Genomic DNA, 72,089 nt, shown 5'->3' on the forward strand with positions numbered 1-72,089 from the left:
CCCTATTACCCCACCTAACCTGCACATCTTTGTATACTAAGGGGTAATTTAGCATGGCAAATTCACCTAACCTAGGACTGTGGGAGGAAATCGGAACACCCGGAGGAAACCCACGCAGACATGGGGAGAAAGTGCAAACTCTACAGTCTCTCAAAACCGCAATTGAACCCAGGACCCTGGTGCTGTGAGGCAGCATTGCTAACTATTGTGCCACCGTGCAGCCTCAAATATGTTGTTCGATGTTTTTGCAATTTGATGTGAGTCACTGTAGAGGTTACAGGAATAATTGTACCCCGAAAATAGGTGGATTTGGGTCGGGTGGGAAGTTAAAAAAAATTTAAAATCTCAAACACAACCCCAACCCTCTTCAAATCCAGTTGAAGTTTCAACAGAGATGAGATGGGTGACTAGGCATTCCCAAGCGGTGGGTCACTCATTTAGGTATTTTAACGTGTCAGTGGGCCTAGGTTTTATCTGCAGTTCAAGTTTAATATTGGCTGGGTTTCCAAAGTCTCAGAGAACCTGGAAGGTAAAGGGAGTCAGAGACTGCTACATAAAACAACTAAGTATATTTCGAGCACTGCTTTTGGGCGAGAAGGAGTAGAATTGCTTCCCTCCAGCCTAGCAAGCATACCTAATAGCCTCCCCAATAATAAGACTCACCACCCTTGAACATTGATTTCCATCTCTCCTTCGGGTCCGCCACCAACCTCTCTCTTTCCATGAGACCCTGTCTCCCTCCAATCTCTCCCGAACCTTTCCCCATCTCTGCCTTGTATCTCGCATTGAACCCCAGCATTCACTCCAGTGGCTCATGATCTCTTCCCTGAGAAGCAGGAAACCTAAGTGTTCCAGGGCGTTAGCCACTTCTGTAACTTTCTCAGTTCCACAAGGAGCCAAGCCTGTCAATCAGGCCGACATCAGAGCAGGGCCCATTAAAACAATTGCACATCATAAAGTTAAAACTTTATGATGTTAACTCCTCCCAGCCCAGCTTGCAATCTTGTCCCCAGTAAATGTTGGAGTCTACTATTCAGCTGCAGTAACTTTGATTCAAAAATTGCTGAACCATGGGACAAAGAAGCTAGAAACAGAGACCGAGACCTATAAATTGGATAGGGTCTCAATCAGGTTGCTATCCAGGTACAGCCCATGCAGAACATACTTCATGAGGCGGACCTCAGAACCACGACTAATTATAATAATAATCTTTATTGTCACAAATAGGCTTACATTAACACTGCAATGAAGTTTTTGTGAAAATCTCCTAGTCGCCACATTCCGGCACGTGTTCGGGTACACTGAGGGAGAATGGCTGCTACAGGGAATTAGGTCCATAAAAGAGAAAGGGTCGGTGGGAATCTCAGCCATTGACACATGGTTGCCTTTGTGGGTGCGCTGATTTTGAGGAGAGGATTCCCCACATGCTCTTATAGTGCATGGGATCATTACCTTCCTGGCATTATAGGGGCGTAAGAGGAAGGGGCACAGTTTCCAGACATATTTGCGCACCTACGCACAAGGAAAACAGCAACTGACAATGGGAGCACGACTCTCAGTTTTTGGATCCAGTGGCAATGAGAGCAAGATCCTCCACAGGAAGTGCAGATGGCCAAGCATGAGGAGTGCAGAAGAGGGAGGGACGAGGGGCAGCAAGGCAATTGTGGCAATCCACAGCATAGAATCTCATGGGGAAGATGAAGCTACCCGGACATGTCAGGGAGCCAGTGCTGCAGGAAACTCCAGGTAGATGGCCACAAAGAGTTGTGTCGTCTTTATGGAAGACCTTACACCTGGCAGCACTGTCCTATCAGTAACTGTCAGAGCCACTGTAGTCTACTGGACTTCTTTGCTTCTGGCTTCTTCTGAGGATCAGCTGCACAAAAGACTGTACACCACTGCATGTTAAAGGTCACTAGTGACCTATTTGCGAGAGCTGTACCTGCAGTTATCCCAAACACAGCCTTTCAGTGCACAGGGCTTTGGGCTTAGCCTCTAATGCTGGACTTCCCCCACCTGTAGGACATCGCTCACCGCATCCATGTGGTCATGAAGCCATCCAGTGACCAACCAGTGAGATCCATCCAGAAGAACAAACAAAGAACAAAGAAATGTACAGCACAGGAACAGGCCCTTCGGCCCTCCAAGCCCGTGCCGACCATACTGCCCGACTAAACTACAATCTTCTACACTTCCTGGGTCCGTATCCTTCTATTCCCATCCTATTCATATATTTGTCAAGATGCCCCTTAAATGTCCCTATCGTCCCTGCCTCCACTACCTCCTCCGGTAGTGAGTTCCAGGCACCCACTACCCTCTGCGTAAAAAACTTGCCTCGTACATCTACTCTAAACTTTGCCCCTCTCACCTTAAACCTATGCCCCCTAGTAATTGACCCCTCTACCCTGGGGAAAAGCCTCTGACTATCCACTCTGTCTATGCCCCTCATAATTTTGTATACCTCTATCAGGTCGCCCCTCAACCTCCTTCGTTCCAGTGAGAACAAACCGAGTTTATTCAATCGCTCCTCATAGCTTATGCCCTCCATACCAGGCAACATTCTGGTAAAAAGAAGGGTATCACTTCCCTCAATGTCTGCAACCGCAATAAGAGTCTCTTGCATAAATGCACTCACCTTCTTGGCAGCTCTTCACTCCACCCCCAAAAACGAAAGATATATCCGAGGAGACAAGAGATATCCCTTGAAAATCTCATCATGGCTGCTCACCTCTTTGTGAAAACCCATGACAGACTCACAGAGGCACCATAACAACAACAAAAACAAATATCTAAACCACCTTTATCATAATGAAACCTCACAAGGACACTTCATGGGAACATTATAAAACAAAGTAATGACACCAAGTCATTTAAGGTGACATTAGATCAGATCAGCAAAGGTTTGGACAAAGAGGTAGGTTTTAACAAGCGTTTTAAAGGAGGAAAGTGAGATACAGAGGTGAACAGGTGTAAGGAGTGTATTCCAGAGCTTGCGGCCGAGCAATCTGCTCATTACGACCACAATCGAGTAGGCCATCAGACTTCTGAAGATGCAGTCCCAGTTCCTAGACCAGTCGAGTGATACCCTGCAATAGGCTTGTGCAAGGATTTGCAAGGACCATTGTGGTGGTCGACTGTGCTCTTCATAACATAACCCTCTAGGATATGTGGATCTTGGAGACAGTGATGTGCTAGATCATTAGAGGAAGAGGAGGAGCCGGAGGAGGAAGTGGAAGTTGCAGAAAACACAGCTCCCTGGCTGCGCAGGAAGGTGTCTGACTCCAGCACAGGGCTTGAGAACCTCAACAGGTTGCCATCAATGATCAACGATGTGGAATTATCATAACTATCGGCATTGCAAGGGTTAGTGTAGTGTCGAGAGTAGCCACTAGAGTGAGCTACATTTACAACTATATAAGGCAGGGATGCTGGACCTTAGGGGAGGGGTGTATGCAGGAGTTAGCTAGTGAAGGTCAGAAGAGCAGGTAGTGCAAGTAACGTTAGATCATAGGTTAAACCAGTAGTGAGATTAGCAGTAGATGAGTGTAGTTAGATGTTATTGATCAAGTGTGGAAGCAAGAACCAAGATGGCGATGGAAGGTGGCAGTTTAACATGGGGCCCTGAACAACAAGAGTTTTTGAAATGTTGCGTGGAAGAACTTAAAAAGGAAATGAAGAAGGAGCTGTTGGCCCCGATATTACAGGCGATCGAAGGGCTAAAGGATGAGCAAAAGACCAAGGAGCGGGAGCTTCGGGTCGTGAAGGCAAAGGCTGCCGAGAACGAGGACGATATACAGGGCCTGGTGGTGAAGACGGAAATGCATGAGGCACACCATAAACGATGTGTGGAGAGACTGGAGGTGCTGGAGAATAACGCGAGGAGGAATAATTTAAGGATTCTTGGTTTTCCTGAAGGTGCAGAAGGAGCGGACGTTGGGGCATATGTGAGCACGATGCTGCACTCGTTAATGGGAGCGGAGGCCCCGGCGGGTCCGCTGGAGGTGGAGGGAGCATACCGAGTGATGGCGCGAGGACCGAGAGCAGGAGAAATTCCTAGAGCCATAGTGGTGAGATACCTCCGTTTTAAGGACAGAGAGATGGTCCTTAGATGGGCAAAGAAAACTCGGAGCAGTAGGTGGGAGAACGCGGTGATCCGCGTATATCAAGACTGGAGTGCGGAGGTGGCGAGAAGGAGGGCGAGCTTTAATCGGGCCAAGGCGGTGCTTCACAAAAAGAAGATAAAATTTGGAATGCTGCAACCGGCAAGACTGTGGGTCACATATCAAGGGAGGCACCACTACTTTGAGACGGCGGATGAGGCGTGGACTTTTATTGTGGAAGAAAAACTGGAATAAGCGGGTTATTAAAAAAGAACGTTTGAAACAAAGTGGTGGGGCGAGTATGGGGGGCGAAGAGGGGGGAAAAAGGGGGGGAAAGATGAGTTTGATGTTATTAATCCTGCGATGCAGTAACTTTTCTCTCTTCCACAGGTGGTGGTGGAGGGAGGAAGGGAGGTGGAGGAGATGGGGCGTTGGCCATGGGGGGCGGGGCCAAAAGGGAAGCGCGGGCTTTGTTCCCGCGCTATGATAATCATGGCGGGAATAGGGAAGCAGGAAGGAGGGGGCGTCGCACGGTGCGAGCCGAGGTCACGGGGGGAAGCCGAGGTCGGCCAGAGTTTGCTGACTTCTGGGAGCAACATGGGGGTGTAACTACGCTAGTGGGGGATCTAGCGGGGGGGGGGGGGGGGGTGGGAGGGGGGAGTTACTGGGTTGCTGCTGCTGGGGAGAGGGGGGAGCCGGAATGGGGTGGGGTGGGCGGGGGGGGCACCGCCTGGGGGGGACACAGCTGCGTGGGAACCGGGTGAGGAGCTGGAAAAAGGGGATGGCTAATCGACAAGGGGGGGGGGTAAAAAGCCCCCCAACCCGGTTGATCACGTGGAATGTGAGAGGGCTGAACGGGCCGATAAAGAGGGCACGAGTACTCGCACACCTTAAGAAACTTAAGGCAAACGTGGTTATGTTACAAGAGACGCACTTGAAACTTATAGACCAGGTTAGACTACGCAAAGGATGGGTGGGGCAGGTGTTTCATTTGGGGCTAGATGCGAAAAACAGGGGGGTGGCTATACTAGTGGGGAAGCAGGTTATGTTTGAGGCAAAGACCATAGTGGCGGATAGCGGGGGCAGATACGTGATGTTGAGTGGCAAATTACAGGGGGAGGCGGTGGTCTTGGTAAACGTATATGCCCCGAACTGGGATGATGCCAATTTTATGAGGCGCATGCTAGGACGCATCCCGGACCTAGAGGTGGGAAAGTTGGTAATGGGGGGAGATTTTAATACGGTGCTGGAGCCAGGGCTGGACAGGTCGAGGTCCAGGACTGGAAGGAGGCCGGCTGCAGCCAAGGTGCTTAAAGATTTTATGGAGCAGATGGGAGGAGTAGACCCGTGGAGATTTAGTAGACCTAGGAGTAAGGAGTTTTCGTTTTTCTCCTATGTCCACAAAGTTTATTCGCGAATAGACTTTTTTGTTTTGGGAAGGGCGTTGATCCCGAAGGTGAGGGGAACGGAGTATACGGCTATAGCCATTTTGGATCACGCTCCACATTGGGTAGACTTGGAGATAGGGGAGGAAACAGAAGGGCGTCCACCCTGGAGAATGGTCATGGGACTAATGGCAGATGAAGGGGTGTGTCTAAGGGTGAGGGGGTGCATTGAAAAATACTTGGAACTCAATGATAACGGGGAGGTCCAGGTGGGAGTGGTCTGGGAGGCGCTGAAGGCAGTGGTTAGAGGGGAGCTGATATCAATAAGGGCACATAAAGGAAAGCAGGAGAGTAGGGAACGGGAGCGGTTGCTGCAAGAACTTCTGAGGATGGACAGGCAATATGCGGAGGCACCGGAGGAGGGACTGTACAGGGAAAGGCAAAGGTTACACGTAGAATTTGATTTGCTGACAACGGGTACTGCAGAAGCACAGTGGAGGAAGGCACAGGGTGTACAGTATGAGTATGGGGAGAAGGCGAGCAGGTTGCTGGCCCATCAATTGAGGAAAAGGGGAGCAGCGAGGGAAATAGGGGGAGTGAGGGATGAGGAAGGAGAGATAGAGCGGGGAGCGGAGAGAGTGACTGGAGTATTCAAGGCATTCTATAAAAGATTATACGAAGCTCAGCCCCTGGATGGGAAGGAGAGAATGATGTGCTTCCTGGACCGGCTGGAATTTCCTAAGGTGGAGGAGCAGGAGAGGGTGGGACTGGGAGCACAGATCGAGATAGAGGAAGTAGTGAAAGGAATTAGGAGTATGCAGGCGTGGAAGGCTCCGGGACCGGATGGATTTCCAGTCGAATTTTATAGGAAATATGTGGACTTGCTTGCCCCGCTACTGATGAGAACCTTTAATGAGGCGAAGGAAAGGGGACAGCTGCCCCCGACTATGTCAGAGGCAACGATATCGCTTCTCCTAAAGAAGGAAAAAGACCCGCTGCAATGCGGGTCCTATAGACCTATTTCCCTCCTAAATGTAGACGCTAAGATTCTGGCCAAGGTAATGGCAATGAGGATAGAGGATTGTGTCCCGGGGGTAGTCCATGAGGACTAAACTGGGTTTGTGAAGGGGAGACAGCTGAATACGAATATACGGAGGCTGCTAGGGGTAATGATGATGCCCCCACCAGAGGGGGAAGCGGAGATAGTGGTGGCGATGGATGCCGAGAAAGCATTTGATAGAGTGGAGTGGGATTATTTGTGGGAGGTGTTGAGGAGATTTGGCTTTGGAGATGAGTAAATTAGATGGGTACAGCTGCTGTATAGGGCCCCGATGGCGAGCGTGGTCACGAATGGACGGGGGTCTGCGTATTTTCGGCTCCATAGAGGGACGAGGCAGGGATGTCCTCTGTCCCCATTATTGTTTGCACTGGCGATTGAGCCCCTGGCAATAGCATTGAGGGGTTCCAGGAAGTGGAGGGGAGTACTCAGGGGAGGAGAGGAACACCGGGTATCTCTTTATGCGGACGATTTATTGGTGTATGTGGCGGACCCGGCGGAGGGGATGCCAGAGATAATGCGGATACTTGGGGAGTTTGGAGAATTTTCAGGATATAAGCTGAACATGGGGAAAAGTGAGCTGTTTGTGGTGCATCCAGGGGAGCAGAGCAGAGAAATAGAGGACTTACCGCTGAGGAAGGTAACAAGGGACTTTCGCTACTTGGGGATCCAGATAGCCAAGAATTGGGGTACATTGCATAGGTTAAACTTAACGCGGTTGGTGGAACAGATGGAGGAGGACTTCAAGAGATGGGATATGGTATCCCTGTCACTGGCAGGGAGGGTACAACCGGTTAAAATGGTGCTCCTCCCGAGATTCCTCTTTGTGTTTCAGTGCCTCCCGGTGGTGATCACGAAGGCTTTTTTCAAAAGGATTGAGAAGAGTATCATGAGTTTTGTGTGGGCCGGAAAGACCCCGAGAGTGAGGAAGGGATTTTTGCAGCGTAGTAGGGATAGGGGGGGGCTGGCGCTACCGAGCCTGAGTGAGTACTACTGGGCCGCCAACATCTCAATGGTATGTAAGTGGATGGGAGAAGAGGAGGGAGCGGCGTGGAAGAGATTGGAGAAGGCGTCCTGTAGGGGGACTTGCCTACAAGCCATGGTGACGGCGCCGTTGCCGTTCTCACCGAAGAAATACACCACAAGCCCGGGTGGTGGTGGCTACTCTGAAAATTTGGGGGCAATGGAGACGGCATAGGGGAAAGACGGGAGCCTCGGTGTGGTCCCCGATAAGAAATAATCATAGGTTTGCTCCGGGGAGAATGGATGGGGGATTTGGAACATGGCAAAGAGCAGGAGTAACACAATTGAGAGATCTGTTTGTAGATGGGACGTTTGCAAGTCTGGGAGCGCTGACCGAAAAATATGGGTTGCCCCAAGGGAATGCATTCCGGTATATGCAACTGAGGGCTTTTGCGAGGCAACAGGTGAGGGAATTCCCGCAGCTCCCGACGCAGGAGGTGCAGGACAGAGTGATCTCAAAGACATGGGTGGGGGACGGTAAGGTATCAGACATATATAGGGAAATGAGGGACGAGGGGGAACTTATGGTAGATGAGCTGAAAGGGAAATGGGAAGAAGAGCTGGGGGAGGAGATAGAGGAGGGGCTGTGGGCTGATGCCCTAAGTAGGGTAAACTCATCGTCCTCGTGTGCCAGGCTAAGCCTGATACAATTTAAGGTGTTACACAGGGCGCATATGACTGGAACACGGCTTAGCAAATTTTTTGGGGTAGAGGATAGGTGTGCGAGATGCTCGAAAAGCCCAGCGAATCACACCCACATGTTCTGGTCATGTCCGGCACTACAGGGGTTTTGGGTGGGGGTGACAAAGGTGCTTTCGAAGGTAGTGGGGGTCCAGGTCGAACCAAGCTGGGGGTTGGCTATATTTGGGGTTGCAGAAGAGCCAGGAGTGCAGGAGGCGAGAGAGGCTGATGTTTTGGCCTTTGCGTCCCTAGTAGCCCGGCGCAGGATACTGGTGATGTGGAAGGAAGCCAAGCCCCCGGGTGTGGAGACCTGGATAAATGACATGGCAGGGTTTATAAAGCTGGAACGGATTAAGTTCGTCCTAAGGGAATCGGCTCAAGGGTTCACCAGGCGGTGGCAACCGTTCGTCGAATACCTCACAGAAAGATAGAGGGAATGGAAAAGAAGAAGACAGCAGCAGCAGCCTGGCGGGGGGGGGGGGGGGGGGGGGGGGGGGGGGGAGGAACCAGAGGGATTCTCAGGGATGTTAATATATAAGTATAATATGTATAGGTTGTTGTTATAGATAATTGTATATTGGACTGCTAAAACATATTTTTGGAGAATATTTATCTGGGACAAGGCAGTTGCCATTTAGTTTTGTTTTTGTTTATATATTATTTATTTCTTGTTTATAAAACTGGCCATTGTTATTTATACTGTTATATTATTGTGTAAAGGATACACAATGTACTGTGATGGTTGGCCAAAAATTTTCAATAAAATATTTTTTAAAAATAAAAATTGATCAAGTGTGTATTCTTAAGGACTACGTGTCGAATCCAGTTTAGTAGTGTAAATAAAATCAAAGCTTTGTTTAAGTTAAAGCTGTTTTGTGGTCTTTGTGAACACTACGCCAACTATCCTGAAATAAGCAGCACAAAGAACACCACAAATGAGAGGGTTAATCTGATTCAGGCACATTTCAGTCCGTCAAACCTAGGAGGATGGCTCAAAACTGTTCACAATATATTTAAATTATTTGGGTGTGGATATTTCCAAATTTGCTGATGACACAAAAGTAGGTGGGAATATGAGTTGTGAGCAAGATGCAAAAGGCTTCAAGGGGATTTGGGCAGGCTAAGTGAGTGGGAAAGAGCATGGCAGATGGAATATAAAGTTAAGTATTACACTTTGGTAGAAAAAAACCCAGAAAGGCAGAGTACTTCTTAAATGGTGAGAGATTGGAAAGTGTTTATGTCCAAAGGAACCTTGGCGTTCTTGTTCATGAATCAGTAAAAGCTAGCATGCAGGTGCAGTGAGCAAATAGGATGGCACATGGTATGTTGACCTTTATCACAAGGCGATATGAGCATGGGGATGTCTCGCTACAATTGCATAGAGCATTGGTGTGATGGCACCAGGAATATTGTGTACAGTTTTGGTCTCCTTATATAAGAAAGGATATACTTGTCATAGAGTGGGTGCACATAGGATGTCAGGATTATCATACGAGGAGAGATTGAAGACACTGACCTATCTTCTCTAGAGTTTTGAAGAATGAAAGCTGACCTCAGTGAAACTTACAACATTCTTACAGAGTCTGACAAAAACAATGTGAATAGGATATTTCTCTTGGCTGGTGAGTCAAGAACCGGGGACAGAGTCTTGGAATAAGGGGCAGGTCATTTCAGGTGAGGAGGAATTTCTTCACTCAGAGAGTGATGAATATTTGGAATTTTGTACCCCAAAGAGTTGTGGAAGCTCAATTACTGAGCGTGTTCAAGACATAAATCATTATATTTCTAGATATTAATCACATCAAGACATAAAGGGAGAGTGAGTAAACATGGCTTAAAGGCTTTTTGAATGGCAGAGCAGGCTTTAATGGCCTACTTCTGCTCCTATGTTTCAATATTCCACTGCATGTTCCAAACAGCACTATGCCTCTGAGAGGTCAGTGAATGCCTTGGGAAGCAGTCCTCCCATATTCTGGAGCAGCACACACTCACAGACTCCTCAGCTGGATTGTTAGCTGGAGGTGGAATACCTCCTATTGGAGGCCTGTTGGCATTGCAATCATCTTGCCAGAGTGAATGAGATCATTGAATGTCTTCCTGCACTGCAGCCAGTTCCTCCTGACTACGCTCTGTATGCTCACAGCCTGCTTTATCTGGGAGGGTGGCCTTTTCCTGCCAACCTCCAGAAAGAGAACTTTACTCCTCTCCCTCACTGCCTTCAGGATGACCTCTACGTCTGCATCAGCAAAGCAAGGTTTCTCCAGGTTGCAGCTCTTTGCCTTTCCTGCTCCCTATGAAACAAAGCGATTGTTAAGTGAAACAGCAGTATTGGCTGCCTCCTTCTCTGTCCTACCTCCATTCTTGCCCCATGGATACTAACTGGCCACCCAATCCACCCTTCAGACAAATTAGCAGCCTGTCCCCGTGAAAATTCAAGCTGTGACTACATCTCCCCGAGCCCGGGATCAGGACCTGGAAACAGTGTCGACCTCCGTTTCCCGACCCCAGAATGAAAAGAGTCCCAAACAGTTGCACAAATAAATAAACTGGTTTCTACCAGCAGTATGGAGAAACTGATGGCATGTATGAGGTCATCATCCCCTCGCCCTAGCAACAGGTCCACATGATCTACATGAATAGACCAGGCTTTAATTTCCAACACACCATCTGTGTTTTGCAAAAAAAAAGAAATGAATTAACCATCAAGAAGGTTCATGCAAATTTCATAAATTGAAGATCAATTTTGAAGAATATCCATATTGAATGTTTTACACACTGAAGTAATTACAAACAATACAGAGCATATTTGATTGAGTTTATTAAATCAGAAACTGTTTTAGATGGCACATTAATCACAGGTCTTACCACTGTAACATATTTCTTGTACTGCAGGATGTAAAAAGGGAAGCAGGAAATGCTGACTCAGTATCATTTTCTGGTTAGTTTTAGTTACTGTGAAATTATCTGAAGGTTCATCTCAGCAAACAGGACACAGTCACAGATACATAAACACAGCCAGTGGCATATTAACTACTTCCTTCTTGTTTTTTTTAAGTTTAAAAAAAAGTTTCAGTAGTCTTTTCCAAATAGTCGTATGGTCGCATTAATAATCTCAAGTCAATTAATGCAGCAAATCCAAACAAGTTCTGCCGCATGAGAAAGTAAATTTTGCAGCCCATTCGTAAGTGGTCTGTACATAATTGGCATTAAGAAAAAACTGTAACTGCAGCAGTTTTCAGATTTAAAAAAAAGGCAGATGTTTAAAGAGCAGCATTTGAATTGTGGAGGCAGTCAGCAGCAGATCACGAGCTGAGATAAAGACAGCAGCAGTAAACAGTAGTAGAATCGGAAACAAGCCTGGAGCAGCTTGTCTGTAGCTCATAGGTCAGTCTGCAGTCAGCCAAACTGAAGCCACATCCCCACAGCCAAGTCATTAACAGCCATATTTTAATTTTTAAAATATATATTTAAAACTATATAATCTTACATTGGGAGAGGCACTTTTGGCGCGATTCTCTGGCCTTGTTTTGCTTGGGCAAGAGCGCGTCAAGTCCGGTGAATCTTTGGAGAGGCCAAAAACAAGAAACGCGCCGAGCGGCAAACCATTTGCGATGCAACCGGCCAACTCCTGTAGCCGAAATTTGATTCCCCCCGTAGCGTGTCGAGAAGCTAATAATCACCAATAAGCCTTATTCCCATACAATTAACTGGAGCCACCCCACATCCAACGGCTTCCCGTGATCCAGCGGCCTCCCCAGCAAGTGGTCATGCTGGTGCCAATTAGTTGTCCTTTTTAAATATATGAAACTAGCGGAAGGGCTTCTGCGGGGAGTGGAGGAGGTGAGTAGCCACCTTCGCTCAAAGAAAAATAGCCTGGCTGCATTGAGCTAGCCGCCTCAGTGCTCGGAGAGGTTTGGGAGCTACCGGGAGGGAGTGACACCCTCGGCTGGGGTGGGTCTCCATGGGAAAGGGGCCCAAGTTGGGGGGGAGATGGTGGTCCGCTGCAGGGGGCAACCACGTGGGGCTCCGCCATGACAAACCCTGGATCGTGTGTACCCAGTCCAGGGGGAACCGTTGTCTCTGCATGTCTGTCCGACCAACCACCCATAACTTCCACCAACTGCTGAGGCTGCTGGCCATGTGTCTGAACACTATTGCTGAATTGGCTATCAGGATTAAGCGAGCACTTCACACATCCCAGGTGGATTTCCGTGGTTGGGCGGGCCCTGAAGCATGTGGAAGTCATTTCCGAGCATCAATCCATGATGCCTGGACACCGTGCCTGTTTCCAGGGAGCAGTCTCGGAGGGTGGAGCAGTGAGTATAAAGTAACTTAGCCCGGGGATTCGCAGCCTTGTTTCGAGGGAGCAATCTTGGAGGGCGGAGCAGTGAGTATGAGATAACTTACCTCGGGGATTCGCGGCCTTGTTTCCAGTGAGCAGTCTCAGAGGGCAGAGCGGTGAGTATAATGTAACTTACCTCGGGCATTCGTGGCCTTATTTCCAGGGAGCAGTCTCAGAGGGCAGGGCAGTGAGTATAATGTAATTAATCTCGGGGATTCGCAGCCTTGTTTCCAGGGAGCAGTCTCGGAGGGTGGAGCAATGAGTATAAAGTAACTTACCTGGGGGATTTGTGGCCTTGATTCCAGGGAGCAGTCTCAGAGGGCGGAGCAGTGAGTATAATGTAACTTACCTCGGGGATTCGCGGCCTTGTTTCAGGGAGCAGTCTTGGAGGGCGGAGCAGTGAGTATAAAGTAACATGTCATGTGAGAGTACCTTTAAGAAATGGGTGTTTATCAAATAGCTGTAGTGGATGTACCTTTAAGAAATGGGTGTTTATCACATAGCTGTAGTGGATGTACCTTTAAGAAATGGGTGTTTATCAAATAGCTGCAGTGATGTCAGAGTGTGGGTGGAGCTGGGCTGTCTGTCTGCTTTCACTTTCGGTTTTGAGCTGACAGCTACAGTGTGTGTTTAGTTTTGTTTTCAGAGTTGGAGCAGCATCCAGCCAAACAAGGTGTAATTTTGATCTCTCTGCATGAAAAGAATATCTTCAGATCATTTGCTAATTTAAAAGTGATAACTGCTCTCAGTAGAGAATTTAAATCTGCTGCCTTTGTTGAAGAGGGTATTTGTCTTATGCATGTTGCAAGGAAAGATTAAGGGTTACTTATAGAGTACTGTATTCTTTGGGGGAGTATTTGAGTTGATAGTTGCTAAACTGTTTACTGTGTGTTTCTAAAATGTTAACTGAATTCATAGAATAAACATTGTTTGTTTTAAAAGTACTTTAGATCTCTGTTGCATCACACCTATAGAGTGGGGTCGTGTGCTCCCCATAACCAAAATCTGTTAAAAGTTGTGGATCAGGTGATCTCCATGATACACTTTGGGGTTCTCTAAACCCTGGCCCATAATGCTTACCTCGGAGATTCGCAGCCTTGTTTCCAGGGAGCAGTCTCGGAGGGCGGAGCAATGAGTATAAATTAACTTACCTCGGGGATGACTTCCGGTTGCGGCTATGCCTAGGTACGTCACACGTTCGGCAGCTCCCGCCGATAATGGACTTTTGGGCTCTCTAGAGGAGCCCCAACGGCAATTGTTCGACGGCTTCCAGTGTGGGAAGGTGACAGCAAGGTCCCCCCCGGCAGTATATGGATTGGACCAGGAGTGGAGCGGTGAAAAAAGTGACCTTGGAGCAGCGAAAAGTGAGAGGGAAGAAAAACAAGATGGCGGCGGGTGGAGACCAAGCAGCATGGGCACAGTGGTCACAGGAGCAGCAGGGGTTTCTTAGACGCTGCTTTGAGGAGCTGAAGATCGAAATGCTGGCGCCAATGAAGGCGGCGATTGAGAAGCTAGTGGAGACCCAGAAGGCCCAAGGGGGAGTGGATTCGAGAGGTGCGGTAAAAAGCCTCGGAGAACGAGGACGATATCTTGGGCCTGGCAGTGAAGGTGGACGCGCACGAGGCACTGCACAAGAGGTGGGCAGAAAGATTTGAGAACCTGGAGAATAGGTCGAGGAGGAAGAATCTTCGGATTCTGGGTCTCCCTGAGGGAGTGGAGAGGCCCGATGTCAGGGCATATGTGAGCACGATGCTCAATTCGCTGATGGGCGCGGGAGCCTTCCCGAGGCCTCTGGAGCTAAATGGGGATCACCGGGTCCTAGCAAGGAGACCCAAGGCCAACGAGCCGCCAAGGGCTGTTGTGGTGAGGTTTCACCGCTTTATGGACAGAGAGTGTGTCCTGAGATGGGCAAAGAAAGAGCGGAGCAGTAGGTGGGAGAATACGGAGATCCGAATCTACCAGGACTAGAGTGCAGAGGTGGCTAAGAAAAGAGCTGGTTTTAATCGGGCCAAGGCGGTTCTCCATCGAAAGGGGGTGAGGTTCAGTATGCTGCAGCCAGCGCGACTGTGGGTCACGTTCCAGGATCGACACCACTACTTCGAAGTGCCTGATGAGGCATAGAGCTTCATACGGACTGAAAAGTTGGACTCAGATTGAGGGTTTGTTGTGGGGGGATGTTTGCTGTGTTTGCTACGTGTAGGGAATGTTCTTTTTGGTAGGGTGCTGGGTGGGGATGGGTGAAGGGATTCGATGGGGAGACTGTGGGAGAGTGGGTGCGTCGGTGCTGGAGGAGCAGACCCCCACGAGGGAAGAGGGGGAGTGGAGGCTGATGCACAATCAATTACTCGTGAGACAAGGAGAGTCATACTAATCGGCTTTAATCAGCTAGAACTGTACCCAGCAGCTTTGATACAGAAAGTGAAGGCTGCTGGAATGGCATTGGTTCTTATACCCCGCCTCTCAGGGCGGAGCTACGTATGTTGGCCAATGGTAGACTCCTAGGTCTAGCCAATGGGCATCCACCTCTCAGGTACTGCAATACCTGGTATTACCACATTCACCCCCTGTTAAAAAGAACCCAGCGGGGTGATGGCCAGCGTTACTGTCGCCTTTTGCATGGTAGGACCAGGTATTGAGGTACCGTGATGTCGAGGGTAACAGAGATAGGTTTTAGTGTTTTAAGGTGCAGCAATCAGACGATCGGGTGGCCTGGTCGTCCTTCTGGAGCATCTGGGCTTCGGCCATGATCCTGGTAGGGGCCCCGGCGGTTGTGGCTCCGGGAACGTGGTGTCTTCCTCCCTGGCAGCTTCGTCACCCCTAGGCAGCGCTGTTGGGGCGAAAAGTGGGCAGGGGAGAGGGGCGCCTGTAGGGGGCGTCGGTGCTCATTCGGCGCCGGGTAGCGGCGGCGGCAGTACTGACCCTCCGGTCAGGTGCTGCGGGGAGGGTGGGGATGGGAGCAATGGTGCGGGTGCGCGTGGGGCTCCGGCGGGCGCCAGGTCCCGAAGGGAGACCGTGTCTTGGCGGCCGTCGGGGAACGCCACGTAGGCGTACTGGGGGTTGGCATGCAGCAGGTGGACCCTCTCGACCAAGGGGTCCGACTTGTGCGCCCTCACATGTTTTTGCATCAGGACGGGTCCGGGTGTTGCTAGCCAGGTTGGGAGCGAGGTCCCGGAGGAGGACTTCCTGGGGAAAACAAGGAGACGTTCGAGAGGTGTCTGGTTTGTGGTAGTACATAGCAGCGACCGAATGGAGTGAAGGGCCACTGGGAGAACTTCTTGCCAGCGGGAGACTGGGAGATTCCTGGACCGAAGGGCCAGCAGGACGGTCTTCCAGGCCGTTCCGTTCTCCCTCTCTACCTGTCCGTTTCCCTGGGGGTTGTAACTGGTCGTCCTGCTGGAGGCGATGCCTTTGCTGAGCAGGAATTGACGCAGTTCGTCGCTCATAAAGGAGGACCCCCTATCACTGTGAATGTATGCGGGGTAATCGAACAGTGTAAAAATACCCTGGAGGGCCTTGATGACGGTGGTCGTGGTCATGTCCGAGCAGGGGATGGCGAATGGGAACCGGGAGTACTCGTCAATCGTGTTCAGGAAATACGTGTTGCGGTCGGTGGAGGGGAGGGGGCCCTTGAAATCCATGCTGAGGCGTTCAAAGGGACGGGAAGCCTTTATCAGGTGCGCCCTCTCTGGCCGGTAGAAGTGCGGTTTGCACTCCGCGCAGATTTGGCAGTCCCTGGTGACTGTCCTGACCTCCTCGATGGAGTAGGGCAGGTTGCGGGTCTTAACGAAATGAAAGAAACGAGTGACCCCCGGGTGGCAGAGGTCCTCGTGGAGGGCTCGGAGGCGGTCTACTTGTGCGGTGGCACAAGTGCCGCGGGACAGGGCATCAGGAGGCTCATTCAGCTTCCCGGGACGCTACAGGATCTCGTAATTGTAGGTGGAGAGTTCTATCCTCCACCACAAGAGCTTGTCGTTCTTAATCTTGCCCCGCTGTGCATTATCGAACATGAAGGCAACCGACCGTTGGTCCGTGAGGACAGAGAATCTCCTGCCGGCCACGTAATGTCTCCAGTGTCTCACAGCTTCTACTATGGCCTGGGCCTCCTTTTCGACCGAGGAATGGCGAATTTCGGAAACAAGGAGAGTGCGGGAGAAGAAAGCCACGGGCCTGCCCGCTTGGTTGAGGGTGGCCGCCAGAGCTACGTCGGACGCGTCGCTCTCGACCTGGAAGGGGAGGGGCTCGTCGATGGCGTGCATCGTGGCTTTTGCGATGTCCGCTTTGATGCGGCAGAAGGCCTGGCGGGTCTCCGTCGACAGGGGGATGGTTGTGGACTGGATCAGGGGTCGAGCCTTGTCGGCGTAATTTGGGACCCATTGTGCATAGTAGCTAAAGAAGCCGAGGCAGTGCTTTAGGGCCTTGGGGCAGTGAGGGAGGGGGAATTCCATGAGGGGGTGCATGCGTTCAGGGTCGGGGCCTATGACTCCATTTCGCACTACGTAGCCTAGAATGGCTAGACAGTCGGTGCTAAACACGCATTTATCCTTATTGTAGGTCAGATTAAGGAGATTCGCGGTCTGGAGAAATTTTCGGAGGTTGGTGTCGTGGTCCTGCTGGTCATGACCGCAGATGTTGGCGTTATCAAGATACGGGAACGTTGCGCGTAAGCCGTACCGGTCAACCATTCGGCCCATCTCACGCTGGAAGACCGGGACCCCGTTCGTGACACCGAAGGAAACCCTTAAAAAGTGATAGAGCCGCCCATCTGCTTCAAAGGCAGTGTACTGGCGGTCCCCATGACGGAGGGGCAGCTGGTGGTAGGCAGACTTGAGATCCACCGTGGAGAAAACCTTGTATTGCGCGATCCTGTTCACCAGGTCGGCTATACGGGGGAGAGGGTACGTGTCCAGCTGCGTAAACCGGTTGATGGTCTGGCTATAGTCGATGACCATCCTATGTTTCTCCCCGGTCTTTACCACCACTACTTAAGCCCTCCAGGGGCTGTTGCTCGCTTCGATGACCCCTTCCTTCAGCAGCCTTTGGACCTCTGACCTGATGATGGTCCGGTCCTGGGCGCTGTACCGTCTGCTCCTGGTGGCAACGGGTCTGCAATCCGGGGTGAGGCTCGCAAACAGGGAAGGCGGGTCGACCTTAAGGGTCGCAAGGCCGCAGACAGTAAGGGGAGGTATAGGACCGCCAAATTTAAAGGTCAGGCTTTGTAAGTGGCACTGGAAATGCAGCCCAAGAAGGGTGGCTGCGCAGAGGTGCGGCAGAACGTACAGGCGGAAATTGCGGAATTCCCTGCCTTGGACAGTGAGGTTCGCTAGGCAGAACCCCTTTATCTCCACTGCGTGTGACCCGGAGGCCAGGGAGATCCGTTGGTTTACGGGATGGGTGACAAGAGAACAGCGCCTTACCGTGTCGGGTGGACGAAGCTTTTCGTGCTCCCGGAATCGATCAGGCACGAAGTCACGTGGCCGTTGATGGCGATCGTTGTGGTGGCTTTCGCTAGCGTCCGGGGCCGACTCTGGTCCAGGGTCACGGAGGCCAGCTGCAGCAAGGGGAAGGTCTGGTCAGGCAGCGTGGAGTCGGCGGTGCTGGGGGATTGAGGCCGATCCAGGGTAACGGAGGCCAGCTGCAGCAAGGGGGAGTTCTGGTCAGGCAGCGTGGAGTCGGCAGTGCTGGAGGCTTGAGGCCCCATCCAAGATGACGTCAGCCGTGGGTTGCACATGGATTCCGGGGATGCAGAAGATGGCGTCGACGAGGGACAAAATGGCGGCGCCCACCCATCCGGCGTGGTGGCCGGGGGGCAAAATGGCCGCAGCCGTGGGTCACATGTTTCCTGGGGATAGGAGGGCGGCGGTGGGCCTTGGACGGCCGGGACGTTGAACAAAGGCTGATGATAGTCGCTGGCGACTGCTGCCACGGCGCGGGCCTGGCAGACCGCGACATAGTGGCCTTTCTTGCCGCACCCTTTGCAGGTGGCGGTGCGGGCCGGGCCGGGCCGGGGATGATTCACTTGGCCACAGAAGAAGCAGCGTTGGCCGGCGGTGAAAACGGGCCATCTAGCGGCGCAGGCCTGTGGGGTTAGCGGGAAAGTCTGGGGGGCTGCCGCGACGGGGTGCCACGCAGCCCAGGGGGGCGCCGTGTGCCCGGGAGCAAAAGCCAGTGCGTTTTTGTACGCAACCTCCATAGACACTGCCAGGGCCGATGCCTCAGTGAGGCCCAGCGTGTCCATTTCAAGGAGCCTCCTGCGGATGTCGGGGGAAGACATACCTGCCACGAAAGCGTCCCGAATTAAAAGTTCCGTGTGCTCGTTCCCCGTGACTGGTGGGCAGCCGCAGTTCTGACCCAGCACTAGTAGAGCCCGATAGAAGTCTTCCAGTGTTTCTTCAGGGCTCTGCCCTTCTAGTTGCCAACAGGTGACGGGCGTAGACCTGGTTCAGAGGACGGATGTAATGTCCGTCTAGCAGCTCGATAGCTGCAGCATAATTCTCCGCCTCCTCGATCAGAGGGTAGATCGCAGGGCTGACTCGGCAGCGTAGAAGGTGCATTTGCTGCCTTTCCGTGGGGGTGTCGGCGGCCGTGTCGACGAAGCTCTTAAAACACGCCAGCCAGTGCTTGAAGATAGCAGCAGAGTTGTCTGCGTGGGGACTGAGCTGAAGGCACTCCGAGCTTGATGCGGAGGTCCATCCTTTCAGAAGTAATAGCTGATTAAATTGATGCACAATCAATTACTCGTGAGACAAGGAGAGTCATACTAATCGGCTTTAATCAGCTAGAACTGTACCCAGCAGTTTCGACACAGAAAGTGAAGGCTGCTGGGATGGCATTGGTTCTTATACCCCGCCTCTCAGGGCGGAGCTACGTACGTTGGCCAATGGTAGACTCCTAGGTCTAGCCAATGGGCATCCACCTCTCAGGTACTGCAATACCTGGTATTACCACAGAGGCCCGGGGAGGGGAATTGGGATAAGGCCGCAAAAGGAGCTGCGCCAGAGGGGGCGGGGCCTGCTCAGGAAAGCGCGGGCTTTTTCCCGCGCTAGAGAAGGCCGGGGGTGGGGGGCCGGGGGGGGGGGGGTGGATGGGTGGTGCTGGAGGGGGGCGCACACTGACTGCCAGGGAGGGGGAGGGGAGATTCTCACACTGGAGGGGGTCGATGGAATGGTGGGAGAGGCTGGGGTCAGCAGGAGTCAACTGGCTTACGGGAGTGTTATGGGGGGCAGCAAAAGGGCTAGATGTGGATCAAGCGGGGGGGGGGGGTATAGGGGGGGGATAGGGTTGCTGCTGCATTGGCCAAAGGGGAGCTGGAAGTAGGAGAGATGGTCGGGGCGGGAGTCCGCCGTCTGGGGGACTGGAGGGTGCGGGAGGCGCGGGCACGTGGCTGGCCTAGAAAAGGAGATGGCTAGTCGGCGGGGGGGCGGAGGGGGGGGGGGGGCGAGCAGCCCCCCAATCTGGCTGATAACTTGGAATGTGAGGGGCCTGAACGGGCCGGTCAAGAGGGCCCAGGTGTTCGCGCGGTTAAAGGGACTGAAGGCAGACGTGGTTATGCTCCAGGAGACACATTTGAAGGTGGCAGATCAGGTTAGGCTGAGAAGGGGATGGGTAGGACAGGTATTCCATTCGGGACTGGATGCGAAGAACAGAGGGGTTGCAATACTGGTGGGGAAGCGGGTGTCGTTTGAGGCAATGAATATTGTAGTGGATAGTGGAGGTCGATATGTGATGGTGAGCGGTAGGCTGCAGGGGGTGCGGGTGGTACTGGTAAATGTATATGCCCCGAATTGGGTTGATGCCGGATTTATGAAGCGCATGCTGGGTCGGATTCCGGACCTGGAGGTAGGAAGCTTGATAATGGGGGGGGGGGATTTCAACACAGTGCTGGACCCAGCATTGGGTCACTCTAGGTCCAGGATGGGTAAGAGGCCGGCTGCAGCCAAGGTACTTAGGGGATTTATGGACCAGATGGGAGGAGTGGACCCATGGAGGTTTGTCAGGCCCCAGGCCAGGGAATTTTCATTCTTTCCCCACGTCCATAGAGCCTACTCCCGGATAGATTTTTTTGTTCTGAGCAGGGCCCTAATACCAAAAGAGGAGGGAACGGATTACTCGGCCATAGCCATCTCAGACCACGCCCCGCACTGGGTGGAGCTGGAGTTGGGGGAGGAGAGGGACCAGCGCCCGTTGTGGCGCCTGGATGTGGGACTGTTGGCGGATGAGGAGGTGTGTGGGCGGGTGCGGGGGTGCATTGAAAGATACTTGGAGGCCAACGACAATGGGGAAGTGCAGGTGGGGGTAGTCTGGGAGGCATTGAAGGCGGTGGTTAGGGGAGAGCTAATCTCCATTAGGGCCCATAGGGAGAAGAGAGAGGGGAGAGAGAGGGAGAGGTTGGTGGGGGAGATTTTAAGGGTGGATAGGAGATATGCAGAGGCCCCCGAGGACGGGCTACTCAGGGAGCGACGGAATCTCCAGACGGAGTTCGACCTGTTGACCACAGGGAAAGCAGAGGCACAGTGGAGGAAAGCGCAGGGGGCGATGTATGAGTATGGGGAGAAGGCGAGTCGGATGCTGGCACACCAGCTTCGTAAGAGGGAGGCAGCAAGGGAGATAGGTGGAATTAAGGATAGAGGGGGGAATACGGTGCAGAGTGCGGTGAGAATAAATGAGGTATTTAGGGACTTTTATGGGGATCTGTACAGGTCTGAGCCCCCAGCAGGGGAAGAGGGGATGCGACGATTCTTGGATCAGCTGAGGTTCCCGAGGGTGGAGGGGCAGGAGGTGGCTGGTTTTGGGGCGCCAATAGGGCTGGAGGAGCTGGTTAAAGGATTGGGGAGCATGCAGGCGGGGAAGGCCCCGGGGCCGGACGGGTTCCCGGTTGAGTTTTATAGGAAGTATGCAGATCTGCTAGGCCCGTTGCTAGTGAGGACTTTCAATGAGGCAAGGGAGGGGGAGACCTTGCCCCCGACAATGTCCGGGGCGCTGATCTCTCTGATCCTGAAGCGGGACAAGGACCCACTGCAGTGTGGGTCGTATAGACCGATCTCGCTGCTTAATGCGGATGCTAAGTTGCTGGCAAATGTGCTGGCTACGAGAATTGAGGATTGTGTCCCGGGGTTAATTCATGAGGACCAGGCGGGGTTCGTAAAGGGCAGGCAGCTAAATACTAACGTGCGGAGGCTCCTCAACGTGATTATGATGCCCTCGGTGGAGGGAGAAGCGGAGGTAGTGGCAGCTATGGACGCGGAGAAGGCTTTCGACCAGGTGGAGTGGAAGTATCTTTGGGAAGTGTTGCGGAGGTTTGGGTTCGGGGAGGGGTTTATTGGCTGGGTCAGATTGTTATATAGAGCCCCGGTGGCAAGCGTGGCTACGAATCGGCGGAGGTCGGAGTACTTTCGGCTGTACCGAGGGACGAGGCAGGGGTGCCCCATGTCCCCCTTGCTGTTTGCACTGGCAATTGAGCCCTTGGCCATGGCACTAAGGGAGTCCAGGAAATGGAGGGGACTGGTCCGTGGGGGAGAGGAACATCGGGTGTCGCTATATGCGGACAACCTGTTGCTGTATGTGGCAGACCCAGTGGAGAGGATGGCGGAGGTCATGCGGATCCTAAGGGAGTTTGGGGACTTCTCAGGGTATAAGTTGAATGTGGGGAAAAGTGAGCTCTTTGTGGTGCATCCAGGGGACCAGAGAAGGGGGATAGACGACCTGCCGCTGAAAAGGGCGGAAAGGAGCTTTTGGTACTTAGGGATCCAGGTGGCTGGGAGTTGGGGGGCCCTGCACAAACTCAATTTGACGCGGTTGGTGGAGCAGATGGAGGTAGATTTTAAAAGATGGGATGTGCTGCCACTCTCGCTGGCGGGCAGGGTGCAGTCAGTTAAAATGGTGGCCCTCCCGAGGTTTCTATTCGTGTTCCAGTGCCTTCCCATTATGATTCCCAAGGCCTTTTTCAAACGGGTAAGCAGGAGCATCATGGGTTTTGTGTGGGAAAATAAGATCCCGAGAATAAATTGGGTGTTTCTGGAGCGGGGTAGGGACAGGGGGGAGCTGGCTCTGCCGAATCTATGCGGATACTATTGGGCAACCAATGTGGCGATGATCCGTAAGTGGGTAATGGAGGAAGAGGGGGCGGCGTGGCAGAGGTTGGAGATGGCGTCCTGTGTGGGCACGAGCCTGAGGGCGCTGGTGACAGCACCGCTGCCGCTCTCGCCGACAAGGTACACCACGAGCCCGGTGGTGGCGGCAACGCTGAAGATCTGGGGGCAGTGGAGGCGACACAGAGGTGAGGTGGGAGCCTGGGTTGGGTCCCCGATTCGGGAGAATCATCGGTTCGTCCCGGGAAGGATGGATGGGGGATTTCGGAGCTGGCATCGGGCAGGGATTAGGAAAATAGGGGACCTGTTCATAGATGGGACGTTTGCGAGCCTAGGGGCGCTGGAGGAGAAGTTTGGCTTACCCCCGGGGAATGCTTTTAGGTATATGCAAGTGAGGGCGTTTGTGAGACGGCAGGTGAGGGAATTCCCACTGCTCCCGGCACAGGAGACCCAGGACAGGGTGACTTTGGGTGTATGGGTTGGAGAGGGCAGGGTCTCGGCGATCTACAGGAGCTGAAAGAAGAGGAGGAGGCCGCGGTAGAGGAGCTAAAGGGCAAGTGGGAGGAGGAGCTTGGGGAGGAGATAGATGAGGGTCTGTGGGCTGATGCCCTGAGTAGGGTTAATTCTTCCTCCTCTTGCGCCAGGCTCGGCTTAATACAATTCAAGGTTGTTCACAGAGCGCATATGACAGGGGCGAGGATGAGTAGGTTCTTTGGGGTGGAGGACAGGTGTGGGAGGTGCTCGGGGAGCCCGGAAAATCACGTCCACATGTTCTGGTCGTGCCCGGCACTGGAAGGGTTTTGGAGGGGTCTTGCGAGGACTATGTCCAAGGTGGTGAATGTCCAGGTCAAGCCGAGTTGGGGGTTGGCATTATTTGGGGTAACGGACGAGCCGGGAGTGCAGGAGGCGAAAGAGGCCGGTATCCTGGACTTTGCGTCCCTGGTAGCCCGGCGGAGGATCTTGTTATTATGGAAGGACGCGAAGCCCCCCAGTGTGGAAGCCTGGATAAATGATATGGCAGAGTTCCTTAAGCTGGAGAGGATAAAGTTTGCCTTACGAGGACATGTGCAGGGGTTCTTCAGGCGGTGGCAACCGTTCCTAGACTATCTCGCGGAGCGCTAGAAGGAGGTCAGCAGCAGCAGCAACCCTAGGGTGGGGGGGGGGGGGGAGGGGGGTTTCTGTTGGGGGGGGAATGGGGGTGGGCGGGGGGGGGGGGCTATTGTACATGGGGAAACCCAATGTAAATGTTTTGTACAATGTACAATGTTTAAATGTTGTGTTTGCGTTTCTTTTATCTTCTGTTATTGGGGGGGGGGGGTTTTGTCAAAACTTTTGTTGGAAAACTTGAATAAACATTTTTTTTTTTAACTTACCTCAGGGATTTGTGGTCTTGTTTCCAGGGAGCAGTCTCGGAGGGCGGAGCAGTGAGTGTAAAGTACCGTGGGCAGCACGGTAGCATAGTGGTTAGCACAATTGCTTCACAGCTCCAGGGTCCCAGGTTCTATTCCGGCTTGGGTCACTGTCTGTGCGGAGTCTGCACATCCTCCCCGTGTGTGCGTGGGTTTCCTCCGGGTGCTCCGGTTTCCTCCCACAGTCCAAAGATGTGCAGGTTAGCTGGATTGGCCATGATAAATTGCCCTTAGTGTCCAAAATTGCCCTTAGTGTTGGGTGGGGTTACTGGGTTATGGGGATAGGATGGAGGCGTGGACCTTGGGTAGGGTGCTCTTTCCAAGAGCCGGTGCAGACTCGGTGGGCCGAATGGCCTCCTTCTGCACTGTAAATTCTATGAACTTACCTCAGGGATTTGCGGCCTTGTTTGCAGTGTGAGTGAGAGCTGTGATGTGAGAGCTGGCAGATCCCATTGCAAACTGCAGTGACCACATCTGCAGCAAGTGTTTGTTGCTTGAGAAACTTCGGCTCTGAGTTGATGAGCTGGAGTCTGAGCTTCAGACACTGCGGCACACCCGGGACGGGGAGAGTTACCTCGACGCTTTGTTTCAGGAGGTGGTCGCACCCTGTAGATTAAGTACCTCAAATTCGGTTAGTGGTCAGGGACAGCAGGGTGTGAGTGCAAGTGAGACAGGTAGAGGGATCCTGAATTCAGGAATGGAGGAACCTTAGCTCTTGGCCTTGTCCAACAGGTATGAGGTACTTGTCCCCTGTGTGGATGAGTAAAAGGGCTGTATGTAGGGCAGATGAGTTAGCTGACCACTGCACTGTGGTACAGAGGCCATTCAAGTGGTGGGATCAAAAAGACAAGTGGTAGATGTAGGAGATTATATAATTAGGGGGATTGATAGCAACCTTTGTACGCAGGATTGAGAGTCCCACTTGATATGTTGCCTGCCCGGTGCCAGGGTGAGGGACATCTCTGACCGGCTTGAAAGGATATTGGAGCGGGAGCAGGAGGGGGCGGGTCCAGTTGTTGTGGTCCACATTGGGACAAACATCATGGGCAAGACTAGGAGAGAGGACCTGTTGGGCGATTATCAGGCACTAAGAACTAAATTTTAAAAACAGGTCCTCAAGGGTTATAAATTTGTAATGGAATGCACGAGGGAGCAAGCTATCCTAGATCTGGTCCTGTGTGAAGAGACAGAAATAATGATCTTATAGTTAGGGATCCTCTCGGAAGGAGCGATCATAGTATGGTTGAATTTAAAAAACAGGTGGAGTGTGAGAAGGTAAAATCCAATACCAGTGACTTGTGCTTAAACAGAGGAGACTACAATGGGATGAGGGAGGAGATGGTCAAGGTCCACTAGGAGCAAAGACTTTGTGGTGGGACAATTGAGGAATAGTGGAGGACTTTCAAAGTGATTTTTCTCAATGCTCTGTAAAAGTATATACCAGTGAAAAGGAAGGACTGCAGGAAAAGGGATAATCAGCCATGGGTATCTAAGGAAATAAAGGAGGGTATTAAATTGAAAGAAAAGGCATACAAAGTGGCAAAGATAGTGGGAAACTAGAGGATTGGGAAATCTTTAAATGAAATGAAAATGAAAATCGCTTATTGTCACAAGTAGGCTTCAAATGAAGTTAATGTGAAAAGCCCCTAGTCGCCATATTCTGGCACCTGTTTGGGGAGGCTGGTACGCGAATTGAAAAGTGCTGCTGGCCTGCCTTGATCTGCTTTCAATTAGCGATTTAGCCCTGTGTTAAACCAGCCCCAAGGTCAGCAGAAAGCCATGAAAAAAGCCACAAAGAAAAGTGAGATAGATTATTATGGTGAACTACCCTCAGCCTCTCCCACGACCTCAGGGCCCATTCCTCGTAGGGGGTGAGGCCTCTGGTATCCGCACCCTGCCACCAGTCTGGGCCTTCTGCCATCTTTTGTAGGCCAACATCTCCTGTGGGGACGCCGAGGGGGCATCGTGAGCTGCACGAGTCATTCTTTGCGGGGGGTTGGGGGTTCAATGCCGGGTGGGAGAGAGATGGGGCATGGGGGGGGGGGGGGATGAGAGTATGGGGTGGTGGCCTATGTGGGCGGCAGTGCTGGACATAGGTGGGCCGGGGCACGGAACGGTGCTGAGCGGGGGCAATGCTAGATGCATGCTCGATGGGGGTGGTCAGGGTTGGCGGGCAGGGCCGATGACAACCCACCCATGCAGTCTGGTGGTGGTCATTGACCTTCTTATGGCACTAGGTTGAAGTCCTCCTGTTGACGTTCCCCTAGCTGCTGGACAGTGCAACTTCCTCCCAGCGACACTGGCTGCCCTGTGGCTGACCCTGCGAGACCCATGGAGGAACAGGGCATCCCGTCTGATTTTAATCGATTTTAACAGTCTGGCCAGGTCGACATCCTGGAATCGTAGGCCGCTCTCCTCAGTGTCATGGCTGCGAGCGATGTGGGGTTTCCTGTGTAGGAGCGGTTTAATTGTTGCTCTCCCTTGTTAGCAGGTGGCTGACGAACATGTTCCTGGTGAATCAGCCAGCAGGTAATTTGCGACACGAAGACTGTGGGGTCAATTAACGGGGCAGCACGGCGGTGCAGGGGTTAGCACTGCTGCCTCATGGTGCCGTGGACCCAGGTTTGATCCCGGCCCCGGGTCACTGTCCGTGTGGAGTTTGCACATTCTCCCCATGTCTGCATGGGTATCACCCCCACAACCCAAAGGTGTGCAGAGTAGGTGGATTGGCCACACTAAATTGTCCCTTAATTGAAAAACAAGTGGACATTTTATAGCAATGACCACCTCGTCAGGCGAGTGTCGGGAAGCTCGTGGCAGTTCCCGCTTGCTATCACTTTTCCATTAAATTACACCCGGTGTGACAGTGAGCGTAAAGTCAGTGAAAACCCAATGAGCTGAAGAGAAAAGGGAAAACCTGAATTTCTGAGGAGGTTGTCCATGTTGTAAGGTCATTTAGTGCCTCATCCAGATATCCTGAGAAATGTATGGTTAAACTTAAACTAGATATTGATAACTCCATAGCTATATACATCTCTAAGGTACAGCCCTGCACGAGAACTATTTCTATACTGATTCCTCCAGGCACTTCTACCACAATCATCATGTGACTCTCTGCATCATACCATAGGGATAATCATATTTTCCAATCCCACATTAATCCTTGCTCTGCTTGAACACCCCCCAAGATCTTGCTCAAATGTATTTACAATACAATCTCCTTCACTTGTTGCTCCTTCTCCCCTGCAAAGTGGTTTTACTTCCTCTTTTTCACAGCAGAAAGCACTTAGCTTCTTTTGATGTGGTGAGAAGCTGTCAATCATAAAAAAGAATGTTTATAAGGGCAGCACTGTGGCACAGTGATTAGCACTGGGACTGTGGCGCTGAGGCCCGGGTTTGAATCCCGGCCCTTGGTCACTGCCCGTATGGAGTTTGCACATTCTCCCCGTGCCTGTATGGGTTTCACCCCCACAACCCAAAAGATGTGCAGGTTAGGTGGATTGGTCACCCTAAATTGCCCCTTAATTGGAGAAAAAAATAATTAGGTACTCTAAATTTATTTTTAAAAAGAGAGTTTACAAACATTGTGGTTAGCTTGATAGCAGGATATTTGAGATACGTTCAAGTGTGAAGGTAAAGATAAATAAACAATCAACCAAGCACCTGTCTCTGGAGCAATAAAACTGTCAATCACTGGCGAAAATGCAGCAATTTTTCACTCTACTGCCTTGTCTGCTGTTCAGCATTCTGGCAGGGATGACTGATGGGAGCCTTTGATTGGGGTCTCTGATGAGTGTTCTGATGAGGGGTCTGATGGGAGTTCTGATGAGGGAAGTCTGATGGGATGATGGGAAGTCTGATGGCCCCATAGCGGTGTGTCATCACTTGGGGGGGATGTGTGGAGTAATGCCCTGCATGTAGGGGTGACAATGCCCATGGGTGGGGTCGTGGAAGACCCACAAGCTCACTTAGAGATCAGGGCACCCTTTCAAAATGGCGACCTGATCTCTGAGTTCAGATCCCCAGTGCTAAAAAAATTACTAAGGGCGCGATTCTCCCAAAAAGTTCTAAGTTAATTTATGACGGGTTTTTCTGGGAGATTCCCACCGGTTCGGCCCACCTCTATTCAATAACACTTAGTCACTTTTTTCGGCCCTGGGGATTTTCTCGCCAGTTTAGCCTATACATAGGGTGCAATCCACAGCCGTGTTGCGCTCAGCACTGGTCCACACAAAGGTGGACCAGGTGGAACGGAACCTGGGGGTGTCTCCTAGGCCATCGGAGACCCCAGGGTGGTCAGCGTCAGTGCAGGATTGCCCCCTGGTCCTCTCCCTGGAACACAAGCACCTTGGCACCACCTAGCTGGCACCTTGGTACTGCCACCAGCCAGTACTGTACTGCCAAGCTGGCAGGAGCACAGCCTGGGTGCCAGGGTGGCGGTGCAATGGTGCCCAGGTACCAGGGTAACACTGCCAAGGGTAAAGGGCCGAAAGGGGCCAGGTTCATAAAAGGAGGGTGGAGGGGGTGCTTTGAAGAATGGGGGTGTGCAGGGCAGGTAAGTAGGGGCCTCTGGGGGGTTGGGGGTTCTCAAAGGGAGGGGGTGCTGTGAGGGTACATGGGGGGGGGGGCAGAAGAAAATGGTGTATCCTCACTAGGGGTGTGTGGGGTGGTGCCCATGTGTGTGGAAGGTGACATTGCCTATGGGTGGGAGATGAGAGGGTCCCACAAGCTGACTTAGAAATCGGGTCACCCTTTCAAAATAGTGGCCCGATCTTTGAGTTCAGCCGCCCAGTGCTAAAATAGATTCTAACACCGCGATTCTCTGGCCTCATTACCCTCACGCTCAAGCGAACCAAGGTCGGTGAATACTGGGAGAGGCCAAAAATGGGAACCGCGACAGATGCCAAACAGTTGGCGATGCAACCGGCCCTCTCCTGGCGTGGTGAGAAACTAATTATCACCACTTAAACTGTATTTCCATACAATTAACAGGAGCTACCCCATATCCAACAGCTTCCCGTCATTCAGCGGCCACCTCAGCAAGTGGTCACGATGGCGCCGAATAGTACTCCTTTTTAAAAACGTGAAACTAGCGGAAAGGCTTCTGTGGAGAGCCAAAGAGGAGTAGTCATCTTTGCTCACAGGCAAAGAGCCCGGGAGCTCTGGGCTTGCCACCCTAGTGCTTGGCGCGGTGGAGGTGGGGGGGCCCTCGGCTGGGGGTGGGGGGGAGGGGTGGGCGTGGGTGGGGGAAGACAGCGCCAGCTGGGATGGGTCACCTTGGGTGGGGGAGGGGCATCACCATGCCAACCCCTGGATCGTGTTTATCCTTTCCGCAAGAAACCCTTGTCCCTGCCTGCTTGGCCCACTGACCACCCATGACCTTCACTAACTGCCGAGGCCTCTGCTGATAGGAAATTGACAATTGTGGTCAAGTGAGCACTTCACACAGCCCAAGATTATTCCTGTGAGTGGGCGGGCCCTGTAGCTTGTGGCAGTCATTGCCTAGCATCCCAATCGCCCCTTGATGCCTGGACACTGTGTGGGAGGTGTCGTGTTATTCACCCTGGGGTAACACGGACTGCAACTGGATGCAGATGTACTGTAAAATAGACACCAAACTTAGACGTTAGTTCAATACGTTTTATTGAACTTCTGGAGCAGTGCACACAGCTTGCTGTGGGTTGACACTCTACTAGTCTAAGTGTGCTAACTATAACTAACTAGACCAGACTAGCTCTGAGCCACATGTAGAAGGTGCTAACTGATATATACACCCTGACAGTCACTACAGTTGTCACCAGTGGAAAAAGGCAGAGTGCTGATGCCTCGTGTGTTATAGTGGGAAAACCCCTCCAGTGTTCTGCTGGTGATTGGTTGTGTTCTGTCCTGTGTGATGATTGGCTGTACTGGGTGTCTGTTACTACCTGTCTGTATCTTATTATGTGCATGAGTGCATATCATGACATCCCCCCTTTTTTTTACAAAGAATTTGTCGGTTGCTTAGAGCATTTGCGACTGTATGTACATTATAACTATTTACATTAAATGGCGAGTGAATGAATATGTACATGAAAGGTGTCTAGCGTGCAGATACAGAACAATATTTACAAGATAAATGTCTATATGTCCAATATTTGGGGCTGGCGTCGGTCGGATCCTTGTCACCGCCTGAGAGGTGGAGGTGGGGACGACAGCGCCTTGACAGGCGGGAGTGCTGCCAGATTGGTGGCCTTGTGGTGCGAGGTGTCCGGAAGAGGCATAACAACATCTGGAAAGGTGAGATTTGGTGGTGGACAGGCAAGTTTGCGCAGTGCCCTTCTGTTGCGCCTGACAATGGAGCCATCAGCCATACGAACCACAAACGATCTGGGAGCAGCCTGTCGAACCACAACAGCTGGGGCTAACGAGCCTCCATCAGGTAGCTTGATGCGAACAGCATCTTCCGGAGATAGCACAGGCAAATCGGTAGCATGAGCATCGTACGTCAGCTTTTGCCGGTTCCTGAGTTGCTGCACCTTTTGCAGCACTGGGAGGTGATCCAGGTCTGGTAAGTGTATGGCCGGAACAGTCGTCCGCAGGTCTCTATTCATGAGGAGTTGTGCCGGAGACATACCGGTGGACAGAGGGGTTGCCCTGTACGCCAACAGCGCAAGGTTGAAGTCAGAAGCAGAGTCCGCAGCCTTGCAGAGCAGTTGCTTCACTATATGGACCCCTTTCTCAACCTTCCCATTGGACTGCGGGTAGTGTGGGCTTGAGGTAATGTGCTTGAATTGGTACGACTTGGCGAAATTGGACCACTCTTGGCTGTGGAAGCAGGGACCATTGTCACTCATGACAGCGAGTGTAATACCATGCCTGGCAAATGTCTCCTTGCAGGTCTTGATGACTATCCTTGATGTGAGGTCTGACAGCTTCGCAACTTCCGGGTAACTTGAGAAGTAATCTATGAGGAGCACATAGTCATGCGCATTGGCATGAAAAAGGTCGATTCCCACCTTGGACCACGGCGAGGTCACGATCTCGTGTTGTTGGAGTGTTTCTTTCGCCTGAGCAGGCTGGAAGCACTGGCAGGTCGCACAATTTAGGACCATGTTGGATATATCCTGGTTGATTCCAGGCCAATGGACAGCCTGCCGGGCCCTGCCTGCGCCTAGACTTTTCGACACCGCGGTGTCCCACATGGATTTGTTCGAGCACTAAGCTCTGCAGGCTGCGAGGAATAACGATACGATCTAGCTTGAGGAGGATCCCCTCGACGACTGTCAGGTCATCCTTAATATTAAAGAACTGAGGGCATTGCCCTTTTTGCCAACCATTTGCGAGGTGGTGCATTACACGCTGCAGAAGAGGGTCATTGGCAGTCTCTTCTCGAATGTTGATCACTCTTTCATCTGAGGCCGGGAGGTTGCTGGCACACAGTTACACCTGCGGCTCAATTTGGCGGATTAAGTCAACCTGTTCACAGGGTGAGGTGTTGGAGCGTGACAGGGCATCCGCAATTATCAGCTCCTTGCCTGGTGTGTATACTAACTCAAAATCGTACCTGCGGAGTCGAAGTAGAATGCGCTGAAGCCTGGGCGTCATGTCATTCAAGTCCTTATAAATGATATGGACCAAGGGTCTGAGGTCAGTCTCCACTGTGAAGGTTGGTAGACTGTAGACGTAGTCATGGAACTTTACAATGCCAGTTAGGAGGCCCAGGCACGCTTTTTCTATATGGGCATACCTCTGTTCAGTAGGAATCATGGACCTTGACCGTAACAGCCTCCCCGAACAGGCGCCGGAATGTGGCGACTAGGGGCTGTTCACGGTAACTTCATTTGAAGCCTACTTGTGACAATAAGCGATTTTAATTTCATTTTTCATAAGCCACTGGAGCCCAGGACGAGGAGTCATCCTTCTGGAGGAGCACCGCACCAATGTCGTCCTGGCTTGCGTCCGTGGAGATTTTTGTCTCCCTGTCCGGGTCAAAAAACGCTAGTACCGGAGCAGTGGTGAGCTTTGCCTTTAGCTCGAGCCACTCTGCTTGATGTGTGGGTAGCCACTGGAATGCAGCGGACTTCTTCACCAGATGCCTGAGAGCCGTGGTGTGTGATGCCAGGTTGGGAATGAACCTTCCCAAGACGTTTACCATACCGAGGAAGCATAGTGTCGCCTTTTTGTCTTCCGGGATCTTCATGGCATTAATGGCCTTGACTTTGTCCAAATCTGGTTGCACACCCTGCTGGGGTATCTGGTCGCCCAAGAACTTGATGGTTGACATGCCAAAGGAGCACTTGGCCTCGTTCAACTTGAGCCGTTTGCATGGACACGTCGAAAGACTTGTTTGAGACGAGATATGTGTTCCTCGGGGTTCGTGGACCATATGATTACATCATCTACGTAGACACGCACACCCTTACTGCCCTCCATCATCTGCTCCATGATCCTGTGGAAGATTTCAGAGGCTAAAACAATGCCGAACGGCATCCGGTTATAACAGTACCTTCCGAAAGGTGTCTTGAACGTGCAGAGCTTCCTGCTGGACTCATCCAGTTGTATCTGCCAGAAACCACGCGATGCATCCAGCTTCGTGAAGAATTTGGCGTGTGCCATCTCACTGGTCAGTTACTCCCGCTTCGGGATCGGGCAGTGTTCCCGCATTATGTTCCGGTTAAGATCTTTGGGATCTATGCATATCCGCAACTCTCCTGAGGGCTTCTTCACACAGACCATCGAGCTGACCCAGTCAGTCGGTTCCATCACTTTAGAGATTATGCCCTGGTCTTGGAGCTGTGCCTTTAAACATTCCTTCAGAGGAGCCGGCACCCGGCGTGGTGCATGGATTACAGACGTGGCATCAGGCCTGAGTAGGATCTTGTAGCAGTATGGCAGAGTGCCCATTCCATCAAACACATCCGGATATTGAGCAAGGATGTCATCAATGTCAGCCTGAAGATCCACATTGGAAGAGGACATGGCATAGACTCGCTGTACGAGGTTGAGTAGCTTGCATGCATGGGCACCAAACAGGGATGCCTTATCAGGCTTGACGATTTTGAATCGCAGTGTGGCATTGATGGTCTTGTTGGAGACAAATAGATGACAAGATCCTAATGTAGTTATGGCATTGCCATTATAATCAAGGAGCTGGCAGGCTGGCGGAAGAATTTTGGGTTGCTTTCTAATGCGGTCAAAATCAGCTTGAGAGATGAGATTGGCTGAAGCATCTGGATACTGCATTGGTTAACGTGTATGACAGCATGCCATTCGTCCGCAGAATCCACATTGAGGGGACTTCCGGGTGCGGCTATGCAGAGCTAGGTCGCATATTCGGTAGCTCCTGCTTGGAACGGACTTTTGGGCTCTTTTGCAGGGCCCCCACGGCATTTGTTTGACATTTCCCGGTGTGGGAAGAAGGCTGCAATATTCCCCCGACAGTGTCCCCCAGGAAGGGTATGTCTCTTGGGTGCCAGACACGCAGAAACAGTAAAAGATTTGGCTGCAACTGCAGGATAAACAGGGCCTCTTCCAGCATGCAGGCGGGGGAAGGGCAAGCTTAAAGCTGCAAGCTGACCTGAGGGCCTGTATCAAAAGTGAATTCTAGCAGCAGAGGGAACAACTGTGAAAAGAACTCATCAAGGTCACTGAGGGGACTTCTGGTTGCAGTGATGCCTAGCTAGCCGCACGTTTCGGCGGCTCCAGCTCCGACGGACCTTCGGGCTCTTTTAAGAGCCCCAACGGGGAATTTTTCGACGACGCAACCCGGTGTGGGGTGTGTGAGAAGGGAGTCCCCGCCAAACGAAGGAGGAAAAAACCGGCGGCGGCGGCTGCAGCGCGAGGAATCGTCGACCAAAGGGTCAGAAAGAGAGAAGTACAAGATGGCGGCGAGAAAGCGCAGGCGACATGGGGGCCTGAGCAGGACGAGGTGGTGAGACGGTGCGTGGAGCTGCTGAAGAGGGAGGTGCTGACCCCGTTGCTACAGGCAATTGAGGGGCTCAAGGAGACACTAAAGACCCAGGAGTCAGAGCTCCGTGTGGTGGAGCAGAAGGTGACAGATATTGAGGACGAGATCCTGGGCCTGGCAGTTAAGACACAGACGCACGAGGCACTTCATAAAAAGTGTACTGAAAGGATCGAGGCCCTAGAAAATGGAGCGCGAAGGAAGAACCTTCGGATACTGGGTCTCCCTGAGGGTGTGGAAGGAGTGGACTGTGGAGCGTACGCAAGTACGATGCTGAGCTCACTGATGGGTGCTGAGGCCCCTACGGGCCCCTTGGAGGTGGAGTGGGCAAATCGGATTCCGGCGAGAAGACCAAAAGCGGGAGAACCACCCAGGGCGATAATCGTGCGATTTTACCGCCTTAACGATAGAGAAGAGGTCCTGAGATGGGCTAAAAAGGTGCGGAGTAGCAGATGGGAGAATGCAGTGGTACGGGTATACCAGGATTGGAGTGCGGAGGTGGCGAGAAGGAGGGCGAGCTTCAACCGAGCCAAAGAGGTGTTGCATAAAAGGAAGGTGAAGTTCGGGATGCTGCAGCCGGCAAGACTATGGGTCACGTATCAGGAGAGACACCATTATTTCGAGACGGCGGAGGAAGCATGGACCTTCATCAAAGAAGAGAAATTGGATCGGAACTGAGGGACTGATGCTGCAGGAAATGTTATTGTTAATGTTATGGTTGAAGTTAATTGAGAAGTAAATTGGGAAGGGGGGAGACATTGGGGAAATGTGGGCGCCGGTGAGGGGGGAAAGACGGGACATAGTTGGAGAATGGGGAAGGGGAGGGGGAGGGGAAAGGGAGCTGCGCCATAAGAGGCGGGTCAGGTAAAGGGATGTTCCCGCGCCAGAAAGAATAAGGCGGGAAGACAGGCGCAAGGCGGATGGGAGTTCCCCACACGGGGGGGTCGAGGAGTGAGCAGGAGTAGCCGGGGTCAGTTGAAGTCAGCTGACTTACGGAAGTAATATGGGGGGAGCAATCATGCTAGAAAGAGATCTAGCGGGGGGGACAACTGGGTTGCTGCTGCGGAAATCCAAAAGGAAATGGCTAAAGAGTGGGTGGGCGGGGATGGTGTGCGACGCTGGGGGAGAGAGCGGGAGCGCGGAGGCGGGATATGGGACTGGCCTAGAGAAGGTAATGGCTAGTCGACACGGGAGGGGGGCAGGTAGCCCCCTAGTGAGGCTGATCACGTGGAACGTGAGAGGCCTGAACGGACCGATAAAAAGGGCCCGAGTGCTCGCGCATTTGAAAGGACTAAGGGCAGACGTGGTTATGCTCCAAGAGACTAACCTAAAGGTGGCGGACCAAGTTAGGTTAAGGAAAGGATGGGTGGGACAGGTGTTCCACTCAGGACTGGACGCAAAGAATAGAGGGGTGGCCATTTTGGTGGGGAAACGGGTAGCATTTGAAGCAAAGAACATCGTAGCAGATAGCGGAGGTAGATATGTAATGGTGAGTGGCAGGCTGGAGGGAATGGAGGTCGTGTTGGTTAATGTGTATGCCCCAAACTGGGACGATGCGGGATTTATGAGACGGATGCTGGGGCGTATACCGGACCTGGAGGTAGGAAACTTGATTTTAGGAGGGGACTTTAATACGGTGCTGGACCCGGGGCTAGATAGATCCAGCTCAAGGACCGGAAGAAGGCCAGCAGCGGCCAAGGTACTTAAGGGGTTTATGGACCAAATGGGGGGAGTGGATCCATGGCGATTTCTTAGACCTAGGGCTAGGGAGTTTTCCTTCTTCTCCCATGTCCATAAAGTGTACTCCCGGATAGATTTTTTTGTTTTGGGAAGGTCGTTGATCTCTAGGGTGGAAGAAGCTGAATACTCAGCCATAGCGGTTTCGGATCATGCCCCACATTGGGTGGACCTGGAATTAGGAGAGGAAAGGGAGCAGAGAACACTCTGGCGATTAGATGTGGGATTGATGGCGGATGAGGGAGTGTGTGCAAGAGTGCGGGGGTGTATTGAGAGATACCTGGAGGTCAATGACGACGGCGAGGTCCCTGTGGGAGTGGTATGGGAAGCACTAAAAGCGGTGGTCAGAGGAGAGCTGATCTCCATTGGGGCCCACAAAAGGAAAACAGAGGCCAAGGAAAGGGAAAGATTACTGGGGGAGATTTTAAGGGTGGATAGGGAATTTGCAGAGACCCCGGAGGAGGAATTGTACAGGGAGAGGAGACGACTCCAGACGGAATTTGACCTTCTGACCACCAGAAAGGCGGAGGTACTGTGGAGGAAGGCACAGGGGAGGAGGTATGAATATGGGGAAAAGGCTAGTCGCCTGTTGACTCATCAATTGCGAAAGAGGGCAGCAGCGAGGGAGATAGGAGGAATTAGAGACGAAAGGGGAGACACGGTGCGAAGGGCAAGAAAGATAAATGAGGTGTTCAAGACCTTCTATGAGGAACTGTATAGGTCTCAACCCCCAGAGGGAGAGGAGGGGATGCGGCAGTTCCTGGACCAATTGAGGTTCCCGAAAGTGGAGGAGCGGGAGGTGGTAGGCCTGGGGGCACCGATTGGGGTGGACGAGGTTATTAAGGAACTGGGAAGCATGCAAGCAGGGAAGGCCCCGGGACCAGACGGGTTCCCGGTGGAATATTACAGAAAATATGTGGACTTGTTGGCCCCGTTGATGGTGAGGACGTTCAATGAGGCCAGGAAAGGGGGGACTCTACCCCCGACGATGTCAGAGGCGATGATATCGTTAATTTTGAAGAGGGATAAAGATCCGTTGCAGTGCGGGTCCTATAGACCCATTTCATTATTGAACGTGGACGCCAAATTGTTGGCAAAGGTACTGGCATCGAGGATAGAGGACTGTGTCCCGGGGGTGGTGCACGAAGACCAGACAGGGTTCGTAAAAGGGAGACAACTGAATGTTAACGTGCGACGACTATTAGGGGTGATAATGATGCCCCCAGTGGAGGGGGAGGCAGAGATAGTGGCGGCAATGGACGCAGAGAAGGCATTTGATAGGGTGGAGTGGGAGTATTTATGGGAAGTGTTAAGGAGGTTTGGGTTTGGGAACGGGTTTATTAGCTGGGTTAGACTTCTTTATGGGGCTCCAACGGCAAGCGTAGTTACAGGTCGACATAAATCGGAGTATTTCCGACTATATAGGGGAACAAGACAGGGATGCCCGCTGTCTCCATTGTTGTTCGCGTTGGCAATTGAACCTCTGGCCATGGCGTTGAGAGACTCCAGGAAATGGAGAGGGGTGATTAGAGGGGGAGAAGAACACCGAGTCTTGTTATACGCGGATGACCTATTGTTATATGTGTCGGACCCAGCGGGGGGGATGATAGAGGTTATGCGAATTTTGAGGGGGTTCGGGGATTTCTCGGGGTATAGGCTAAACATGGGGAAGAGTGAATTATTTGTGATACATCCAGGGGACCAGAGTAGAGAGATAGAAGGCTTGCCTCTAAGGAAAGTGGAAAGAAACTTCCGATACCTGGGGATTCAGATCGCTAGGAGCTGGGGAACCTTGCACAGACTTAATCTGACACGGTTGGTAGAACAAATGGAGGAGGACTTCAAGAGGTGGGACATGCAGCCTCTATCGCTGGCGGGCAGGGTGCAAGCAATTACGATGATGGTCCTCCCGAGGTTCTTATTTGTATTTCAATGTCTCCCTATACTAATCACTAAGACCTTTTTTAATAAAATAGACAGGAGCATCACGAGCTTCGTGTGGGCAGGGAAAGTTCCAAGAGTAAGGAGGGGGTTCCTTCAGCGTAGTAGGGACAGAGGAGGATTGGCACTACCGAACTTGGGCGATTACTATTGGGCCGCCAATGTGGCAATGATACGTAAATGGATGATGCAGGGTGAGGGAGCGGCGTGGAAAAGACTGGAGAGAAAGTCCTGTAAAGGGACGAGTTTAGAGGCGCTGGTGACGGCGCCGCTACCGATCTCACCTAAAAAGTTTACCACAAACGCGGTGGTGGCGGCAACATTGAATATCTGGGGACAGTGGAGGCGACAGAGAGGGGTGCGGGGAGCCCTGGTGGGGTCCTCAATCAGGAACAACCATAGGTTCGCCCCAGGAAGAATGGATGGAGGATTTCAGAGCTGGTACCAGTTGGGAATTAGGAGGGTGGGAGATTTATTTATAGATGGGACTTTTGCGAGCTTGGGAGCATTGGAGGAAAAGTATAAGTTGCCCCGGGGAAATTTCTTGAGATATATGCAGGTGAGGGCGTTTACTAGACAACAGGTGAGGGAATTTCCGTTGCTCCCGACACAGGGGATACAGGACAGGGTGCTTTCAGGGGTGTGGGTCGGAGAGGGCAAGGTGTCAGAGATTTACCGAGAGATGAGGGAAGAGGGGGAGGAGTCGGTGGGCGAACTAAAAGGAAAGTGGGAAGAAGAACTAGGGGAGGAGATAGAGGAGGGTCTGTGGGCTGATGCCCTAAGCAGGGTAAATTCCTCTTCCTCATGCGCCAGGCTTAGCCTGATTCAATTTAAGGTGCTACATAGAGCACACATAACGGGAGCAAGATTGAGCAGGTTCTTTGGAGTGGAGGACAAATGTGGGAGGTGTGGCGGGAGCCCGGCAAACCACGCACATATGTTTTGGGCGTGCCCGGCACTGGAAGGGTATTGGAAGGGAGTGACGGGAGTGATTTCGCGGGTGGTGAAGGCCCGGGTCAAACCAGGCTGGGGGTTAGCTCTATTTGGAGTTGCGGAAGAGCCGGGAGTGCAGGAGGCGAAAGAGGCCGACGTTGTGGCCTTTGCGTCCCTAGTAGCCCGGCGCAGGATCCTACTCATGTGGAAGGAGGCGAAACCCCCTGGACTGGAGGCCTGGGTAAATGATATGGCGGGGTTCATTAAACTGGAGCAGATAAAGTTTGCCCTGAGAGGATCGGCCCAAGGGTTCACCAGGCGGTGGCAGCCATTTCTCGACTACCTAGGGGAACGTTAGAGGGAAGACAGATGACCAGCAGCAGCAACCCAGGGGGAAGGGGGGGGGGGGGGAGGGGGGAGGGGGGGGGGTTTAGTTTAGTTTAGGTCAAAGATAAAGAGGTTTTGTTACTTGTGTATTGTTAAAAATTTCTGTATTGTTATTGTTGCGTTTTCTTTGTGAGAGGGGAAAAATTGTTGTTTGGGAAAAAATTTTCAATAAAACATATTTTTAAAAAAAAAGAATCCACATTGAGGATAGATAGGCGCCTTGCTGAATTTGAGGAGGCATAGTCACGTGTAGTGATGATGCCCACACGATATGGGGACTCCAAGCAGTCAACCTCAGGATCAGAATCCAGTAGACCTTGCTGTACACATCAAGCTCGTTTGCGTTGAAAATGGGATTGCTGGCCCTTGACCGGTGGTGCAGACCTGCACATGGCTGCATAATGTCCAGGCTTCCCACAATTTAAACATCGCCTGCCTTTTGCAGGGCATTGCCGCTTTAAGTGGGTGGTGCCGCAGTTCGGGCATGTCATGACATTGATGTTGTTACTCTCCGTGCGTCGTTGCACATGCGCAGTGCAGTCAGCCGACATTCCCACTTGCGCAGTTTGGTCTTCGGCCGCTTCGTTCTCCCGTTCGTGGTGCGCATGCGTGGGACCCCGGGAGAAGCGCGCAAAATGGCCGCCTTCATCGATACTGAGGCGCTGCATCCGGGCGATGGCCTGTACACTCTCTGCCTCGTGGGAGGCAAGTTGTTCTTGTTCTGCCGATTTGAAACGGGAGTACCGATTTCTCACCTGTTCATGCACTTTACACGTCTCGATTGTGACTGGCAGGGTCATGTGTTTAATTTTGAGGAGCTGCTCCCACAAAGAGTCAGAGTGGATCCCAAACACGATCTGATCCGTGATGATGGAATCAGCGGTGTCACCATAGTTGCAGGACTGCGCTAATTTACGGAGATGAGTTATAAAGGATTGGAAAGGTTCATCCTTACCCTGAAGGCATTGATGGAAGACATAGCGCTCAAAGCTCTCATTCGTTTCGACTTCAGTGACTGTCGAATTTGGCTAACACGGTCTGGAACTTGGTCTTGTCCTGGCCGCCGGCAAAAGTGAACGAGTTGAAAATTTGGATGGCCTGGTCCCCCGCAGCTGATAGGAGCGCAATTTTTCTGGCATCGGATGCCTCCTCGAGGCCCGAGGCCTCAATGTAGAGAAGGAACCTCTGTTTGAAGGCCCGCCAGTTGACACCGAGATTGCCGGAGATCCGTAGCTGTGGAGGGGCCTGGATCTTCTCCATGCCGCTGGAAGGCACTTGCTGGTCGTCACTGAATCACTCGAGGTAAACCACTTAGATAAAGTAGACTACTGGTACCATGTCGCGTTATTCACCCTGGGGTAACACGGACTGCAACTGGATGTAGTTGTACTGCAGACACCAAACTTAGACGTTAGTTCAATACGTTTTATTGAACTTCTGGAGCAGTGCACACAGCTTGCTGTGGGTTGACACTCTACTAATTTAAGTGTGCTAACTATAACTAACTAGGCCAGACTAGCTCTCAGCCACGTGTAGAAGGTGGTAACTGATATATACACCCTGACTGTCACTACAGTTGTCACCAGTGGAAAGAGGCAGCGTGCTGATGCCTCGTGTGTTTTATAGTGGGAAACCCCCCTCTAGTGTTCTGCCTGGTGATTGGTTGTGTTCTGTCCTGTGTGTTGATTGGCTGTATTGGGTGTCTGTCACTGCCTGTCTGTATCTCATTCTGTGCATGAGTGCATATCATGACAGGAGGCAGCACCACACACGCAGCAGCAAACATCTGAACACCAAGGGGATGGGACACAGCTCCGGGGATATGTCCAAGGCTGGAGAATGGGTGAGTGCAATGGGGAGGGGACCAGCGCAAGGTCCAGTTGACATTGTAAGCAGGTGTCGGGGGTACAGAGTCAGGGGTCCTATGAGGGGGGCCTACTGCGGCCAGGTGTGCGTGGGCAGGGCATTCCGGGCTAGGGCAGGACAGTCAATGGGGGAATGGAGAGTCCCAGGGTGGGAGCCATCTCTGTTTGTCAGTCTAACACCCTCTCCCAATGCCTTACAGATATTAAACACTATGGCAGGGATATTGAACTTTGCCTCGTGGTACTGCTGGTAGTCCGGGCGACCAGACGCTGGAGACGGCGGCAGCAGCAGCATCTGGCGATGCTTAAGGCGGCAGCCTATGTACCGCACCCCGCCCACACCCTGAGGATCAGCCGCTCATCAAGTCAGGGAAAGGCCCAGAGGGGGAGTTCCGCTACGGCCCAGGGTGTACAGCCATTGCTGCTCATTTGAGCAGATGATGGACAGCGGGTACCGCAGGAGGCTCCGTCTCAACAAGGAGATGGTGCGACACCTGTGCCATGACCTCGCGGACTTGGCACCACATGGAGGAGGAAGACTCCCTCTCCCGGTGACCGTCAAGGTCACCGCAGCCCTGAACCTTTACGTCTCAGGATCATTCCAGGACTCGAGTGGGGACCTGTGTGGATCTCACAGACCACAGCCCAGAGGTCACGGATGCCCTGTATGCCCAAATGGAGAACTACACCATCTTTGTCATGGACCAAGCCCAGCAAGATTCTCGGGCAGCAGGTTTCTCTGCCAATGCCGGGCTGCCCCAGGTCTAGAGGGCTGTAGATGCTAAGCATGTAGCCCTGTGCTCACTGGGCCATTTGGGAGTGCCCTATGTTACAAAAAACGGAGCTCCACTTCCTCAACATACAGCTCATGTGCGACTACCAGATGAAGATAATGCACATGTGTGCAAGCTTCCCTGGGAGCATCCACAACAGCTACATCCTGGGGCAGTTGGTCATCCCCGGCCTCTTCAAGGAGCACCCCAGGATGGGTGGCTGGCTCTTGGGGGATAAGGGGTACCTGCTGAGAACCTGGCTAATGACACCTATACGGATGCCAGAGACCAAAGCGGAGACCTGATACAGCGAGGCCCTTGCAGCCACCTGGGCTGTGATTGAGCAGTGCAAGGTGCGGTTCTGGGACTCCTGCAAGCGCCTATGTAACACTCACATCTTCCTCTAAATGTCCTTGCTGCACCCTAATGTCTCCATCAGCTCCGAGGAAACCTCTTCCACAGGCTCAGCATCAGACTGGGACCCAGCTGGGTCCTGGGATCCAGCAGACCTCCGACTGCTGTCTCACCTGGGGGTTCCTGCTTCCACCTGATGTACATCAGCAGCAGTGTGGTGCTCACCAGATTGTGCCCCAGAAGCCTGTCCACTAACATGTCCGACTGAGATGCGTGTCTCTGTGCTGGTGGAGGGTGCGGATGACAGCTGTGACTCGACTATTACGTTGGCATCCTTGGAGCTCTCCGAGGGGGTCTCATGGGAGACTGGAGAGGGTGCCACCCAGGATGGGCTGGTGCTGTTGTCTGGAGGACCTGTGGGAGAATGGACATGTGGTGGATTAATTTAAAGTGTTACATCATGGCAGGAGATCTCAAAGCTTGGTTTGCTCCTCTTGCTCCATGTGGGAGGCTGGGAGCATTTCCAGTGCCCGGGACCAGCATGTGAGAAGAAAGTGTGTCCAGTTGCAGCTCCTGGAAGCCCGGGTTTCAGAGCTGAAGTGGAGATTGAGGTCACTGTGGAGCACCCACGAGGTGGAGAGTGTCGTGGATGGCATGTATAGAGAAGTAGTCAGACCGCAGGCTCCGACTCCACAGGCAGGAAAGGAATGAGTGACCACCAGGCAGAACAAGAGAGCTGGGCAGGCAGTGCAGGAACCTCCTGTGGCCATTGACCTGCAAAACAGATGTACCACTTTGGATACTGTTGAGGGGAATGGCCTCTCAGGGGAAAGCAGCAGAGGCCAAATTTGTTGCACCACAGTTTGTTCTGCTGCAGAGGGGAAGAATTAAAAATGTGAGAATGCAATAGTTATTGGGGATTCAATTGTAAGGGGAATAGATAGGTCTTTCTGTGGCCACAAATGAGACTCCAGGATGGATTGTTGCCTCCCTGGTGCTAGAGTCAAGGATGTCTCGGAGCGGTTACCGGACATTCTGGAGGGGGAAGGTGAACAGCCAGTGGTCGTGGTGCACATTGATACCAACGACATAGGTTAAAAATAGGGATGAGGTCCTGAAAACAGAATATAGGGAGTTAGGAAGAAAGTTGAGAAGTCGGACCTCTAAGGTGGTGATCTCAGGATTACTACCAGTGCCACGCGCAAGTCAGAGTAGAACTAGCAGGATATGTTGGGTAAATAGGTGGCTGAAGAGATGGTGTGAGGGGGAGGCTTTCAGATTGCTGGGGCATTGGGACTCGTTCTGGGGGAGGTGAGACCAGTATAAACTGGACGAGTTACACCTGGGCAGGGCCAGGGCTGATGTCCTGGGGTAGTATTTGCTGGAGTGGTTGGGGAGGGTTTAAACTAATATGGCAGGGGGGTGGGAACCTATGCAAGGAGTCAGAGGAGAAGAAAATAAGGACAAAAACAAAAGACAGAAAAGAGAATAAGAAAAGCAATAGGCAGATAAACCAAGAGCCAGATCCAAACAGGGCCACATTGAAAAATATTGGGACCGTGACCAATAATGTTAAAAAAACAAGCTTCAAGGCTTTGTGCCTTAATGCGCAGAGCATTCGCAATAAAGTGGATGAACTAACCACGCAAATAGACATGAACGGGTATGATATAGTCAGGATTAGAGAGACATGGCTGCAGGGTGACCAGGGATGGGTACTAAATGTCCAGGGGTATTCAGTATTTAGGAAAGACAGACAAAAAGGAATAGTGAGGGAGGATAATAGCTCTGAGAAAGCAGAAGCTGTATGGGTAGAGCTGAGAAATTTGTTATGGGCCAGGGTTTAGAGAACACCAAAGTGTATCATAGAGTTCACCTGACCCACAACTTTTAATAGATTGTGGTATGGGGAGCACACGGCCCACTTTACAGGTGTGGTACAGCAAAAATGGAAAGCTATTTTTTAAAGCAAAACAATGTTTATTCTATGAATTCAAGTTAACCTTTTTAAAACATACAGTGAACATCTTAGCAACCATTAATTCAAATACAACCCCCAAAGAATACAACACTACGTAATCCTTCAGCTGTCCTTTTAACATCCATAAGACTTAGAAAATAAATTTTAACAGAAGCACATCAGGTTAAAGTCACTACTGAAAGCAGTTATTAGTTTTAAATCACCAAAGGATCCATTTACAGTTTTTAGATTACAGAGAGAGAGAGACTAATACCCCTTCTGGCTGTGACTGCAGCTATCCAGCTCTGAAAAAGAAACTAAAACACACCCTGCAGCAAACAGCCTAAAACAAAAGTAAAAAGCTGACAGACAGCCCAGCTCCACCCACACTCTGACATCACTGATAAAAACCCATTTCTTAAAGGTACATTTCTTAAACACCCATTTCTTAAAGGTACTCTCACATGACACCTCCCCCCAAGAAAGAAAATAAACCATCAACTTCAAGATGGTTTAATTTTTCACCTTTTCACTATCTATTAAGAAATGCACACAGTAAATATACTTTTTCTTTAAAAAAAAACAACACACGCAAACAGGTATAATAATATAGTCCATTTTATTTTTGTTCTTCTTCCTCCAACTGAAATCCTTCTTGATTGACAATCTCTTTGAACAAGAAGGTCTCTGCATGATCTGTACATTTCTCTATGCCTCAGCATTTCTCTTTAAAGTCAGATACTTTAGTTCAATCTGACCACAGAGCCCCTTCCAATTCTCCAACACATGAGCATTGGTTATCACAGCTTTCACGCAGTCAAATGGCTGTTGAAACTCCGCTGTCCATTGAAATTTTTGACGTTTCTTCAGCAAGTCCATCAGTGGAGCAATCACACTTCAAAACGTTTGCAGAACTGTTCGATCAAATCCACGCATGCCAAGAAATCGCATTATTTTCCTTTGTCTTGAGGGTATTGAAAGCTCCTCAATAACTGTTGGTTTCACATCCCGTGTGACCATTCAACCCTGTCCGATTGTATGGCCAAGGAAAGTGACTTGGGCTTTTGGCTAGGTTTATCACCAAACTCGTTTCCTGAAGTCGATCAGGGAAGAGGGTGGCGCCGAAGAAAAGGAGTGAAAAGGGCAGCACGGTGGTACAGTGGTTAGCACTGATGCCTCACAGCTCCAGAGTCTCAGATTCAATTCCGGCATCTGGTAACTGTCGAGTTTGCACTTTCTACTCGTGTCTGCATGGGTTTCCTTCGGGTGCTCAGGTTTCCTCCCACAGTCCAAAGATGTGCAGATTAGATGGATTGGCCATGCAAAATTGTCCCTTAATGTTCAAACGGTTAGGTGGGGGTTACTGGGTTACAGGGATAGGGTGGAGGCATAGGTTTAAGTAGTGTGCCCTTTCCAAGGGCCGGTGCAGATTCAATGGGCCAAATGGTCTCCTTCTGCACCGTAAATTCAATAATTTTATGAAAAGCTTTACGTAAAAATCGCGGATTTGGAAATGCCAAAAAGACTGGAACTGGGCAACTGGAATTTCCCAGCTAAATCCTTAAAACTAGCAAACCCCCCCTCCACAAAACAGGTCGCCAAACTGCCCTTCCCAAAATTTAAACCTCGAGGCTAAACCAGCTGGTGCAAAAAGGTGATTACTACATATGGAGGCAAGCGAAGACAGGGAAAGGAGCTTAAAATGCTGCCTGAAGCGCTTTCAAATTCTCAGGGAGGACACCACCATCGGATTTGAGGAAAACCTTTCAGGGGAAAAAGGCAACAGAGCCCTAACTATTGCACAAAGACTGGAAGTAGCAGGAGCACACTTCCATTTGTTCCCATATGGACCCGCGGTTGCTAAACCACAACCATATTTTCTGAATATTGGCTGCCCAGTAATAAAACAATAAATTGGGAAGGGCCAAGCTCCCCGATTGTCTGTCCCTTTGGAGCAGAACTCCACAGATTATGGAAATCTTACCTGCCCAAATAAACAAAGATATTAATTTGTTGACTTTAATAAAGAAAGGATTTGGGGAGAAAAATGGGGAGACACTGAAAAAGAAATAAAAATCTTGGGAGCACGTTCATTTAATTGTCTGCGCCTTACTCACCAAAGTTGGGGGAAATTATTCCCCCTCTGCAAGTCTACCTTAATACCACCAAAAGACTGGAGTAATTTAATTCATGAAGTGAGGCCCAGCTGTGGGCCACCCGGACCACCAGATAATGAAAGCTTGTCCTGGCAAGGCAAAAGGGTAATATCCCCTGTTTGGCTCTCCTCCCAGGGGTTAACCTGGAAGCATTCACTTTTGCCTAAGTTCAACTTGTATCCAAGAGGGAGCCAAAAGTGCGAAGCAACTTCATTATGTTATCCACAAAGGATACTGGGTCCGTAATATATAGAAGTGAGTCGTCTGTATAAAGGGACAATCGATGCTTCACCCATCTCCGATTAATCCCCCTCCACTTACTAGACTAGGACCTCAGCGCTATCGCAAGCAGCTCTATTGCCAGAGCAAACTGGAGTAGGGGCAGTGGACAGGCCTGCCCTGTGCTCCTATTGTGGAAATAACCACTGATGTACATATTGTATATATAGGACGTTGATATAGGTGCTTTACGGTAAGGCCCCTGTACTACAGGTACGGGGTAGATCCCTGCCTGCTGGCTCCAGCCAGTAGGCGGAGTATAAATATGTGTGCTCCCAGTATAGCAGCCATTTTGTCAGCAGCTGTAGGAGGTCACACATCTCAGTGTAATAAAGCCTCAACTACATCCTACTCTCGTCTTTGTGTAATTGACCGTGCATCACCTATTCAAAGGGAAATAATCAGAGTTCAGAGCATTTGTACAAAGATTGGCAGTGGATGCCTTATACAATAGACAAATACAAGAAATAGATTTGTGGCTAAAGCCAAACTGTGGTGATATCATGGTTGTCTTGTAATTCACCGACTGACCATTAGGAGTCTCATTAGTATATAAGTGAGGTGACCTCACTTTGTATATTGGTATATGAGTCAGGTGACCTCAGATTGACTGGAGAGCTGGAAACGAGAGGTTGCTTGTGCATGTTAATACTGTTATTCATCTGTTGTTTTGTATATAGCTAACCCACAATTAATGTTAATAAATCATTTATAGCTTTAGCTACAAGTGTTCTTGTAATATAAATCCGGCCATCCAACACGAACATTACTTGGTACCAGGGTACAATGGTATTAAACACTGAGAAAAAAACTACCAGCCTGCCACGAGGTCCACAGAGATTTGAAGATTTTGCAGACTACAAGAATGAACCACATGGAGTCATTGAAGCTGCCAATGAGTCTCATGGTAACGTGGACAACAACTGGCATGTGTCTAAACATCAATGTAATCTGTTTCTCACTGCAGCAAATTTAGGCGATCAATCAGATTTGCGTAAGGTAGCGATGCTCCTAACAGTGGCAGGGCCCGAAGCAATTGCTGTGTTTAATCCATTCAAATTTTCAAACGATGAAGATAGCAAACATTTAACAAAGTAATTCGAACATTTGATGCACATTGCATCCTATGTGTTTAGATCACATTTACAGAAGAGTCCATAGATCTTTTCATCACTGATTTAAAGATAAAAGCTGACTTCCGGTGGCGGGCATGGAGTGAGTGGTCGCTTATTTGGTAGCTCCCGCTTGCGGTGGATCTTTGAGACCGTTTCCCCAATATATGGGGGATTTGATCGGCAAAATAGGAGATTGGTGAGGTAGAGGAGAAGGATTCCCCACCAGTGTATGGATTTGTGGACCAGGAGTTGTCTGAAAAGGAGAGAGCGTTGGTCAAAGAAGGGAGTGGAGTCGGCAGCACTGAAAAATATGGCAGGGGCTCAGGGACTGGGATTGCCAGCCCAGTGGTCAATGGAGCAGCTGGTAGACTTCCTCCAGAAGAGCAGAGTGCGCAGTGCCAACCAGGGCGACTGTGTGGCCCGTGGACCAGGTTATGCACAAGTCTATGCACCATGCTAACATGTCGGCCTTTCACCCCCTGCAGACAATGGATATTGGAATTCAACCAGCAATGGAGGCCTTCCTCCTGGTCGCCGCAGCTCTGGAGGAAGCCTTGTGGCTGCACAGCTGGTGCTGCTTGAGAAGGAGGAAGCTGCATTAGTGAAGCCTGCCCCAGAGGAACAAGACGCAGCTGCTGAGGATGGAGAGCTGGCGCCCAACAGGCCAAGGAGGAGTAGGAGGGGGTGTAAAGGAGGCGCCAGTGAGGACTGGCCGGACCGGGCATGCCATTGGCTGAGAGACAGATTGTGGACAGTGTGACATATCTGCCAGATCATGGTGCACCTGGCAGCGTGGGGGAATGGGGGAGGACACCCGCACCCGTGGCCGTGAAGGTGACAGTCGCCCTGAACGTTTACACCACGGGCTCCTTCCAGGCGCCGAGTGGGGACCTGTCTAGGATCTCACAGATGGTAGGTGGTAGGATGGGGGGTTGGGGGGGACACTGGAGTGGTTAGCACTGACTGAACCGTGGTCCCTGAGCCAATGCCACTCCCAACGTGCATCCATTTCCCCCCCTCCGTGCCCCCTGTGCAGCCAGCCCAGACCAGCCCACCCCTCACACCCATCTGGCAGAGCACCGAGACAGGTGTTTAATGTAAAAACATGTACACAGATATGTGCCCTAGCCCTTACCACTAAACTGTGCCCTGCACTTGTGCCAACTTAGCTGGTATCTACTTTTCTGGCCTTATGGGCCCTAACGCTACATGTAGGTGGATCTCCAGACAGTATATCAGGAGTGGAAGCGGCCTGCTGTGATTCCCGGGTCCTGTTTGGCAGGCGTCTTCTGGGAGACCGGGCCTGGATGGGCATGGCTGCTGCTTGGTGTCTTAGGTGGCATGGTGCTGCCGTGTTCTGTCCGCTGCCCACCAGATGCGCCAGGGACAGGACGGTGGAAGTCCAAGGTGCTGCGTTGTATAGATACCTTCCCTGCGGGAGTCATCGGCACGGGCCCCAACACCTCCTCCTGCCTCGGGGTACCCGATGGCTCCTGGGCTACTCCATGGGACGGGGTTGAGAGCACAGCTGTCCCCCGCCAACTGGCGCTGCCAGTCCTGGAGGCTTGCTTCCAGTCTTTCCAGGTTAGCGACTTTATTCTCCAGTTGTAACTTTTCACCTTGGAGTGCTGTAAGATTGTGGAAATCTTCTTACTGTGCAACTTGAACCTTTCAAATTTGCTCTCTTTCCTTTTCATTGTGTCTTTCAATATTGACCTTGTAAATTTCAATGTCTGGCAGCAACTCATTCATATCATCCAATGATGTTTATGGGAATACTTTCTTCTTCTGATCAGAGGGAGCTTTTCCATGGCGGTGCTACTGTCAACCTTCAATGATGCCTTCTTCATCACATGGTTTATTGAGATCAGTTGCAACTGTTCATAACTGTGTCATAATATCCACTTATGTATATAATGAGATGCAGACAGGCAGTGATTGACACACAGGATAACCAATGAACACACACGATACAGAACAACCAATCACCAGACAGGACACTACCACTATAAAACACACAAGGCATTAAGACTCTCCCTCTTCTCACAGGATACAGCTACAGAGATAGTTAGAGTGCACAAAGCCGTGAGCACCGTCTCCATGTGACAGAGAGCTAGTGTGGCCAAGCCAGTCAAAGGTTATCAGTTTAGATTAATAGAGTGTCAACCCACAGCAGATTATGTACAGCAACCAGCAGGTTCAATAAAACAGTGTTGGACCATCTCCTGTGTGAGAAGTCCGTTTCTAGTCTCACTGCATCCAGTTGTAGTCAATGTTAAACCAACTCAGATAACACATCATGGTACCAGGGAATTATTAACTCTAACGAACCTACCTCGAGTGAATCTGCAACGACCAGCAAGCAACCATCCAGCGGCATGGAAAAGATCCAGCCCCCTCCGCAATTCCGGATCTACGGCAACCTCGGCGCCAACTGGAAGGTCTTCAATCAGAAGTTCCTCCTGTATATCGAGGCCTCCGGCCTCGAGGCAGCATCAGATGCCAGGAAGATCGCGCTGTTCCTGTCAACTGCGGGGGATCACGCCATCCATATCTTTAACTCGCTCATGTTTGCCGAGGGCGAAGACAAGATGAGTTTCACGACAGTTCTGCTGAAATTCGACAGCCATTGCGAAGTCGAGGTGAATGAGAGCTTTGAACAGTACATCTTCCAACAGAGACTTCAGGGTAAGGATGAACCTTTTCAGTCCTTCTTGACCCATCTCCGCATCCTAGCGCAGTCATGTAATTATGATTCGACAGCTGATTCCATGATCCGGGATCAGATCGTTTTTGGGGTCCAGTCCGACTCCCTGCGGGAGCAGCTCCTCAAAATCAAACAGTTGACCCTCTCCGTCGCCATCGAAACGTGCGTAGTCCATGAGCATGCCAGAAATCGCTACTCCCGCATCAGGGCGGCAGAAACTGTAAAACTGGCCTCCCACGAGGCAGAAAGGGTGCAGGCCATCGCAAAAATGCAAGGCCTGAGCATCGAGGAGAATGACCGTTTCGCGCGCTTTTCCCAAGTCCCTATGCATGCGCTCCACGACCGGGAGGATGATGAGGCCAAAGACCCTACTGCGCATGTGCGAACGTCGGCCGACCGCACTGTGCATGCGCGACGGCGCACAGAACGCGTTGACGTCAGCGTCATGACGTGTCCAAATTGTGGCTCCGCCCATTTAAAGCGGCAATGTCCAGCCAAAGGAAGGCGATGTCTACAGTGTGGAAAGCCTGGGCATTACGCGGCCTTCTGCAGGTCCGCTCCAGCGAGCAATAGCCAGCAATCCCAGCTGCAGCACAGACGTGTCTGCTGCGTACAACAAGGCATGCAGGATTCTGATCCTGAAAGCCTGACAGATCCCGATGCTGACTGCCTCGAGTCTCCATATCGAGTGGACATCATCACCACACGCGAGCTGGTCTCCACCGCTCCTGCAAACTGCCTTTCAATCCTGAGTGTGGATCCTGATGACGAATGGTGTGCCGTCATCACGGTCAACCAATGTCGCATCCGATTTAAATTGGACACTGGCGCGTCTGCGAATCTCATATCACAGTCAGACCTCAACAGCATCCGAAACCAACCTAGCATTCTTCCACCAGCCTGCCAGCTCCTTGACGACAATGGCAATGCCATAGCTGCCAGTGGATCGTGTCAGCTAGGTGTATCTCACAAGGCAATCAAGGCGACGTTAAGATTCGAGATCGTCCGACCTGACAAGGCATTCCTGCTCGGTGCTCGCGCATGCAAACTCCTAAATCTGGTCCAGCGAGTCCCTGCCATGTTCTCTACACCTGCGACTGCCTCGCCCAATGCGAACCTACAGGCTGAGATAGATGACATTCTCACGCAATACCACAATGTGTTTGATGGGATGGGCACGCTCCCATATCGCTACAAGAACTCAAGCCGAATGCCACCCCAGTCATCCATGCGCCACGCCGGGGGCCGGCTCCTCTCAAGGATCATCTGAAAACGCAGCTACAAGAGCTTCAAGACCAGGGCATCATTTCAAAGGTCACGGAACCAACAGACTGGGTCAGCTCTATGGTCTGCTTCAAGAAACTCTCTGGTGAACTCCGCCTTTGCATCGATCCCAAAATCCTGAATCGTAATATAATGCGAGAACACTACCCGATCCCGAAGCGAGAAGAATTAACCTGTGAGATGGCTCATGCCAAATTCTTCACCAAGCTGGACGCCTCCCGCGGTTTCTGGCAGATACAGCTGGACGACTCCAGTAGGAAGCTGTGCACGTTTAACACTCCGTTCGGCAGGTATTGCTACAACCGCTTGCCTTTCGGTATCATTTCAGCTTCCGCAGTCTTTCATCGAATAATGGAGCAAATGATGGAGGGCATCGAGGGGGTGCGAGTCTATGTGGACGACGTGATCATCTGGTCCACGATGCCCGAGGATCACATCGCTCGCCTCAGACAGGTTTTCCAGAGGATCCACGAAAATAGCCTTCAGCTCAACAGGGCCAAATGCTCATTTGGTCGGTCCGCTATCAAGTTTCTGGGTGACCACATTTCCCAGCAGGGTGTGCAACCTGATGCTGCCAAGGTGCTGGCAATCAATGCCATGAAGACCCCAGAGGACAAAAAGGTGGTCCTACGTTTCCTTGGGATGGTAAATGTTCTCGGAAAATTCATTCCTAACATGGCATCCCACACCACAGCCCTCCGGCATCTCGTAAAAAAGTCCAGTGTTCCAGTGGCTTCCCGCGCTTCAAGCGGAGTGGCTTGAGCTGAAGGCGAAGCTCACCACAGCCCCAGTACTGGCGTTCTTTGACCCGACCAAGGATACCAAGATATCCACAGACACAAGCCAGGACGGCATTGGTGCGGTGCTCCTCCAGAAAGACGACTCCTCGTCCTGGGCTCCAGTGGCATACGCATCCAGGGCCATGACTCCGACCGAACAACGGTATGCCCAGATCGAAAAAGAGTGCTTGGGTCTCCTGACAGGAATAGTCAAGTTTCATGACTACGTATACAGTCTGCCAAAGTTCACGGTGGAAACAGACGACAGGCCTTTAGTCCACATAATCCAGAAGGATTTAAATAACATGACACCTCGGCTACAGCGAATTCTTCTTCGTCTCCGTCGATATGATTTCGAACTCGTCTACACAACGGGTAAGGAGCTGATCATCGCGGTTGCGCTATCCCGATCCATCACCACGCCGTGTGAACAGGGCAACTTCATTCACCACATTGTGGCACAGGTACAGTTGTGTGCCAGCATCCTCCCAGCCACTAATGAACGAGTTGTCCAAATACGCGAAGAAACTGCCAAAGATCCTCTACTCCAGCGTGTGATGCAACACCTCGCCCATGGCTGGCAAAAGGGGCAGTGCCCCCAGTTCTTCAACGTTAAGGACGAATTAACGGTTGTTGAGGGGATCCTTCTTAAACTGGATAGAATCGTCATTCCCCAAAGCATGGGGTCGAGAAATGTCGACGCAGAGCTCGGCAGGCAGTTTACTGGCCTGGCATCAGCCAGGACATTGCCAACATGGTCCTCAACTGCGCAACATGCCAGAAATTCCAACCATCCCAGCCCAAGGAAACACTGCAACAGTACGATATCGTGACCTCTCCGTGGTCCAAGGTGGGGATAGACCTCTTTCACGCAAATGGGCGTGATTACGTGCTTTTAGTCGACTACTTTTCCAGCTACCCGGAAGTGGTGAAACTGTCGGACCTCACGTCCAAGTCAGTTGTCAAAGCCTGCAAAGAGATGTTTGCCAGGCACGGGATACTACTCACAGTAATGAGTGACAATGGTCCATGTTCTACAGCCAAGAGTGGTCCGACTTTGCACGATCCTACCACTTCAGGCATATCACATCCAGTCCCCATTACCCGCAATCAAACGGGAAGGCCGAAAAAGGGGTCCATATTGTCAAGCGGCTGCTTTGCCAGGCTGCAGACTCAGCCTCTGATTTTAACCTGGCGCTGTTGCCATATAGGGCAACCCCTCTGTCGACTGGTTTGTTTCTGGCGCAGCTGCTCATGAACCGCAACCTGTGGATGACTGTTCCAGCCATCCATGTTCCAGACCTTGACCACCTCACGGTGCTGCATAAAGTGCAGCGATCCAGGGACCAGCAGAAGATCACGTATGTTGCTCATGCCACTGATCTGCCTGCGTGGCTCCAGAAGATGTTGTTCGCGTCCAGTTGCCATGGGGAGGCTGGTCAGCCCCAGCTGTTGTCATCAGACAGGCCACCCCCAGGTCTTTCGTTGTTCAAATGGCTGATGGCTCCATTCTACGGCGCAACAGGAGGGCGCTGCGCAAAGGTGCCTGCCCACCACCTGACCGCACTTCTCCGCATGTCATCATGCCGCCTCAGGACATCTCGCACCACGTGGCCACCGATCTGGCAGCAATCCCGCCTGTCCAGGTGCTGGCGTCCCCCCTCCACCTCTGAGGCGATCGACAAGAATTCGTCGCCCACCACAAAGACTGAATCTATAGACATAAATCCTTTAAATTTTGTTCAGTTTGCTCTGTATCTGCACGATAGACACCTTCCCATGTACATATGTTCATTCACTCACCACTTGTACATAGTCATACATGTATATACAGCCAAATTCCAAAATTTATTTCAAAAAGGGGAGATATCATAATATCCACTCGTATATAATGAGATGCAGACAGGCAATGATTGATACACAGGATAACCAATGAACACACACGACACAGAACAACCAATCACCAGATAGGACATTACCACTATAAAACACACAAGGCATTAAGACTCTCCCTCTTCTCACAGGATACAGCTACAGAGATAGTTAGAGTGCACAAGGCCGTGAGCACCGTCTCCATGTGACAGAGAGCTCGTGTGGCCAAGCCAGTCAGAGGTTATCAGTTTGGATTAATAGAGTGTCAACCCACAGCAGGTTATGTACAGCAACCAGCAGGTTCAATAAAGCAGTGTTGGACCACCTCCTGTGTCGGAAGCCTGTTTCTAGTCTCACTGCACCCAGTTGCAGTCAATTTTAAACCAACTCTGATAACACATCAAACTGATAGCAGGACCATCTGTTCCTGTGACATACAGTATGCAGTTAATGTATTTTCCTTTGTGTGCCTCTGACTTTGGCTGTTCCAAGCTGTTGAATTTCAGTTCTATCGTATGCTGTTTCATGACATTGCCCAGTTGCACATCACCTTACATTGGGTAACGGTTTTCTTTCAGATTTTCAGGAATGATCTTCACGTATATCTGAGCAGGATGATGATACTCTGTGTTCCCAGATCAAGCTGCAGATTTAGATTACTGGTTGTGGGCTTATTTCTCGCCTTCTTCCTGATCTGAATGGTTGTATGAATTTCTCTTCTCTGGGAGCTTTATGTTTTCTGATATCTATTGTATCCAGGGCATGGAGGCTTTGGGCTGTTTCCTTCTGTTGCATTTGTCCTTTTCAATGCTTCTTGTAACTCCTTTGTTTTGCACATCTTTTCAGAGTGATTGGACTTTCCCCAAACTCTGTAGTTTGATCCGTTGCAGGACATTTCCTTCTGCTTGTGAACTTAGGTGGTCGTTCACAGCTCTGGCACATCTTTTTCTCATCTGTCCTGCATTATTTTGCTGCTGTTTCATCTTACTGCCTTACTTGACTTAACTGAAGACTCATCATTTGAGTAGTGAGTCAGTGTCTTTATCTGCCTGCTCGTGGCTTCATGTGCACTGCCAATGCCGACATCATATTGTAAGCTTTCCCTTTCCAATCAGAATCCTTTTTGTACTTCAGGGTGTACGGAGCACCAATTGAGTTAATCTACCAGCCTTTAATCCATTTCCTTGAATTTATACTTGCTGGCTACGTTCCTAAATCAACAGGTTCAACTGGGTCCTGCTCCAGGTTTGAAATTCATATCTGTGGATCCAATGATTTGATTTTGGCCGTGTGTAGGATTTCTCAATTTGATTTTTTGGTCTTTCTGCCCTCACTCATCTCTAAGCTATCAAACAAATCCAATAATGTCTTTCCAGCTGACCCCTTTGTAGCGCACAAAGACTCCATGAGACGAATAGAGTGAAGTCGATGAGGCTTTAGTAAGCGTGTCTGTTCCCCAGCAGCTCGATAGTAAACTGGCCTGCGGGGGAAGACTCATGCTTCTTATACTCCGCCTTCAGGGCGGAGCTTAAGGTCAACGGCCAACCAGGACCCGGGATCTGTCAGCCAATGACATTAGGGCTTCCAGTCCCACATGACCCCCAATACATACATACATTCACCCCTTGTCAAAAATGAACCCGGCGGGGTGATGCTTCGTATGGTGGTAAGGGTTTACAGGGCTGGTCCTGGGAGGATAAAACATTCACATAGCAATACAGTATTGGACAATTTCGTCCTGTTGCAACTATTTACAGAGGGTATAGGAAGAAAAGCAAAATATTCTTGTGAACAGTCCATATTTGTGTTACATCGACGCCACGAGTCGGTCGGGCGGTCTGGTCGTCCGTGTCGATCGCCTCGGCCCCGGCGGTGGTGGTGGTGCTTGTACCAGTGTTGTCGCCTCCAGGAGCCGTACGGTTTCAGCTGTCGGTGCAAAAGGGAGGGGGACCGATCCTCCTGGGAAGGGGGCGGTCGCGGGGTGTGGCGGTGGCAGGAAGGGGGGGGGTTGGGTTGATGGTGTCGGGGGGGGGTGCGTGTTGCCGGCGGGCGCCAGATCCCGCAGGGAGACCGTGTCCTGTCAGCCGTCGGGGTACTCCACATAGGCGTACTGGGGGTTTGCGTGGAGGAGGTGAACTCTTTCGACCAACGGGTCCGCCTTATGTGCCCGTACATGCTTTCGGAGCAGGATGGGTCCTGGGGCCGCCAGCCAGGTCGGCAGCGACGTTCCAGAGGAGGACCTCCTAGGGAAGACAAGGAGACGCTCGTGAGGTGTTTGATAAGTGCTCGTACATAATAACGACCAGATGGAATGGAGAGCGTCCGGGAGGACCTCCTGCCACCGTGAAACTGGGAGATCCCTGGACCGTAGGGCCAGTAGGACGGCCTTCCAGACAGTGCCGTTCTCCCTTTCTACTTGCCCGTTCCCCCGGGGGTTGTAGCTGGTCGTCCTGCTTGAGGCTATGCCCTTGCTGAGCAGGAACTGGCGCAGCTCGTCACTCATGAAAGAGGACCCCCTGTCGCTGTGGACGTATGCGGGGTAACCGAAAAGTGTGAAGATGCTGTTCAGGGCTTTAATGACTGTGGCCGTGGTCATGTCAGAACAGGGAATGGCAAAAGGGAAGCGGGAGTATTCGTCCACTACATTAAGAAAATATGCGTTGCGGTCGGTGGAGGGGAGGGGCCCTTTGAAATCGAGACTGAGGCGTTCAAAGGGGCGGGAAGCCTTAATCAGGTGCGCTCCATCTGGCCTGAAAAAATGCGGTTTGCATTCCGCGCAGCTGTGGCAGTCCCTTGTGACTGTACGGACCTCCTCTAAAGAGTATGGGAGATTGCGGGACTTGATGAAGTGGTAAAACCGAGTGACCCCCGGGTGGCAGAGGTCCTCGTGGAGGGTTTGGAGGCGGTTAATTTGTGCGTTGGCACATGTGCCGCGGGATAGGGCATCAGACGGCTCGTTCAGCTTTCCGGGACGGTACAAGATCTCATAGTTGAAGGTGGAGAGCTCGATCCTCCACCTTAAGATCTTGTCATTTTTAATTTTGCCCCGCTGTGCATTATCGAACGTGAAAGCTACCGACCATTGGTCAGTGAGGAGAGTGAATCTCCTGCCGGCCAGGTAATGCCTCCAATGTCGCACAGCTTCCACTATGGCTTGGGCTTCCTTTTCCACTGAGGAGTGGCGGATTTCTGAGGCGTGGAGGGTTCGGGAGAAAAAGGCCACGGGTCTGCCCGCTTGGTTAAGGGTGGCCGCTAGAGCTACGTCGGAGGCATCGCTCTCGACCTGGAAGGGGAGGGACTCGTCGATGGCGCGCATCGTGACCTTTGCGATATCCGCTTTGATGCGGCTGAAGGCCTGGCAAGCCTCTGTCGACAGAGGGAAGGTCGTGGTCTGTATTAGGGGGCGGGCCTTGTCTGCGTACTGGGGGACCCACTGGGCGTAGTACGAAAAGAACCCCAAGCAGCGTTTCAGGGCTTTTGGGCAGTGCGGGAGGGGAAATTCCATGAGTGCGCGCATACATTCGGGGTCGGGGCCTATTATCCCATTGCGTACTATGTAGCCCAGAATGGCTAGCCAGTCGGTGCTAAAAACGCACTTGTCCTCGTTGTACGTGAGGTTCAAGGCTTTTGCGGTCTGGAGGAATTTCTGGAGGTTGGCGTGGTGGTCCTGCTGATCGTGGCCGCAGATGGTTACATTGTCGAGATACGGGAACGTGGCCCGCAACCCATGTTGATCAACCATTCGGTCCATCTCCCGTTGGAAGACCGAGACCCCGTTTGTGACGCCAAAAGGGACCCGTAGGAAATGGTATAATCGCCCGTCTGCCTCGAAGGCTGTGTACTTGCGGTCACTTGGGCGGATGGGGAGCTGATGGTAGGCGGACGTGAGGTCCACGGTGGAGAAGACTTTATATTGGGCAATCCGATTGACCATGTCGGATATGCGGGGGAGAGGGTTCGCGTCTAGTTGTGTGTACCTGTTGATGGTCTGGCTATAGTCAATGACCATCCTTTGTTTCTCCCCTGTCTTCACTACTACCACCTGCGCTCTCCAGGGACTATTGCTGGCCTGGATTATGCCCTCCTTTAGTAGCCGCTGGACTTCGGACCGAATGAAGGTCCGGTCCTGGGCGCTGTACCGTCTGCTCCTAGTGGCGACGGGTTTGCAATCCGGGGTGAGGTTCGCAAACAAGGACGGGGGTTGCACTTTGAGGGTTGCGAGGCCGCAGATAGTGAGTGGGGGTATGGGGCCGCCGAATTTGAACGTAAGGCTCTGTAGATTACATTGGAAATCTAATCCCAGCAAGGTGGGGGCACAGAGTTGGGGAAGGACGTTAAGTTTGTAGTTTTTGAACTCCCTCCCCTGCACCGTAAGGGTAACTATGCAGAATCCCTGGATCTGTGCGGAGTGGGATCCTGCAGCTAGGCAAATCTTTTGTGCGCTGGGATAGGTGGTCAAGGAACAGCGTCTTACCGTGTCGGGGTGTATAAAGCTTTCCGTGCTCCCGGAGTCGACTAGGCATGGCGTCTCGTGGCCGTTTATTAGGACCGTTGTTGTCGTCGTCTGGAGTGTCCGGGGCCGAGCCTGATCGAGCGTAATCGAAGCGAGCCGTGGTTGTAGTAGTGGAGTGGGGTCCGTTGTTGCCGTCCAAGTTGGCGTCGGGGATGAACAAAATGGCCGCCCCCATACATCGCACGTGGCTGGGGGATCACAAGATGGCGGCGGGGGTGGACAAAATGGCCGCCCCCATGCGTCGTACAGGTCTGGGGCGGTCCAAGATGGCGGCGCCTCTCCTCCCCTCGTGGTGGTTGGGACCCAAAATGGCGGCGTCTGCGGGTCGCACATCGGCGCCCCTCCTCCCCTCGTGGTGGTCGGGACCCAAAATGGCGGCATCTGGGGGTCGCACATGGTGTGCTGGGGGGGCTGGGGAGCGCTAGGACCGCGAGCGCTAGGACCGCGCGGAGCTCCCTCACCGCGAGCGCTAGGACCGCGAGCGCTAGGACCGCGAGGAGCTCCCTCACCGGGGACAGCGGTGGTCGGGGCCCAAGTCGGCGGCGCCGGCGGGTCAGGCGTGGGGCCGCGAGCGCAAGGACCGTGCGGAGCTCCCTCACCGGGGACAGCGGTGGTCGGGGTCCAAGTAGGTGGCGCCGGCGGGTCAGGGCGCGGGACGGGGGTTAGGGTGGCGTTAGGGACGCGAAAAACTCCCTCCTCTCCGTGGAGAGTGTTGGCCGGGACCCAAAGCGGTAGCGCCGGCGGCAGGTCATACATGGGCTGCGGGGAGGGGGGTTGGGGAGCGTAGGCGGCGTGCAGGGCTCCCAGTTCTCCCAGGACCGCGGTGGTCGGGACCCAGAGCGGCTGCGCCTGCGGGTCGTACATGGCGTGCTGGGGGGGTTGGGGCGCATAGACTGCTTGCAGGGCTCCCTGTGCTCCCGGGACAGCGGCGACCTCGCGGGACCGGCACACAACCGCATAATGGCCCTTTTTCCCGCAGCTTTTGCAGATGGCTGCGCGGGCCAGACAGCGCTGTCGGGGGTGTTTCGCCTGGCCGCAGAAATAACAGCGGGCGCCCCCGGTGCGACTCGGCGTTTGGACCGCGCAAGCCTGTGGGGTGTCCGGGGGGGTAGGGGGTTTGCCGTGATGGGTACGTACGGGGCCCAATGGCCTGCCGCGCGGTCAGGGCCGTAGGCGCGGGTATTACCCGCGGCCACGTCTAGGGAGGCTGCTAGGGCCCGTGCCTCTGAGAGTCCTAGCGACTCTTTTTCTAGAAGTCTTTGGCGGATTTGGGAGGATTGCATACCTGCCACAAAAGCATCGCGCATTAACATGTCCGTGTGTTCGTTTGCGTTCACCGACGGGCTGCTGCAGGCTCGTCCCAAAATCAGCAGCGCGGCGTAGAATTCGTCCATCGATTCTCCGGGAGGTTGCCGTCTCGTCGCGAGCTGGTAGCGAGCGTAGATTTGGTTAACTGGGCGAACGTAGAGACTTCTGAGTGCTGCGAACGCCGTCTGGAAATCGTCGGTGTCTTCAATGAGGGTGAAAATCTCCGTGCTCACCCTCAAGTGCAGGACCTGCAGTTTTTGTTCGTCTGAGACTCGGCCGGTGGTCGTTCTGATGTAGGCCTCGAAGCAAGTCTGCCAGTGTTTGAAGGCTGCTGCCGCGTTCACTGCGTGGGGGCTGATCCTCAGGCATTCTGGAATGATCCTGAGCTCCATAGTCCTTTTTAGGCATGCTTAATAAATTGTAGCGCACAAAGACTCCATGAGACGAATAGAGTGAAGTCGATGAGGCTTTATTAAGCGTGTCTGTTCCCCAGCAGCTCGATAGTAAACTGGCCTGCGGGGGAAGACTCCGGCTTCTTATACTCCGCCTTCAGGGCGGAGCTTGAGGTCAACGGCCAACCAGGACCCGGGATCTGTCAGCCAATGACATTAGGGCTTCCAGTCCCACATGACCCCCAATACATACTACCACACCCTTCCTCTTCATTACTGCCCTTCAGAAAGCTACTAAATGTTAATTTGCACTTTGGTTTAAACTTCTCAAATGCGTCTACGACATTATCAGCCTCCCAATTCATTCCATTTACTCCATTAAGATACCCCTCAGCGAGAGTGGTGCAGTGGTTAGCACTGCAGCCTTACGGCGCCGAGGACCCGGGTTTGATCCTGGACCCGGGTCACTGTCCGTTTGGAGTTTGCACATTCTCCCCATGTCTGCATGGGTCTTACCCCCAAAGACCAAAGATGTGCAGAGTAGGTGGATTGGCCACGCTAAATTGCCCCTTAATTAGAAAAAAAAGAATTTGGTACATTACATTTATTTTAAAAAGGCTCCCGGTGCTCACAGCACCAAGAAATACCAAGCTATCTAAAGGGGCATTTTTGCAATCCAGAGCCTCTGCGGGCAGCTAGGTCGCTGAATTGAGGAACTCCGCTTGCCAGAACTCCTCAGTAAATGAGAAGATGGGGCGGGATTCTCCGCGAACTGGCGGGGCGGGCAACTCCGGCGCGAGGTGTGGCGTGAACCACTCCGGTGGCGAGCCGCCACGAAGGTGCTGAATCCTCCGCACCTTCAGGGGCTAGGCTGGCACCAGAGTGGTTTGCGCCCCACTGGCCGGCGCGGAAGGGGCTTGGCGCCACGCCAACCGGATGCCGGCACGAGTTGGCACATGCGTGGGAGCGCCAGCATGTGCTAGTGTCATCCCAGCGCATGCGCAGGGGGGATCATTTCCGCGTCGGTCATCGCGGAGGACCACAACAGCCGATGCAGAGGAATAGAGTGCTCCCATGGCACAGGCACTCCCGCGGATCGCTGGGCCCCGATCGCGGGCCAGGCCTCAGTGGGGGCACCTCACGGGGCCAGATACCCCCCCGCGCCTGCCCCCGAGGACTCCGGAGGCCGCCCGCACAGCCAGTCCCGCCGGTAATGTACTGTACTCCCTATTCTAATTTACACCGGCGGGACCGGCCAAAACGGGTGGCCACTCGGCCCACCGCGGGCCGGAGAATCACCGGGGGGACCGCTACCAGCGCGGCGCGATTCCCGCCCCCTGCCAAATCCCGGAGAATTCAGCAGCCGGCGGGGGCGGGACTCACGCCGCCCCTCCGGCGATTCTCCGACCCAGCGGGGGTTCGGAGAATCCCGCCCATGGTGTCCTATGCCAGGATTCGCCAATCCTGCGGCAGGTCAGGCAATCGCACCCGTGGTATCGCCACCGCTCCGGTCGGGGGCCGTTGAAAGCGATCCCCCCGGTGATTCTCCGCGCCTTAACGGGACCTCGGAGTTCTGGCTGCGGGAGCTGTTCTGGTGGGGAGGCGGGGTGATCCGACTCCGGGGGGGACCTCCATGGTGGCCAGGCCCGTGATCGGGGCCTACCGATCGGCAGGCAGGCTAATTCCGGGGGGGCCTATGTTCCTCCGTGCCCCTGTAGGGCTCTGCCATATTGCCCGGGGGCTGGCGCAGAGACGGCAACCCACGCGCATGCGCAGACCCGCGCCGGCCGTGGCGCGCCAGCTTTCGAGCGCCGGAGGAACGAACAGCACTCCAGCGCCGTACTAGCCCCCTAGGAAGAGGTGAATGCCTGGGCCTGAAGGTCCGTTGACGCCGGTGTCGCTCGCACTGCTTTTGACGCCGGCGTCAGAACTTGTCCGCGGGATCGGAAGATCCCGTCCCCAATCTCTCGACCCCCTCATGTGACCCCCAGATCCCCACAAAGCCCCAACTCACCAAGTAGGTCTTCGGGTCTCCCCACATCCCATTACACATGAGCAGGGAACCGCCAGGCAAGCCTGGCACCCTGGCAATGCCCCTGCCATCTGGCAGTGCTACCTGGGCACCGTGATAATGCCAGTCTGGCACACAGGTGGCACTGCCAGGGTGCTAGTGCCAGGGTTCCAGTGCCAGGGTCATGCCAGCTGTGTCAGGGTGTCACCCTGTCCAGAGGGCAACCACTTGGGGCCTCCGATCCCCTGCGAGCCCCCCCCCAGGTGCCATTCCATCTGGTTCTCATTTGAATGGAACATGACTTAGGTCCGATCAAGGACAGTAGCGGGAGATTGTGTATTGAGTCTGAAGAGATAGGAGAGGTCTTGAACGAGTACTTTTCTTCTGTATTTACAAATGAGAGGGGCGATATTGTTGGAGAGAACAGTGTGAAACAGATTGGTAAGCTCGAGGAAATACTTGTTAGGAAGGAAGATGTGTTGGGCATTTTGAAAAACTTGAGGATAGACAAGTCCCCCGGGCCTGACGGGATATATCCAAGGATTCTATGGGAAGCAAGAGATGAAATTGCAGAGCCGTTGGCAATGATCTTTTCATCCTCACTGTCAACAGGGGTGGTACCCGGGGATTGGAGAGTGGCGAATGTCGTGCCCTGTTCAAAAAGGGGACTAGGGATAACCCTGGGAATTACAGGCCAGTTAGTCTTACTTCGGTGGTAGGCAAAGTAATGGAAAGGGTACTGAAGGATAGGATTTCTGAGCATCTGGAAAGACACTGCTTGATTAGGGATAGTCAGCACGGATTTGTGAGGGGTAGGTCTTGCATTACAAATCTTATTGAATTCTTTGAGGAGGTGACCAAGCATGTGGATGAAGGTAAAGCAGTGGATGTAGTGTACATGGATTTTAGTAAGGCATTTGATAAAGTTCCCCATGGTAGGCTTATGCAGAAAGTAAGGAGGCATGGGATAGTGGGAAATTTGGCCAGTTGGATAACGAACTGGCTAACCGATAGAAGTCAGAGAGTGGTGGTGGATGGCAAATATTCAGCCTGGATCCCAGTTACCAGTGGCATACCGCAGAGATCAGTTCTGGGTCCTCTGCTGTTTGTGATTTTCATTAATGACTTGGATGAGGGAGTTGAAGGGTGGGTCAGTAAATTTGCAGACGATACGAAGATTGGTGGAGTTGTGGATAGTAAGGAGGGCTGTTGTCGGCTGCAAAGAGACATAGATAGGATGCAGAGCTGGGCTGAGAAGTGGCAGATGGAGTTTAACCCTGAAAAGTGTGAGGTTGTCCATTTTGGAAGGACAAATATGAATGCGGAATACAGGGTTAACGGTAGAGTTCTTGGCAATGTGGAGGAGCAGAGAGATCTTGGGGTCTATGTTCATACATCTTTGAAAGTTGCCACTCAAGTGGATAGAGCTGTGAAGAAGGCCTTTGGTGTGCTCGCGTTCATTAACAGAGGGATTGAATTTAAGAGCCGTGAGGTGATGATGCAGCTGTACAAAACTTTGGTAAGGCCACATTTGGAGTACTGTGTACAGTTCTGGTCGCCTCATTTTAGGAAGGATGTGGAAGCTTTGGAAAAGGTGCAAAGAAGATTTACCAGGATGTTGCCTGGAATGTAGAGTAGGTCTTACGAGGAAAGGTTGAGGGTGCTAGGCCTTTTCTCATTAGAACGGAGAAGGATGAGGGGCGACTTGATAGAGGTTTATAAGATGATCAGGGGAATAGATAGAGTAGACAGTCAGAGACTTTTTCCCCGGGTGGAACAAACCATTACAAGGGGACATAAATTTAAGGTGAAAGGTGGAAGATATAGGAGGGATATCAGAGGTAGGTTCTTTACCCAGAGAGTAGTGGGGGCATGGAATGCACTGCCTGTGGAAGTAGTTGAGTCGGAAACATTAGGGACCTTCAAGCAGCTATTGGATAGGTACATGGATTACGGTTAAATGATATAGTGTAGATTTATTTGTTCTCAAGGGCAGCACGGTGGCATTGTGGATAGCACAATTGCTTCACAGCTCCGGGGTCCCAGGTTCGATTCCGGCTTGGGTCGCTGGCTGTGCGGAGTCTGCACGTCCTCCCCGTGTCTGCGTGGGTTTCCTCCGGGTGCTCTGGTTTCCTCCCACAATCCAAAGATGTGCGGGTTAGGTGAATTGGCCAATGATAAATTGCCCTTAATGTCCAAATTGCCCTTGGTGTTGGGTGAAGGTGTTGAGTTTGGGTAGGGTGCTCTTTCCAAGAGCCGGTGCAGACTCAAAGGGCCGAATGGCCTCCTTCTGCACTGTAAATTCAATGATAATCTATGATTAATCTAGGACAAAGGTTCGGCACAACATCGTGGGCCGAAGGGCCTGTTCTGTGCTGTATTTTCTATGTTCTATGTTCTATGTCTCAAAGGCAAAGGGGTTAGAGCCCAGGGCCTTGGTAGATCAGGCAAGTGCATAGCAGATTGAGATTAGCTGTCTCTCTCTAACATGCAGATTTGTCAAATACTGATCCTGACCACAATGGGTGGGATTCAGATCATGATGTTCCGCGAGATCCTGTTACATCTCGTGAGTCACGGTGAGCCAGGTAGATCCCAGAAAAGGGATTTCCCGGCATCTACTGGCCATGCCACGTCCCGTTTGCCCAAACGGGGGCACAGCCAGGAGATCACACCCCTTGCGTTGCTCCAATGTTTAACTGGGGAAAGCTGAGACTTATCCAATGGTAGATTTCAAACAGTTTGACGACACTGAAACAGTGGAAGGGTGGAGAGCTGGAGCCGAGTATTGTCAATGTACATGTGGAAAGTGACCCAGGTCTGCTGATGACAGCACCATGGAGCAGCATGTAGAGGAGGAGGAGCCAATAATTGATCTGTGGATTCTCAAAAGTAAAATGATGGGAAGTGTTTGATGGCTTTGATCCGATATGTCAAAGTGAGGGCAATCCCTTCAAGGTTGACTATGAAGGAGAGGTGCAGGAGCAAGTTGGTGTGGTAGACCATGTAAAAGGTTATGGAGTGGTCAGAAATATATAATACACTATGGTTACAATCAATCTTTAGTTATAGTCATTCCTTTCAACAATTAAATCATTACAGTAGTTGTTTTCTAAAAACCGTGATATTGTCATTTAAAGTAATTTTGTTACACAGCCAGTATATATTTTCAAAAGTAATCCAATTTAGATTATGGATGGTGAAAGATGGACAGCATGCTTGCCGAGTTAAATGTATTTGGTCAATTCTTCTTATAAAATAATAATCTTTATTGTCACAAGTAGGCTTACATTAACACTGCAATGAAGTTACTATGAAAAGCTCCTAGTCGCCACATTCCGGCGCCTGTTCGGGTACACTGAGGAAGAATTCAGAATGTTCAATTCACCTATCAAACACGACTTTTGGAACACGTGGGAGGAAACTGGAGCACCCGGAGGAAACCCACACAGACACGGGGAGAATGTGCAGTCTCTGCACAGACAGTGACCCAAGCTGGGAATTGAACCTGGGACCCTGGCGCTGTGAAGCAACAGTGCTACCCACTGTGCTACCGTGCCGCCCATGCTGACACCATCTTCTCCAATAATAATTGGCTGAACTGATGTTTTTAGATTATTTACTGTAGTTATGTGTAATTATATTAAAATATGCGGCAACCTAAAGTTCAATTTTCCACTTGGCAATTGGACAAGAAAATGTCATTAAATGTAAGGCTTATTTTACTTAGAAATGCAATAAATCCTGTTTTTCCTTACATTATTTTGCTTCCATTGGATTTCAAGCTGAGAATTCAATTTTGAAATCCAACACAGTTCCTGTTCAATTAATTTGAATTGGGCATCATCTTTGCTCCAGCTGCAATCATTCTTGTTTGGTTATTTCTCTTTTTCAGTTTGAAGAATCATGTATAAGGTATTACTCATCAAAATCCAATTTTAAATGTAACCTGATGATGATATATTTTGCTTTTCTTCAGTTATGTGTTTTGTTATATAAAAAAAAACTTAGCTAGCACTTGAGTTCAACACAGAATAATTAAAGAGTCGCTATGGCAACAGGATGATATCTGGTTGAGAGTGTACATACCAGACCTCTCACATCCATCAAGAGAACCTTCTGTTTGTGTATAATGTTGCTTCTGATTAGTTAGGAGATTATTTGTGGTGAAATAGAGTGGAATCTTATATTCCAGTGTCATGATTTAGAAAATAAATTTTCAAAATGCAACCATTTTATTGCTGATTAACTTGGGAACAAATTGAGAGTTCTTAAGAATTTGCTTAATTGTGATCATAATTACATTCTTCAATCTGAAGGCCTAAGTGTGTTTGCATTTTGAGCCTGTATTGAAATTAAAACATGGTTACCTTTAAGTTTAACTAATTCATAATCTCAACTGAATAATTACGTTTGGTACTTTGCACAGAGCATGTGCAAGCATGCGTACCTATAAAGGAAGGTTTCCTGAAGAACCTGTGAAAGTATACAGGGAATGGCAGTGACAGTGGTCCAGACTTCCATGTGAAGTAAGAATAGCATGATCACTCCTCAATAAACCATTCCAAAGTGTTTTACAATTATGATATATTACTTTGAAATGTCGCAACAATTATTAAGCAGATAAATACAACAGCCAGTATGAACCACACCAGGACCCCGAAATAGCAATTAGACAAATAAAAAGTTAATTTATTTTACACATATTGGTCTGAATTCTCCGTCCCGGGACGCCCAAAATGCGTTCCCGGATGGGATAGAGAATCAGGCATTGGGGCAAAATCGGGATCGGTGCAGGGTAAGTGGATTGGCCAAGCTAAAATTGTCCCTTAATTGGAAAAATTTAAAAATTAAATTTAAAAAAATGTTTCACACATTGTAACAAAAGTGAAAATTCATACAGTGTTCCACATTTGAGACTTTTGAAAAGGTTAAGGCTCCTGAGGCACAATAGTACAGAAATGCAATAGAACTACTTACTGCCTTGGGTACTGAATGCACAATGGGCTGACCTCATGCTATAATGACCCAAATTTCCAAGTGGAAGCAACACGGCATGACGGCAAACCAAATATATTCTCAGCAGCCTCTTTGAAATTAGTAGGGAAAATAATGAGTCTTTGATGAAGTACTAGAACATTCTTTAGGCACAGGTATAGTTACAGGAGCCAGGATGGAGGTTGCTGCGTAAATTAATGTTGCCTCTCTTCAATTTGGTGGACAGATCCGGCTGTAATAAGTCAGAAGATCCGTGAGCAGTGAGTACTTTGAATGCATCCAGAATTAGGTAAATTAAAGATCAAACAGACATGGTGAATAATCATAAGATCATACGAAGTAGGAGCAGGTGTCCGCTTTCGTGCTGAATGCACTCGCCCCCCTCTCCCCCATCCCTCCACCCCATCCCCTATCCCTCCCACCCCTGCCATTCCCCTCAACTTGCTTGTAAATCAGAAATCTGTCTAACTCAGACTTGAATGTATTCAATGACCCAGCCTTCGCGGGGAATAGAGAAGAAATTCCTCCTCACAGCCATTTTAAAAGGGAGACCCCATATTTTTAAAACATCTGGGAAGTACTCAAGCCAGTGTGAATATGCTTTTAATATGTATCCAAAGCAAAGGCTGTACGTTCCCAAATCTGAAAATTGTAGGTTAGAGAAACTGTCAAAAACATTGAGAAACATAAAAATTCTATGGACCTTCGCTAGCAATTGTGACAGATCGCCGCTATTGTTAAATTTTGAACATAGGGTAGTGTAGGAAATAGTCAAAAGAAGTATCATTGCATGAGGACATCTGAGACTTGGACTTACCTTCTGGTGAACTTATACATAAATCGAGGTTTTTTTTTTACATCTGTTGCCAAGGAAGAAATCTTCGTTAGCAACCATTTAATCCATGGAAGATTATTTAAACCTCAGAGGGTCAGTTCATTCATTTATCATCCAAAATAAACATATTTGCCAGTTTAGTTGTAAATGGTCCTTCGGTCATAAAGGGGAGAGAGATAGAGATTGGTGGCTGTCTTGAGGTTGTGGGTATGCATCCCCATGCCGTTTCTTCTCATTCATCATTGCTTATTTACTTATTTTGCTTAATATCCGTGTGTTTATTGTCATGAAGTTGCATCTCATTATCTTTTTGGAAAGTGATTTTTCAGAATCTTTAACTGAAATTCTGGAGTTTGAAATGAGACATAACAGTTTTCTTTAAAATCAAAGGCCATTGTTATGAAGGCCAAGGACTGTGCTCTATACGATTGCCCCCTCACACGGCTGAGTATGAACTGCCCCGGTAATTGGAGGTGGCGTTTCCCTTTAACAAGGGGAAACTACTGAGTATAAAAGCCCTGATCTGGGTGCAGGTCAGGGAAGTTGGCCCTTAAAGGAGAGGAGTTATAGTTTTGTTATTTATGTATGCTGAAATAAATCAGTTGCTCATTTCTACCTTACGGAGGGCGAGATTCTTTAATAATGGGGCTATGTCCCCACACCGGCATGAAAACTGCCGCCAACGACTCCAGCGTTAACGGCCCCTGAAAGTGAGGAAATCTCACCTTTCTAGGGGACTAGGTTGGCGCCGGAGTGGTCCCTGCAGCTCCAGCCTGCGCGGAACGGCCCGCGCGAGTTCGCGTATCCGCGCCAGCCCCCGGACAATATGGCGGAGCCCTTCAGCGGCCCGGCGCGGAGTAACTAGGCTCCCACGGAACCAGCCCGCCCGCTGATCGGTAGGCCCCGATCGCGGGCCAGACCACACTCACCTTCCAGGTCCCGCCGTGTGGGAGGTGAGTAATCCATGCCGGCGAGACTCTGCCAAACTCGTCGGCCACTCAGCCCGTCAGGGCCCGGAGAAACACCGAGGGGCCATTGTCAATGGCCCCCGACCGATGTGGCGGCAAACATGCCGGCGCCCAGAAAACGGCGCCAGAGAATGGGGAATCCGGCATTGGGGCGCAATTCTCGCGCCCCCCTGGGGGTTCTCCGATCCGGTGCTGGATCGTAGAATCCTGTCCCATGTGTTCCTGTTCTCTCTCCCGTCTACACTGGTGGTGAGGTTGATTGGCGCTGCCACAGGCGCTGTGCATTATACCGCCGACGCACTCCGTCCAGGCCGACAGAGGCCTCCACTCCGAACAGTGAAATGCCCCACATTGGGAATCTTGAACAGTTCGATGCTGGTACCGATAACTGGACCCGGTACGTAGAAATATTTTTTTTAGTCTACCACAATCGTTGGGGATAAACGACAGGCCGTTATCCTGTTGACTGCAGTTGGGGGACCCACCTATGCAGCCATCAAGAGCCTCACACACCCGGACAGGCCGGACTCAAAGTCTTTCGCCACGTTGGTGTCCCTGGTAGAGGCACATCTTAACCCGCAGCCCCGGATAATGCTCTGCCGTTTCCGTTTTCATGTGGCCTCGCAGGCCCAAGGAGAATCATATAGTGAATTTTTGGTGAGTTCAAGGACGTTCACTGCCTCATGTGGGTTCAGGGCCACACTGTCCGAATCCTTATGGGACCATTTCATCTGTGGACTCCAAGACGCTGATACCCCAAGGAAACTCCTCAAGGAGGCCCACTTAACCCTACAGCAAGTGGTGGACATTGCCATTTCCTGGGAGAGCACGGATCCAAGAGTTGCAGGCCTTGCGATCCTGAACCTCGGTCGCTGAATCGACCGCCGACCGACCGCTCCCTGGCCCGAACAGCTCGAGATTCTACAAAATGAGACCGACCATGGGACCCAAGGTTGTAGCTATGGCACACCTGGGCGCAACCAGGATGATTCCTCTGAGCCGGAACACCAAGATGGTGTACATAGGCCTAGGGCTGGATGCCGTGAACATGGCAGGGACCCGGATAGGCCCATGAAGGGCCACCACCGAACCCCAGAGGCCAAGCATACCAAGGTGAAGACCAAGAGGAAGAGTACCAGCAGCTGCACTGCGTTACAGCCCTCAGTGTCACACCCATCCGGATTGCATTAAAGATGATTGGCCACCCCATTGAACTGGGGTTCGATATGAGAGTGGCAGTCTCAGTGCTCAGCCACTGGACATTCGACGTGATCATGACCTTGGACCTTCGAAACACAGATGCCCGACTGGCGACGTATACTGGAGAGCCTTTGGCCATTGAGGGCTCCACCCGCGTGATCATGGCATACGGGGATCAGTCGGCATGTTTGTTCATGGTGGTAGTCCGCGGAGGAGGACCCAGCCATTTTGGGCCACAATTAGCTCCGCCACTTAAAGCTGGACAGACAACGCATTTACAGCATGTACCCCCGCTGTCAGGAATGAGTGCTGGCAAAGTTTCCTGGGGTTTTCGCTGAAGCCTCGTGACAATAAAAGATGCAGTGGCGAAACCAGTGTGGACAAGGATGTGCAATTCGGTGCCTGCCCAGTGCGATACGTGTTGCAGCCCAAGGTCGATGCAGGGCTGGATCGGTTGGAACGCTTGGGCATCATCTGCCCCGTCCACTTCGGCAATTGGGCTAAGCCAAGATCCCGGTGCTAAAACCCGACGTCTGTACAGGGACTACAAGATGGCAGTGAACCGGGTCTCTCACCTTGACCATTACACAGTCCAGCGCATCGAGGGCCGGTACACCAAACTCAGCAGGAGAACAACGTTCACCAAGCTCGACATGAGCCACGTGTATCTACAGCTGGTCCTATATCCTGACTCTTGGAGATACATTACAGTCAACACCCACAGAGCACCTTCCGAATACACCCAACTGCTGTTTGGGGATTCATCAGTTTGTGCGATCTTGGATTCGGATTTTTGTTTATTGTCGCGTGTACCAAGGTTCAGTCAAAAGTATTTTTCTGCGAGCAGCTCAACAGATCATTAAGTACATGAAAAGAAAAGGAAATGAAAGAAAATACATAATAGGGCAACACAAGGAACACAATGTAACTACATAACATCGGCATCGAGTGAAGCATACAGGGGTGTAGTGTTAATGAGGTCAGTCCATAAGTGGTCATTTAGAAATCTGGTAACAGTGGGGAAGAAGCTGTTTTTGAATCTGTTTGTGCGTGTTCTAAGACTTCTGTATCTCCTGCCCGATGGAAGAAGTTGGAAGAGTGAGTAAGCCGGGTGGGAGGGGTCTTTGATTATACTGCCCGCTTTGCCCAGGCAGCGGGAGGTGTAGATGGAGTCAATGGATGGGAGGCAGGTTTGTGTGATGGACTGGGCTGTGTTCACGACTCTTTGAAGTTTCTTGCAGTCTTGGGCCGAGCAGTTGCCATACCAGGCTGTGATGCAGCCAGATAGGATGCTTTCTATGGTGCATCTGTAAAAGTTGATACGGGTTAATGTGGAAATGCCGAATTTCATTATTTTCCTGAGGAAGTATAGGCGCTGTAGTGCTTTCTTGGTGGTAGCGTCAAGGTGGGTGGACCAGGACAGATTTTTGGAGATGTGCACCCCTAGGAATTTGAAACTGCGAATCATCTCCACCTCGGCCCCGTTGATGCTGACAGGGGTGTGTACAGTACTTTGCTTCCTGATGTCAATGACCAGCTCTATAGTTTTGCTGGCATTGAGGGAGAGATTGTTGTCGCTGCACCACTCCACTAGGTTCTCTATCTCCCTCCTGTATTCTGACTCGTCGTTATTCGATATCCGGCCCACTATGGTCGGATCGTCAGCAAACGTGTAGATGGAGTGATGCACGATCAAT

This window comes from Scyliorhinus torazame, chromosome 6, assembly GCF_047496885.1.
Source record: "Scyliorhinus torazame isolate Kashiwa2021f chromosome 6, sScyTor2.1, whole genome shotgun sequence".
Lineage (NCBI taxonomy): Eukaryota > Metazoa > Chordata > Chondrichthyes > Carcharhiniformes > Scyliorhinidae > Scyliorhinus > Scyliorhinus torazame.